At 39.6% G+C, this 72,089-nt stretch overlaps 1 long non-coding RNA gene across 1 annotated transcript; it reads right to left on the bottom strand.

Annotated features, from left to right (window-relative positions):
* Window positions 1-13,045: 13,045 nt before the first annotated feature.
* LOC138114296 (uncharacterized) lies at window positions 13,046-48,872 on the bottom strand. Its single transcript, XR_011152582.1, has 3 exons — window positions 48,786-48,872; window positions 14,939-15,063; window positions 13,046-14,589 (listed from the first exon to the last, which is right to left on the bottom strand). It is a non-coding gene; the product is annotated as an uncharacterized lncRNA (long non-coding RNA).
* Window positions 48,873-72,089: the final 23,217 nt, after the last annotated feature.

Below are 72,089 nucleotides of genomic sequence, written 5' to 3'. Positions count from 1 at the left end.
CATGAAATTATATAAACTGTACTGTGCATGCCCTTTGGAGTCTTACACAGCAAAATAATATTCCCACAGAAATCAATCTGAGATTTTAATTTATTAAACCTTCTCTCTCTTCCCCCCCACCTTAAAGGGATAGATGGTGATAGGGAGGGAGAAGCGAGATAACATCAAGTAAAGCAGGTTTCAAATAGTCACAGATGACCTTCGCTATATTCGTTCTGCAATTTTGAGTGGATTAGAGGAAACTAATGATGGCTTTAAAATGAGCTTTTGGATAAAGCTTGGGAAACTAATCATTACAAATCCACTACTTAAGAGAACAATTCCGTGTAGCACACTGCAGCTTTAAAACATACATGTCTTGTTTTCTTTCCTCCTCTCAACAAGCTTATTTTGCTTTCACTTATTCCAGTCTTCTTATAGGAGCCCAGTGACTGTTTTCATTTTCTGCCATGCCTTTAAATTTAAGGGAGCCTATTTTTTTTGCCTGGTGTTGTCCTCACAGTGCCTTTTGCATTTAGTTTAGGACTCATAGAGTTAACAGACTGGGAGAGAGAGAGAGAGAGGAAAAAAACCCAACCACTTGCATTAAGCCTGAAGCCTGTCACCTTTTCTTGGCAATTACACTGCTAATGGCTGGGTCCCAAGCAAAGTGGCAAAGAATATCTCTTCTCACGTTCCCAACTCACAGTGCATTCCCAAATACCAGATGGTGTTTTTGGAATCCGTTTCACTATGTTTGATATGACAATACTTTTGTATAATGTTAAATTATATATAACTATTTCAAATAGCTGATACCAGAACAAGGCTAGAAAAGGAATATTAGATGCAAGGAGAAGGAGAGAAACTGAAGACTGAGGGTTTTCGTCTCCTCCTGTTGTATCTCGTGTCTCTCAGATTTTTGTGTAATTTGAACAAAAGAGGAAATAAAAGTGGTCCAACAGACTAGCTCTCACAGTGGTGCTATACAGGAATGGTGTTGCTTCCTCCCCAGAATTTGGTGTACATCTTAGGCTGCCTGCCAGCTCTACAGGAGGCAAGTGCAAGATCATAAATAGTGCAGAGAAAGCAGGAAAAAAGAAAAAGGGGGGAAAAAACTCAGCCACGAGTAAAAAAGTCCCACCATTTTCCTTGCAGATTTTTCCTTGAAATCCTAAGAAAAACAAGTGCCAGAAAGTTCAGGAGAGGTAAACTGGTACATCTCCATTAACCTCAGGGGAGCTGTGCCAGCTGACAGGGGCATTTGGCTCAAGATATTTAAGTTGAAATAACTTGGATCTATGGAGCAAGTCATCGATACATCCTACTGAAGGCGAATCCAATCTCGCTTGCCCAAATTAGTGATTCCAGTTTTATATTAACACTGATGGACTTACAGGAGTTGGAAAATACCCATTGGAATCAGGCCTGCAGATTTAGTTGCAATGCAATTCATCATGCCTGGACTGAAGAAGAGAAGTAGCTCAGCCATTCCTCAGGAGACAGCCAGGACCTCAGCTTTAGGGGGGACAAAGGTTTTCCTTTTGTTGGCTCCACTACAAACAATTTCTTAAGAACAGGAAGAAAATGCGCTACCAAGGAAAAAAGTATTCAGGATATTCAGTGTCCCGCCGGTCTGACAGTGATGCCATTTCCATTATCAGAATCCCTTCCTTTAAACACTGATTAGTTTTATGATTTCTAAACTGAAATTGTTTATTCTAGTGTACCCGGGAACTTTTTTTTCCATCCCCGTTTCTGCTCAAGGCACATTTTAACAACCAGCAAGCTTTCAGGATAAATGCTTACCAACAAAAGCACCTCCCGAGCCTAACTACAACATGGATATTGAAGCTATAAGGACACAACTTCACTAGTAATTTGTCTAGTTGAATCAGTTTTGTTTCTGCATATGCCAGAAACCTGTCCAAGTGAAGGTTTCATTCATATGTCTACACACAAGCAACTTACCACATAAGTACTTACTTTTTACACAACAAAATACTGATTTTTCCCTCTTGATTACTCACACTGCCAGCATACAGTAAAGATTATCAACCCCTCAAAGGATCATACAGATCCAGTGACTACTACATAATTAACAATAACTTGTAGTAATGCAATTTAAGAGTCTTTTTAATGGGCATAGATGGCAGAATGTATAGCCCATCTTTCTTTGTCATCCTAGAAAAGGGGCCCCATGCGGAGCTGCTGGTTGCTGAGTGATGCTTTGTAGTCTGTACCAGACAGTTGCACAGTACCAGCTGCATTGGCAGGTAGCCGAAGTGCAAAGAGATAGCTGCCAAGCTATGCTATACAAAGGCAGCAGTGCCAGAGAGAAAGGGACCTTTGCATGAAGTCACCTTTGACCCTGAAGCCAGCATGGATCCCATATTCATCAATTCCAGACAATTGCATCTTTCATTCCACCACAAACTATGATTAGAAAGGGCCCGTTTGTGATAGTGATTGTTAGTTTACAGTTCCCAGAGATTGGATTATTTAATCTTTAGTTCTGTTGGCAGCAATATTTTCCCTAACCTTTGGTAGTGGTGTGCCAGTGATAATCTAACATATGTATATAGGGAGATACACACACACATACACACAGGCACCTTCCTTCCCCATCAAAACTGGGTGAAGAGAGAGGAATGCACAGAAAAAACACAGCTCACAAAATTCACTTTGTTTGGCAATCACTGTGCTAATGTACATTTTGAGAATTCAGCCTTGAAAGTGCGGAACACTCTGCGTGCAGCAGCATCTCAACTTCTGCCCACAGACCCGACTTTCCTGCAGTTCTTTCTGCTTGGTGGGAAAGCTTTTGCTTTAGAGTATTCAGATTATCAAAGGCATTGCTTTTGCTTTCAACTGCAGATTAATTTTTTTTTAAAAATCTATAAATATTGACTTCTTGTAGCCCACGAAAAAAGAAGTACTTAAACATTTTAAATGGACTCATGAGAAAACCACCAATGACAAACAAACCCACTATCTCAGGGGAGTGGGGGGAGACAGTGCATGGAATCAAAGCAGCAGGGAAGCGTCTAGACCTGGTTCCTGCCTCTGCTCTCCTATGTGTTCCAGCTTTGACATTGTGAGTCCTATTGAAATCCGTGACAGAGCTCACAAGGTGCATGTGCCTGTCAGCACTTGGATCTCAGTAAATGGGTCTTCAACAGTGAACTGCCCCCTGTATCCCTCCCAAACTTCACTTAGCACTTCCTCCAGCAATGAAACAAGTTGCACAATCAACACGTAGGTAAAGAACATAAGGTGCCTGAGAATATAACTCTTAAAAACAACTTTCCATAGTGTTTAGCAGAAAGAAAGGGTAAAAATGCCACCAAAATCAAGGGAAGAACTAATGTTTGCAATTGGAAATGGAGAGAAAAGGGAAGGGGGGAAAAAAAAAAGTGAGTCTATAAAACTTTCATGAAAATCTTTTTTGATCTGCTCCTTTGGTCTGATCTCAGAGGTGTTGGCCAAAGGAAAAAATCCCTCTACCTGAAGGCTGGCCGTATTGTGCTGCACCTGACTTCTGGCTCACATGCGAGACCGTCTGTTCTTTATTTTCACTCTGTATGAAGCTAATGGAATTTGCAGTTGATTAACCTCAAATCTGGAGTAATGATCCAGCCTGGGACTGCAGCTGGCAATGCTGGGGCTATTTGTACTTCTTAACTGAGTAAGACAGCAACAAGTGTAGTGGCACAGAGGTAAAGATCCCAGGTAGATGGGTGAGTGTCAGGGGCTCAATAAAAGGAGGTGAGAACATGACCTGAGAGGGCAGACACTGTCCCCACTCCCCATGAAGAGGCTGGAACACCAACTCTTAGAAAAATTAATCACAAGATAATACAATAAGAAGTATATGGCAACAATTACTCAATTTTATTCTACAGAGGACACTCAGACCACAAGATTTACCCTTCCTGCATAATGAATCCATGCATTAGAAAAAGGTCAACTGTTGAGGAACAGCTTCTTTAGAAAAATTAGGAGCAGAGGATCCTAAAACTTCTCTACAACTTCTGTTTGTGTGAGGGAAAGCAAAGTCTTTGTTAGATTGGCACCTCAAAATAAAATTCAGAGAATTACACTGTATTGTGTCTATTTATTTGTGCCAATTAATGATTCTGTCTGAAATATGAAAAATAGCAGCTGAATTGCTGCCGATAAACACCACCAGAAAAGAATTCAAGCATTTTTTTTTTCGTTAATAAGTGAATTTCTGTTTTCTCCTTCACAATTGTTCAAAGCTTCAATGAACAGAGCTACACAAACGTGCACCAAACCTCGGAACTAATTTAGTTTAGCAAGTGCTTCACACATCTTCGTTTACTGAACAATGTTACTTTCAAATCACGACAACATTCTTCCTTCCTCGCCTCATGACTAATACAGTGTTATTCAAGCTGCTCCTCTTCAGACACTTTAGATCTTTACAAATCTTTTCCCCAGCTTTACCACCTGATTTCTAATTAAAATTAAACTGAGAAAGTTCCTTCCACTGATGCAAATCCTGCAACCCCAGGCCAGTAACAAGCATTACACTATTTTCTTTCCGTGGTTTTGTTTGGAAGAAGAACTTCTACAAAGAGATGGGTAAAATGAGCTGAGATGAGCTGTGCTTGGTCCTGAGCTCTTACACTGCTCGTTGGATAAATGTCTTAATGTGATCTAGTGAAAACAATTTTTCACTCTGAGGAGGATCATTCTTCCCATCCTATACAAATCTTGTCAAATTAATGACTACCAGTGGACTTTCCTAACACTGTATTACTGTCTGTATTTTATTTATATATCGTGCATGTAAATATACATGTGCACACGCACACACACACGCACTGTGTGTACTATATGTCAACAACTAATCAAAAATTGTTTGCCCACAAGCATATGTGAAAAATTCATCTAAATAATTGTACATTTAATTTTTAATGAAATCCCAGTAATCCACACAATTTACCAAACTCCTACTTAATATGAAACAGTGGCATGCACAGAGATGCCTGAGTCTTACACAGTGTGAGCATTTGTACCACTTCAGGCATCCTCAGTCAAGATTTATTAAAATATTATCTTGATTTGGAGATCACTGCTTTTACTTGTGTGCAGAGTGAAGAAGCATATGCTATATGAGTAACCCATAGTGTTTGGCTTAAAGGCAAAATAAAAGTCAGCAATAAATAAACAGTAAAAAACAGACTGCTGGGAGATTGAAAGACTCAGTCTTTACTGTCTTTAGTTCCCTAATTCTGCAAACCCTTATTTTCACGAGTAACTTTAATTAAAAAAAAGAAAGTACTGCAATTACAGCAGCTACAGATAATTTTGAAAACCCATTAATTATCATCTAACACCCTTTCTGAGGTGAGTTTTCTTATTCTGCTCCATACAAAGGGGGGATGAGACACAAAGAAATTCAAGTGATAGTTTTGGAAGACATGTACAGAAACCAAGGGAAACACATTGCACGTCTGCTTGTAAGAACACACATTTAAGAAGGCACCTGCATTTTGCAGGTGCAAACACCTACAGCATACAAACAATTCCACACCAAGCTCATGCACACCTGTCCCAGAGTGTGCACCCAGAAAACTCGTTAGAACAAAGGAACCTGCAGCCATGAACACGTACATGGGAGTGCAGGTGTTTGATTATTTCAATCCAGAGTACATGAACAGATGTTTGCATCACATTGAAGTTGTCACCATCCTCAAAACTCTGCAGCTCTGTTCTTCCACCCTTATCAGTCTGTATTTCTCATGTTCCAGAAAGCCTTGTCTCACACTGCTTTTCAGGGTACGTGTATTTTGTCTCCAGCCCCTTATCCTGCTGCAAGGGAAAATAAAAGTCCCCAGCCCATCTATCTCTGTGTTCTTAGACAGACAAGAACTCACTTTTTGGCTAGATAAAACATTTTTTTCGCTAGGGTTTTGTGCTCTTCCCAGTCTCTCTGCATTTTACTATTGCAAAGGTCTTGGGGTTTATGAAGTACCAGTTCCATGATCAAGGAGAAGATTCAAAAACCAAGGCAAGTAAGAGAAAGGTGGACTGCACCATTCAGAAATGGGAACAGCTGGTTCCAGAAGGGAGAGGTTAAGGTGCTGTGGAACAACACTTTGTCAAGCTGCAAGTGGGAGACACCAGGATGCAGGGGTGTGGGACATGATCAGTGGAGCATGAGGCTTTTCTGAATCACTGTGCCACAGGGGCACAATGTCAGCCTGGTTTTCACATTTTCCCCCCCTTGTTTTCCTCTTCTCAGTTATCAGCAGGCAGAGTTTACAGCAAAGTTCCCTAAAACATTCTCTGAAATTCTGGAAGCCAGCAGATGCAATCAGAAGTGCTTGCACCGCTGGTCATGGGGGACATCTCGTGGAGCTGGCACAGAGCCTTGCTTTGTTCAGCCCTGCTGCTGTCCTGTGGCTCTTTGGCTTCCTGCTATGGAGTTGCCTCAGTGCAGAAGAGTTTGGGCCAAAGAGGAGCTGCTCTGCAATTCAAACCCTACCCCTGCATCTGAAGAGAGGAAAATAAACCACAAAGTTGTCTGTGCAGTGGTCCAGTTACTGGAGGACCAGAGCAGTTGGGAGTCCATATATTACTGAATGGCATTTTGAGTAATGGAAAAAAACTTCAAGGAGTGAGTGGAGAAAGAGAACAAACCCCATCCTGTGGTTCACTTCCTCTGCTCAGGTGTGATCTCTTGGCCACTGCTCTTCCTAATGCCAGGAAACATTCTCAGATCACAGTCTGCCCTCCCTCCAGTCTCCTTTACAGCACTGGTACTGAGCACCCACTCTTAGATCCATCCTTTCCCTTCTATTCTTTACACTTCCAGGTCTTGACACAAACTTATGTTAGAAATTACCAAAAGTCACTGCTTGCCAGAAGCCAAGCCTTCACCGAGGGTTTCCCACCATTATAAGCCTCTGTCCTCCTCCTGCATGCCCTCATACTTCTTGGGAAGGTATTTCTCCCATTTGTCTGTGGAAAACTTAGAAAACTTCACTTAGAACAAAAAGAAAGGGTGCCCATAGAAAAATAACAAATTTCAACAAATCTACACATCTCCATAATGAAGAAGTTGCATCCTATAAAATCAGGTGAGACAGTTATAATTTGTAAAAGAAGTTACTATTTTCTTTAAAATTTTTTGAGAATTATTCATTGATTTTTGAACAAGAGGGAAGCCCTTGTGTGTATTAAATAGTGCCTTATGATAATTTCCTTCCTTGCACATGGCAGAGAGCTGATTTCCTTCAGAAACCAAAGTAAAAGGAGAGGAAGCAACAAGTCCTAATTTGTCTAAACTGTAAGTCCTCATTAGCAGCAGATCATGAATAAAGTTGAGTTCTACTTGTGTTTCCTTATAATCCTTGAAAACTCATCCTGTTTGTGCTCTTATAAAACCCTAGTGATTCACCTTTCAGTCACTGCGCTAAATAACCCATTGAACACGTTCTTCTTAACCTACTCTTTCAAATAAAATCACAAAAGAAAATTTCTGGTAAAAAAACCCCCGGCAAACAGAAGTGCACATGCACGTTGTCTCTATTTGTTCCTGAAAGTAAGTATAAATATTGACTGAATGATCAAATGAGACAGATTTTTTCTTTTCTTATTGAACACAAAAGGTTAACTTGGGTCACTTTGGAATACTCTTTATATTCCCTTGACATAAACCAGTAAGACATGCTCTACTTTCCATTTTCTTTACCAGTGTATTTCCATGCCGAATCAGGTCCAGACTAATTGAATTCTGGATTTAAAAAACAAATATGGAAAAACTCCCTTCTAATTTACTCACAGACTCTCTCAGTTATGGAAATACCCTGTCAGTGACCATGTATGCCCTGTGTCTTTTGAGTTAGCCGTGTTTAAAGCAGAAAGGCCTATTTGAGAGCACTGTTTGTGCTCTTAATTTCCACACTGCTCCTATTGACAATCTCAATCCGTGTGCGACTCCAATTGGGTTGTGAAATTAATATGGCTGTTTGCGTACATCAAGGGCAACCTGCACTCCTTTGAAAGCAAGGGCATTGCAATTATGGGTAGTAAGAGCCTACAAGCTTATAGTGCCATCTGTACTATCCAACACTTCCACCCATCCCTACTTGTATTGCTAACTTTGCGTTTCACAGCCTCTGAAAAAAAAAACAAACCACCAAAGAACAACAGATACGCTTATACAGGCAAAATATTTTGAATCTCACTCCACTAGTCAACACATCTATTTAATCTGTTCTAATGATTTTTATCTTACTGAGAATTACTCTTCATTAATCTCCTCTACGGAAAATAGATCCAGAGATCTCCATTGCAGTGAATGTAAGGGCTAAAACCTTTGTGTAAAAGAGCTATTGCAGGTTTGTGCAGCACCTGATCCTCACTCAGCCTGGCTTCTCCTGCTCCAAGATCAGTTGAATTTCTTGGGAGTATGGCAGGGCCTCTGCTTTTCGTGGGTGGATGAAGTATGAGCGTATTCCATGCGCTAAGTGTTTGTTTGAACATGTACAAAGAGTTCGAGCACCTGAAACGAGCTCTATAATTATTACCTGCAGCACTTGTGAAAGAGGTTCCTAGTGACACTCATGGAAAAAACAAAGATAGTATCAGTCCATGCTGTTATGAACCAGAATATTTTTCTTCAAATATCAATGAAGAAACAACTCTATTCATCCTGAAATAATCTTTAAATATTAGTCAGTGTGAGTGATCACACCTGAGGGAGCGGCATGCTTCAAGCAGCACAGTGAGATTCTTTTCACTCTGGGATTAAAGCATAGGAACCTTTTAATAAACCAAGAACATTACCTTTTTCCTCTCATATGAAGTTAAGGAAAGCAAATATCCATATCCTTATTTGTAAAAAGTTTCAGATTGTTTGTACAGAAACTAGTGGGACTTTTGCAGCAAAAAGTTTCAGAATATTCTTTTATTTTCATCTTCGTTTCCAATTACTGCGAGTATTAGTGGGGAACTTGCCAAATGTTTAAAGGCCAGACTGCCAGAAACCATCGCAAGCATCCCAGTACATTTAAAGATCCACTCCTGGTGTTTAAACTGGTGTACATGATTAGTCTGGCAGCCCCTGGGTTCAGATCGGTAACAGAGATGTTACACCTTTCAAGTAGTGCCTATCCTTTCCGGTTTTCAACACAGTTTTGAGACCTTCAGATCTCAGTCCAGTGTGTAAAATTAAATGATGGTGAGTGGCAGCACAGAGGCACCTCAGGTACAGCACGGACTGAGCTTCAAGTTCTCCTGTTCATCCTTCACAACGCAGACCCTCCAGATCATGCTATTACTGGCTTTTCCAGCTATCACAATGATTTCATAACCAGGGGCATGATGAGCTCTGGAAATAAGACATGGGGATCACCAGCAAGAATGAACTGGCCCTTAAGGGAACAAAGCCGTGCCCTTCCTCGCTCTCCACCTGGGGACACAGCTACCTACACAACGTGCTCGTCCCTGCAAACACCGAGTGAGGACGTCACGTCTCCGGCTCCTGGCTCAGTGGGCACCACTGGGAGCCCAGACAAAGTTTTTTGGATAAACAGGCTTTTCTCTCCAGCCTTTCCTCAGTCTGTCCCACAGCTACAGTGTCGTGTCACAACATATGTGAAAGTTTCTGAGGGGAAGAGGGTTGAACAAGGGTTAACATGGAGCATTCTCCTCTTACTAAAATGATGTCATTTCCCTCCCCCTCCCCAAAAGTATCTGTTGCTTGGTTGTTTACATACTGAATTTAAAATCTATGGTATAGACCTGCATGACTTAAAATTGAATGAATTCTCATACCTGAAGACATTTGTGCAAATTTAATTTAAACTTCCAGTGCTTCAGTGTTATTAAAAAGTATTGGGTTTTACCTGCAAACAACCCATTTTCCCAATTTTCTGTACTTTCTCCAGGAAAATAAAGACTAAGAAAACAGAAGTACTGATACACTGTAGAAATTGTCCCAATGAGTTTATAACCCAGTGTGAGTTACACAGTACTGATAAGTAAAGGAAGTTCAACCAGACAGTTTAATCCTCCAATTTCCTGTCTTCTAATCAGCCACTGACTCCTCTGGCTTTAAATTAGAAACATTCATGGCAATATTCAGGACAGGTGAAGGAAAAAGAGTAGAAAACAACTAGGACAAATACTTGTAAGCAAGAGGAGGCCACATATAGAAAATGAAGACAATATAAAGTATGTATAATGATGAACTGAAGTGTTTAAGCTATACAGAGAATTTAGCAACTCTGACAGAGAAGGAATGATTTTATTAAAAATATTTATACAGCAGCTGAGCAACGTATGAACATACAAGAGTTACTGTATAAAACAAAGGAAATCCATGCTGCAGTGTTACACTGTTCACACTTTGTTATTTTTATAGGGGCAGGAGCAGGATAATTATTAATACATGTATGCCTTTTGATATACCATAAATCATAAGTAAGAAGCACAAATCAGCAAAGCCACGAACGGTTCAACAGCATGTGGGGATTACCATGATAAACTTGGACTGAGAGTGTGTACAGATACGCTCAGTGATTTAAACAAAAAATACTTTTGAGTATTTTGGCAGTGCCAATTAACTTTCCATATGATGAAATTAAATATTTATTAGATGCGCCATCATTTTTATTTTCATTTGGGATGAGATTTATAGTGAGGATTCTATTAATTCTTAATTGATGGAAATGCTAGCAACATTCTGACATTTTCATATTTTTTTTTTAATTGCATGAATTACCTGAGCAATTCCATCTATTCCTCTGAAAAAACAGAGCACAGGGGTGTGGAAGAAAAGTAGTCACTAAGAGCTTCAGTGAAAAAATGATGCTGAGTTAAAACCTTTAAAGTAACTAAATGACCATTTTAAGTCTAGTCTGACTATTTTTTAGTGAATTCTGGTTTTACTCATGGCATCTACAGAAAATAAAGGCATTTACACCGAACTGTGAATCGAGAGCGGGATAGTAAAATTAGAAAATAATTATTTTGGAAATGACTGGAAGATCTGCTCTAACTGTCGCATTCAATAAGAGCAGTTTGCTCATACAAGGAGTCATTTGAAATGGCTTCTTATTTATTAATGAGGCTTTTTTTTCCCCTTCAGATGTTCCACAAAGAGAACAGTTTGGGGGTTTGAAGCTGTTTGGACATAGCAGTTTGGAGATAACTCAAATTATGGGTCCAGATTGGCTCTCAGTCACTCAGGTGAGCAAACCTGGAGTCGCTCTGCTCCTCCCAACACAGCGACTCCAGGCTGGTGGCAGCGTAAACCTTGAGCAGACTTTGGCCCAATTTGGGGTCTTGAGTTTTGTTTTGCCATGGAGGATTTTCCTCCAGCATATACCTTTGCTGCACATCTATTTCAATAACCCCGTGCAAAGGAATTTTGCAGACAATCCCTTATTAAACATATTATAATCACATCATACTGGCTTGCTAGAGCAAATAATTTAAAAAAAATAATCAGCTTGAAATAAATGTTTATAAAAGTAGCACAGCTGCACATATTTGTTACAAATGCAAGACAGAGTACTGAAACTTTTCTATGACTAACCCTTTAGTGTCTCTATGACAGCAGCAAATTTGAATTGAAAGTGCCAATGATAACAAAATAATGATAATTTTTTCAACAAATGCATGTCATATCTTCAGGCTCCTATATCAGTTAAATTATTTGCTATTATATATATATTTTAAAAATAAATATAACTCCTTCTTACACAAATTTACAGCATTCAGGGGAAATATTATGCTAAACTGTCACATTACAATATAGACAAAATAACTGTTTCTGCATTTACTTGATTAAAGCATAAAAAAAAGTAGATTAGGTGTAAGAGTGCCTTAAAACAGCGGAGACAAATGAAATTACTGCTGAAATGTACAAATCCTGTGGATTCTGCTGAAGTAGTTTGAAACATTTACAACTGTCTACAAGAAAGAGAAATAACATTTTTTCTTTTACTTTGACCTCTTGCTATTTTGGCAAGTAAGATAAAATATATTAGCCATTCCATCAGATGGCTGGGGAGAAAAACTAGCTGTGATGAGGAAAAACGAATTAAAGGAGCATTAATAAAGATTATCTATGAAAGAAAATAAGGTCAAAATTAGAACTCTGTATTTTAAAGCCACCTTTCAAAATTGCAAGCTGCTTTGCCCAATACTAAAATCCATTCATTTTACTAATCATGCAATCAACCAATCTCCATTATCTCCAGAGCTGGCTATAAACATGCTATAGACTAGGGTGAAAGAGGGAGAGTGTGAGGTTGAGAGACAGAGAGAGGGAAAGAAAGAAAGAAAGAGAGAGAGATTACTACACCCAGCCTTTTATAAAGCCGTTTCTTTCATTATAACAGGTCTTTTCATCCCAGTGACACAGAACCTTTAAATTTGGGCATAATACTCCAGTACAGTACACAGCTATAGCTTCAAATGGATTTAGAACCTGCTCCAGAAAGAAAACAAACTCCCTCGTTTGACACACAAATTGTTTACGATTCATTAAAAAGCAAAATTGCATATCCCAGTGCTGGCAGCTGAGTCCATATGGGTGCAAGGGGTATTCACTCATCTCTTTGTATGCTGGCAGTACCAAACCGAAGTTTAGCGCTGTGCAGCTGAGATTTTGTGCAGCCAGACGATGCATGAGGTAATTTTCAAAGCTTTATTTGTCTTTAAAACATTAAAATCTGCTCTCTAGCTTACTTTTGATGAAAAGAATGTGGCAAACGGGATGAGGTTTGGGGGGATAAAAAAAAAAATCTATTTTTGTTGTGTGCTTTAGATTCATAATGTATGAAAAACTGCTTAATACTCCATCAATAATTGAAACTTTGTATGAAAATTATTTGCAATTAACACGTCTATTGTAAAGATCTTGAATTATTCATTTCAGCTAAAAATAACGTCTCTTATCTACCACAACTTGTACAAAAAAAAGGCTATTTTAGTAATTTTTTTTCTGTTAGAAAATAAATGGTGTGACGTTCAAGTTTAAGGAGAACTTTCTGCAATGTTTAATCTAAACAACAGCATGTGTGGTTATAAAACTGTTTATTTTTAGGCAAGTGCATTACTAAATGTTTCCAGGATTTTTACATATTATATTCACAACACTAAAACATCTGTGAAATAGATGTGACTGAAATGAAACTTCCTCGGACACTTTCTCTAGAGTGCTAATAACTGCCTAGTAACATTTGAGGATGCTTATTAAATAATAAACACAGACATACCTCATCATAAAAGCAGCCGATAGACAATAAAAGAGGAGTGGTAATAAAATATACAAATGGCTTAGAATAAGGCAAAATCACAGCATGATATAAATCTTGTGGCTAAAGCAGGTACTTGAAAAACTTTGCTTTGAAAACGATAAGTAAAAATCAATAGCCTTATTTACAGGGGTTTAACAATCTAAAAAAAAGTCACATGAATAATCAACAGTTTATGTGCATGCAAATACCCCTTCCCCCTCCAACTTCTCCTGGCAGAAACTCTAATTGGAAAATCAGTACTATAAGTAAAGTGGTTAGCCTTCCCTATTCCCATTAACCAAACGCTGCATGTTACATTTCACTGGCAACCGCTGGCAAACCTCTAATAGATGCTTAAAAAATTAAGAGTTTAGACAAAACAAAACTGAAAACCCCGAGCCCAAACACCTTTAAATACAAGCCACATGATATACACAATGGCCACCACCAAGCTGCAGAATAAAAACCTTCCGGATCTCACTTTTAAAAGTCTTTCAAGTCCTCTGAGGTCTTAAACTTTCCAAATGATACCAAAATTGGTCCGGGGCGGCGAGGGGGAGGGAAAGCCCCCGACTTGTTTCAGCGTATCATACAATGAAAGTGATCATGCCTTGTTTTGTAATTCCACTCGCCAGTCCTTTTTTAACTGATATCTATGTGAAATGAGCTGAGGTTCACGGTCCAGTTAGGAGCGGATAATACATTCATTGTCCTGGCAGCAAACTTTTCCTCTCACTGGAAGAATTCACGCTTGCCACAAGAATAATAATTACAGAAAACTAAAAATGCACTTCTAACGAATTAATCCCTAACGGACAACACGCTAACGAGGGCAGTAATGATTTGAGGACTCTCTTCCTCACAACAGGACTTGCATCTTCTGCTACAATGGGCTATTGTGCATCCTCCTAACTCACTATACCTCTTATAGATTCAAGATGTCAAAGGTTGTCTGGCCCGGCTGACCATGACATGCTAGTTAACTCGTTCTACGGAGCACGATGGGACTTTATTGAAACTTTAATTGTGCCCAAAAGCAGCTAGAGCCAGACTATGTGGGATCTGTAACACATGGCTCCAGGTCAGCACAGCCCGGGAACCTGTTCTAACGCAAACAAGCGGAGGGAAAAGTTAGATCGGGGTCTCGGATGAAAGGCAGCACCTCGCAAACCGCGCTCCTCTCACACGTGATGATTTTACACCACGCCACGACCGCACCGTTCCAGGCTTTTTCAGGGATCGACTCGCTTTGTAACGGACTGAACTTTCCACCTTCCCTCTTTACAAAACACTACATGGTAAAAAATGCACGCGCACACGGACGCTGGAAAGCAGCAGATAAAATAAAACAAACTGAGCGCTAGGCAGCCGACTGAGACAAGTTACTCTGCACAACAAGGCTTTTTCAAACTACTTCTTTGCATACTTTTTTTTTTTTTTTTTCCCTTAAGGAGAATTGAAAAAGCTTCCCTCTGGAAACTGTAGTGCACATTAACGGTCTCCTGTTACACAGGGGAAAGCACACAAGTGGGACAAGTGTGAGGCTGCTCTACTGAGGAGTGTGAAAAAAATCAAATGTTAATTTGATAAATGTGAGGTCTGGGACATTTTGTCAAAGAGGGAGGGAAAGTAGAAAAGGGAGAAAAAAAAAAGCAGCCCTGCTGCCAACTCACCATCCACCAAGTTCTGGCCGAGATGTCGTAGCAGAGCTGCCATTTGATGGAGCCGTCGGAGGTTTTCCCTGCCATTATGCTGTCAGCAAGCTTCATCTGATGCTAACTCACGGGAGATAAGACACCTAATTGAGAAAACATTTGCACTGGCATGTTGGGCAACATGTAGCCCGGTCCATACCATATGGAATCATGGGTAAAAAAAAAAAAGTCTCCTTGACAATGAACCAATCTCTCACAGACCCAGTGGCAAGGTGAAGTGGAGATGAAAAGTCATCTGCTCCTAGCACTGTCTTCTCCTCTCTCTCTCTCTCTCTCTCTCTCTCTCCCTCTCTCTCCCCCTCTCTCACTCACTCTTTTTTTTTTAAATAAGAACCCACTGCTCAACATCAAAGAGAGGCGGTCAAAATTAGGGCTTCATCACTCAGATGATTTTGGTCTGCAAGGTTTTTCTTTCCTTTCCTCTTTTTCTTTTTTAAGAAGAATAAAGAGATTTAATAGGACAAAGGCAGGTAGTGGACTGTGGAGGGAGATCGCCACAGGCTATTAGCCTAAAATTTCTGCTTGACAGATGGAACTGCTTAGAGACTATCATGCAATGTTTTGGGTGTTTTTTTTTTTTTTTTTAAAAGACTTTCAGTCTGATTCAGTATCTGTTTATCGCAGCTACTTTTCCCATGTACGTGACTGGGGGGGAAAAACTGAGCAAAAAAAGAAAGATCGCATCTTTCTTTCTTTCGTAATTTTGCATATAGTAATTTAAGCAGTGAAAGGCAAAACAAAAGTATAAACTGTCCAAGTTAATTGCTCAATCCAGTGACAGACGCTTTCTGAAGGAAACAAATGATCTTTCATCTTTTTTTTGAGATGCTCAAGTTTTGGCTTTTTATTCCTTCTTGATTTTAGATATCAGATCATATTGTTTAACTGAATGACTGTTCATATGAAGGTTCAAAGTGCCCCCTAAGAACTGAAGAATTCCCTTTTTATATATTTGTAAAATATCCTTTTGCTACCATATTTTTTTAAACATGTCTTTTAATGTTACATTTCTTAATCCCATCAGGTGACAACCACCAAACTCACAGAGGTCTGTTTCTCCCTCCTGCAAAACTTCTCTGCCACGCTAAAAATTTACGTGAGGAATTGACAGATAACTTGGGAAAAGACAGCTCCAAAACAAACTGCTTTGAAAAGTTATGAAATCTTGTTACTGTCTAATATTAAAATCTTTTCCTGCCTAGCAAAGTCAGAGATAAGCATAGATTTTCTCATCTCATTTTCCCACTTCTTCTGGTGCACTGTAAACCCAACTGAAGTATTACTTTTATGACAGCTGACTATTAAGCAGGCAGTGAATGCTTTCCATTTAAATCACCCCGCTGTGTCACACGGAGCGACGGTTGCTCGGCTGTGACCACCACGCTCCCTGACAGGGCACTCCAGCCTATACAGGAGTGCCTTTCCTCAAGTGCTCGGGAAAATGAACTTCTGAACTGGCAAACTGACTCTCGCCAGGAATATTTCTTAGGGCTATGGAGCTATGGCTGATATAACTTGCTCACTCAGAAACAGCTACACTCTGCAAATCTTTTTGTGATTTGGACACAAGAGGAAAATGCGTTAAAAACATCCACTCAATCTTAAACAATATCCGTTTCTGTTTGTATCATAAAGGGGAGCTCGTGGGTGCACAATTCTTGTTTGGATTATTTTGTCTATTAACTGTTTAACTATTTGGCTACAGCAAAATCATAATTCCGGGCTGCACAGATTACAGAACTGCCATTCAGTACAGGACAGAACTAACTTTCACTGAGCTTCAATAATACCCTTGCATTTCTGTGATGTGCGAGATGATAAGCAAATGATTTAGTGTAAGCACGAACTGCTAGTGTAACATGCAGGGTTCGGGGGGTTTTTTTTGCCCCAGTCTTACAATCTGTGTGGACTACACATTAGTGAATGATCTATGCTACTAGAGCATCCCAGTTTGCACTATTAGCTCCAGATAGCAGGTACAATCCCACTGCTGTTTGACTAGCATGGGAAGTGTTAAGTTTTATTTCAAGTCCAGAAAAAAAAAAAGATGGACACTGTGCCAGGAACTGTCCTTGCTCTGGCTCGCCAAAGTATTTATTGCCTTCTGTTACTGCAGGTTTGCTAACACTACCTGTCCTTTCAGTGTCTCATTGTTTGTTGAAAAAAACCTCCCTCCAAATAATCACACAAAATGTAAAGCAAAACGCTTAGTAATAATCAGCCCTTGAATTGGTGTCAGATTCAATTTTATGCTGCTCTCTCTGCTCATACCTCTCAACCCCATCATCTTACTCACCCTGCTTATTATTTATTTAGTATTTCATACCCAGTTGTGCTGCATGTCATTCCAGGCAAGTTCTGATAAATCTGTATTCTATATGGGTTTTAGCACCTGATGCAGTTAGAGATCTACTGACAAACTTTCTCTGGATTGCTGTATTAACCACTTCTTCCTATACCAGCATATGCTTTTACCTCCCAATATTAATTATAAACACACCAACTAAATTTTTTTTTAGAACATACACTTTTCAGATTATGAATGACAGAAGCATGAAACCATTTCCTTCCTGACAGTGGGGTGGTTATGTGCAAAGAAATGAGGAGTGTTGTTGGTTAACAGCATTTTAAATTCAGAACAATTAGGTGCAGTTAACTTTGCCATTGTTCTTTCTGATGCTGGGGATGGTGGGTTCTTACCCATAGAGCAATTATTCCTTTCATAAGCGGCTGTTGTTAATAGCATTAAAACAAGATTAAATACAACATGTTAAATATTGCAATTATTGTGGAAAATAAAATTATTTGGTGAGCATAATAGGGAGCAAATCAAGCATTTAACATGATCCAGGAAATGCTACTCCAAACAATTGCATTTGTTTTATGCAATTTTTCCCCTTTGATTGCTGACAGATGCCGTTTTGGAAACAAACATCTAAGTAGTTTTCCTTCAATCAGGAAAAAAACCACACACCAGAAAATGGCTACATGTTTTGAATTTAACTCTTGTCAATCAGCATTCTGCACAACACTCCCTGTGAATAGTACTGGGACAAAATGATGCCTTCCAAAGACTAATAACCAACAAAGATATTTGCTTCTAAATCAGATCTGTTCCAAAGAAAGAAAAAGCCTTCGTGTGGCATTGACATTTGTGCAGACACAGCTGCAAAATAAAAATGCTTGCAGTATAGAGTGGTATTTCAAGTTGGAAATAAGTTAGGTGTATATGCTTGTGGGCTACAGGAGATTTGTTTTCTGACAGCCTGAGGCCTCAAGCAATGGGTTGAAGCACTTGCCAATTTCTTTCTGACTTCCTACTGGAGAAGTAGCCAACTACCCACAAATAGTTTTCCTAATTGTTGAGCAGAGTTACCTGCTGCAGCTCACACAGCGTGAGCAGGCCCCTCTATGTTCCCTCAGCCACAAGTTTGGATGGGGATATTGTTCCTATCAAGTGTAAGGAACCAGGAGAGAATGCTAAAAAAGGAGAATAAAGTGTATTAATTCAGACAACTGTATCAAGCTGGCATTTTACAGTCTACCAGAAACTGAATGCATGAGAGCATTAGAAATGTTGGCATAGTGGGTGGTTTCTCCAAACGTTGGCTTCTACTGTTCACGTTGGTAAAAGAAACGCGGTAGAGCTGCGGGCAGCTCCCAGTGCCAGACACATCTTTAAGATCTTAGACCTCATTTTTAGATTATCTATTACTTGCACAGTACCCATAGCTCATTAACCCTCTCTTTATTCCCTTTGCCTCCCCCTGTTACTCCAGTTGCAATTTCTGAGAACCTTTTCAGCTCGTTGCAACAGTGTGATTTAGATCTGTTCCTAATTTCGGAGGCGTTTTCCTTGGGAAGCCTCAACTTTGATGAGTTACGAGGAGGATTTCCTTATCTCGAACAGCGACAATTAGTTCAAGTGCCACGTGAGAGCAGGCAGTTGATTTTTGGGCAGCCTCTGAATTCATGCAAAGTTGCTGACAACGAGTATGTTCTAGCTTTTGGAAATCCTATAATCCTGGCTTCAATCAAGAGGATCTGCTGTTGCTGAAGGCGTAAACAAGGAGGGAAGCAGCATGTGACCGCTGCTACTGCACCTTCAAGGACTCCCAGAGCCAAAATGAGTGCAATAGTAAAGCTTCTACTGGTTGCTTAAGGTTGCACACACATTTTGGATGATCTTCCTGAACCCAGGGAAAGTAGTCCTTTGCCCTCTGGAGGAAAAGTTGGGTTTGGACTCTGCATTTCCCCCTGTAGCTCTGTTGTGTGTGTTTCTCCCTGCTCCCCTCTCACTCCTCTGATTTTCTTCCTACCATCTGTATTCCCCTTTTCCCTCATCTGAAACAAGCATCAAGATCTTGTTTCTGACAGAACGGTCTGTCAATATGGAAACACACTGACATCACAGACAGTGCTGTGACTTCATGTCTGAAAGAAACAGGAGGAACAGATGAAAGGAGTGAAGGCGAAGGAATGACACATACAAACATTTTTAAAAAATAAGTAAAAATTCCTCTCTATCAACCCAAAATGCAAAGGAACATAAACCAGATTTATTTTTAAGTCTAAATATAACCATTTCCTAATCTGTGACCATAACTCGGTACAACATTTCAACATGCTCTTCACCCATGAGAGGTCCCTGTCCCCCAGGAGCATGCGCTTGGCTGGCTCAAGGCCTGTGTGACAGCCAACATGACCTCGAGAAGGACTGAGCAGGGTCTAAAAAAAAACCAGAATCAAGCAGATATACTGGGAGAAGCTTTTAGAGGGAAAGGAGGAATCCTGCCCTGGACCAATCTGTACCATCTAAGTAAATGCAAATTCATAGAATTATAAATAAAAGTATTCTTCGAAATCACAAAGTCAGTTTGGATGCAGCAGGATCAAATGTAGCATTGCCCCAGTGGGGTGGGGATACAAAACATACACAGAAAACACTGAGTACACAGAGGTGGAATATCACCTTACTATGATTTTCTTTTTTTCTTCCTAGAATGGAATATTAACAAAAGGGCCTAACCACTCTTTCTATTACTAGCACAGAGGGTTTTTGTAGAAGAATTTGGGAGGAGTTTAAAGCCCCACACTTCCTTTACTACTTGAATTATGTATTTGAGTTCCAGCCTTAAAGGGCATGCAGAAGATACTGCTTGCCTGCCATCTCCAGAGCCACTGCAGACCCTTAATAAGGAGATTCATAACTAGTAGGAGAGGAGCTCAAGAAAACTAAAAGGTTAATATATTCTAACTAGATGTTGGGTATAGAATGTCAGATCTGTCAAATTTCATTACAGTTTGGTGCTCAATGAAAAAGATTTGATTTCTTTTGCCACTGTCCTACTATGTTCAAGTCACACAGTGCCAGCAGCAACCAGCCAACGACCACAGGCTGGCACTGAGCGGGCCCGAGTGGGAAGCCAGCCGCAAGGACCATCTGTTTCCGATTTCTAGCGAAGCCAAGATGTGCAGTGAAGTGCATTCCATTCACCCAGCCAGCCTTCTCCCTGCTCAAGTTATTAGTGTTACAAGTGAAATTATCTTTTCCAAACAGCGGGGGAGCTATAATCCTTATGGAACAAGGCTTTAAAAAAAGGGGAAAAAAAAGGAAGGGGAAAAAAAAAGAAAAAAAAGGACAGAAAAAAGGTCCCCCAACACTCCCCCCTCTTCAAACATCTTTTGTCAAAGTTGTCGATGACACTGTTTGTAAATTTAATTGCCATGTTCACAGGTTTTATAATTTTAAAGGATGTTTTATTAAGAACTATATTCTCTAAGGGAAGAATGTGTATGTCAGTTCATGGGCTCTAATGTAATAAACCATTCAAATATATTTAGAGGGTTATTTATGAATAAAGTTAAAAATGACAAGATGAATGCTCATTTAAGTCTCTCTAACATGAAGTGCCTTGAAAAACATCATAGGTTTAGAAGTATAATTTAAAGTGCGAATGCATAAACAGCGCTAATTACATGCTACTTACATTGTTTCAATATGTAATGCATATGTTTAACCTCGCAGCGGAAGGATTGGTCTTGGCACAGCATTCATGGGGATTTAAGGGTATGCTAAACTGATAACTGTAGAATGAGCTCTGACACAGGATATTGGTCTCCTACTGTTACCTAAATGCCAGGTGAAACCAAAGGATTTACAGGAGGACCGGTGGAAAGGGGGAGGGGGAAAGGAAAAAAAAAAAGGCAACACAATGAGGTGAAACTGAGAAGTTTATTTTCAAAGGGGGAAACATTTATCCTTTGACACCATTCCATTCCGGTGACTTTATTTCTAATATACCATGAGATTAATGATGTGCCTACTGTCACTGTGTCTGATGAACACTGGCAGAGCTGTGGAACAGTTGCTCCCTCTACTATTATTGGACATATTTGTAAATTGGCATCTATATGATGAACTCGTTCCGTGTGCCAGCCAATTGGAAAAAATCTTACTCAGGAAGACAGAATTTTTGTTTTCCTATTGAATTCTATATAATCCAGTTGGTTTAAGTTTGACTGATACAAAATTTTTTTAAATTAACGATGTTTGATAGTTTTCATGTCATATAATATTCTCAATATGAGTCTTACACAAATCAATTGTAGATAATTAAGGAAGTAAATTATCATCAGGCAAAAGATCCCTGACATACCAGAGGTGAGTCAATATTTAAGTCTTTGCTTAGGGAGGGTACAATTGCTGAATATTGCCATAATGATTCACTATCCCATCCCTAAAGGATTTATTCTTTCAAAAGTAACACCATCCTAAACGAAAATCCAGAATAGCTTGTTCCATTCATTTTCTTAGTCCCTTTCAATCCGTTTTTACAGGTCTAAAACTATTGCCGTGGGTGGATGATGTCACACATAAAATGCAACTGTTGAGTCACCTGAAACCTAATTATGAGATGAGCTCCTTCTTTGGGTTTTATTTTTTCTCTGTATCTTCAGAGGTGCAACTGGACACTGATTATCTCTGTTCCAGGACGTTATTTGACCTATGGCTAAGCTGATATTAACACAAATATAACCTCATTCCAAATTTTCTGTGTATACAGAAACATCTGCTATAGCTGCACATGTTGCCCATCTTTAGGATGCCCTGTTTTGCCGTAAGTAAAATATATTTCAGGCTCTCTGGTGCTGTGAGAAACGACCCTTCTGGATTTCTCCATGCAAGCTTGCTTCCATGTAGGTCAGGAAGAGAGGGTTTCAGAAGGACCCAAAGAACACAAATGGAAACTGAGGGAATGGCTCCAGCCAACTTTAATATTTGAGATCCACAGGGAGTGGGAAGAGAGAGAGGCCAGCAGGTGAGAATTTAGAAGCTCTGCACATTTCTGTTGTTAAGTTTGTCAGACACAGGATGCTGAGTGCGGGTGCTTACTGAGCCCACGACTATTTGTGCAGGCACAGGTAAGTCTCACTTTCCATTTTGTAGGTAATGCCACAGGACTACTTTTGGATTCAAAGATTGCAGTCTAACATGCTGTAGGAAACTAATCTCTGAACTTATCCTTTTGATTTTTACTTATTCTTCAATTTTTGGGTAAGGATTTACTACAAGTGGCTCACAGTGGGGAAAAAAGATTTTATTGTTAACCAGGAGGGACAGACCAGTCCTCAAAGTCTCTCTGGAAATGGTTTCTTGCACAAGACCCACTGAGTTCAGCAGTGCTGGTGGACTTTCAGGCAGCAGTGCTAAATCAGTGCCTTTTATCATCTACAGCTACATAAAAGACTGAGACTACTCCTTCCTAATGAGAGACTTCTGTAACACTCTCTGCTTAGGGCTATTCTTAAGGAATAGTGAATCCAAGACAGATGTGGCAGTGACCATCATATTACTCTCAAAGACCAAATCCCTCAAAGCAAAGGAAATATGAACAATTAAAACAATAAATACACTGAATCATAGGAATTTCCAGTGCCCTCAGTTCTAACTCCAGTTCCACACATTAATTTGTAATTCTTGAGCCATGAATAAGTAAATCCTCTTTTGTTTAGAGAACAAGATTAAAATGCTACTAATATTAAAACCACTCCTGTTTTCTGGCTCATACATCTATTTAAATACCTGCCTATTTCTTTCCTTCATCTCTTGAGTGTCACACTTGTTCTCCTGCTAATACCAGCTGACTGGCAGCCAGCAGGCTGAGCACCGCAGGTAAATACCTAGAGAAGTGCTTTGGCAGGGCTGAGCTCTGTGTAAGCAAATTTTACAAGCAAGTCAGGCATAATCTGTTGAAGTGACTCTGGATTACTGAATATTTAAGAGCAAGATAACACTTTTGTGACCATGAAGACATGTTTACACTCCTGTGTAATCTATGGGACTGGACATCACGGAAGAGAAAACTCTGGATGTAGTTTATTCAAAACACATCACTCTAAACACCACCCTCCCCCCTTTTTTTTCCCCTCCAGTTCACTGGTCATAGAGACAAAGGAACTTTGGAAATGAAGTCGCAGCACTTGTCTTTTCTAGTGTGGCTCCTTATATTTTTCAAAGCAGGTTTTAAAAATCCGCAGGAATCTTAGCTGATAATAAAAATTAACACACCAAGAAGGGCAGAAAAAATTTCAACTAATCAAGTTGAAAATATGCCATGAGTTTAGAATTTATGAAAATTGATTACTTCAAATATTTGAAAATCAAGTCTAATTCAACACATAGTGTACTGCCAGCAAAGAGGATGTTATGTAGGGATTCTTTGATATTTTTTCTTGTATCCACTGGACATTCCCATTAAAACAAGGCAATATAACAAATGTAATTCTTTGTTGCCTTAATTCTGAAGACCTGACCTTTTTCTCATACTAAAGGGCTTTCTTTTGCAAAGCGTGACTCTGGCTGACAAATATGAAAGAACTGGTTGACATTCTAGGACACAGAAATAGAAGGATGCAGGGATTGCAGAGCGTCCCCTGGTACACCTCCATCTTTTCCTAATGCAGGGATCCACCAATAAGAAGATGACACTTCTGTCTATCAAGGCTTCTTTAGAGGGGATTCAGGGCAAGGAGCAATCCTGGGAGTGGGTAAAACAGGAGTTGGCTTTTCTCCTTGCACCTCACCTGTCCCTTACAGGATTTCTTGCTTCTCTGTGCTGGCAGGAGTTTGCACGAACCCAGAAATGAGTCTGGGGGCCGAGCTTTTATCTTCAGAGATGTTGCTTGAGGAATAGCTGTGAACTTGTCTCCATGATTGGGATCAAATGTGCTCAGTGCTAAAAAGCTCAGGAATTAGTTCAAAACGTACTTTGAAGCCTTCCTGGTGGGAACAGCTGGAATGTGTGTCTGTGTCACCAGCTCTAATACTAGGAGCACAAACACAAGCTGAGTCACAGTGGACGACAATGCTGCTGACAAAATGTTTTAAACTCCAAACTAAAACAACAATGGGATTATTTATGGACTGCAACTCTTATTTTAATGTCAATAAATGTACTGGATAAATTCCCCTTCATTAGCTGGAAACCTCAGAAGGAAACAGAAATATTCTGGTAAACCACAAGCTTGTTCTTAGCAAATAGATGGCTACATTTCCACTGCCGAGGCATAGCCAGACTGTTTCTGCACTGGGATAATAAATCTCTGGGAGTGAAAAACAAAGTCTATAAAAGCGAGACCTACAAAGTAAGGGTGTGAGACACATGGCCCTCAAGCCTCCAGAGGATGGCATTAGAAAGTATCAAGAGTAGTTTTTTTTTCCTTTTTATGAATGGAAAAGATGTTTTCCAAGCTCTACCGTTCAACTCAAAACAAATGGTTGGAACGAGTCCCTGTCACTATGGGAGGTGTTTGCTCTCTTATCTTCTGGGCTGCAGACAGCCCAGACAGGGTGAGTTGCTTTGACTGCTGTGTGCTGCAAAATAGGAAAGAAAAAAAAAGAAGAAATAATGTGTTACACCTCCCTGATTCCTGAGATGTCTGGGGTGCAGAAGGAGCTGTTCTTTGTAATACCTGGCTCCATAGATATGCATCAGGCCGTGGGATGCACCAAATACAGGATGCTCTAGTGCTTCCCACCCAGTCTCCTGACACCTGCTGGTCCTGGAGAGAAACAGAGGACCCAGAATTGCCACTGGGGCTCCCCATCAAGGGAGAAACTCCATCAGATCAGCCAAGGTCAGCTTCCTGCTCCTTAAGAGTGCTTTTCAAAGGTAGACAGAACAAGGCACAGCATCTTACCAAGTAATACTGATATCTCCTCATATTTCTAGAGGGAATAGTTTCATGTCAGGATGGAAAATCCAAACATCACAGTCACAGATTGCTTTTTCGTTCTGCTCCTCGGCACTTATCTGACTTTATTTTTCCTTTCTAAATCTGTGGGTTTATATCTTATCCTGCACCTAATGGCTTGTAAGCTATTTCCAAGATGGAAAATGTGGTATTCTCTTATCTGTGCAGCATTTTGTTTATTTATAGCATGACACTAATGACACTTTGAATTTGCTTCTGAGTTTCTTTCTTATTGTAAAGACAATGCACACAAAAAATTGTGTCTGGGTCTAAGTACATTCTTAACCCCATTCAATTTATTTCAGGTTCTGAGTCCTCAGGGAAGGGGACCAATGACTAATAAATCAGGTGTTTCTTCCTTCACCTACTGGGATCAATAGGAAGCAGAAGAAAAAAGTTTTTGTTTGCGTGAGATAATGCAGACAAACAGCTCCATGTAGTGGGTAAGAGCATATTTCACAGACCCTAAACTTTGCACACAGGCTCAGCTTATCAAGAGTAGCAAGACTAAAAACCTGTTTGCTAAGAAGGGGATACAGGGGTACAAATATGGTTTGCATGTTCTTGGAAGGTACATACTCCCCTTTTTATTCAGCATTTTATGTAAACCTCATACTGAGTTGGGCTTCCAAACCCACAGTACTTGAATATGTTCCAGATGAAGCAGAAAGACAGAGGGGCAAGAGAACTCAGCACCTTTATGCACACCCCCAACCCCCTCCAGTACCATCCAGGAATGGATGGTACTTTGCCTAAAATATCTCATTTTTTCTTTAAAATAAACACAGAATCAGGTTCCTCCTTGTAATTGCTTCACCACAGAATATGGTGATCACCTTCCTAAAGGGAAACAACATTCAATATGGCTTATTTGTGTTGGGAAACCAGGGCTCTGGTGCATCATCCAAACCATTATTCCACAGTGGATTAACCCAGACAATACTTATCAAAAATGTCACACCACAAATATGAGCCAGGAATACATTACTGGGAAAGCTGCCTGGACCAATGTAAAATCAGAGAAAATGGGCAAGTATTATGTATGAACATGGCAAAACCCTTGCACAGTCTGTGAACATACATCACTATAACCACTTTTATATTCATTTAAACCAAGTAAAAAAATTAAGGAAACTAAACCCTGTCCCCTTCAGTGTCTCATCAGATTGCATTATTCTGACAGCTCCACAGGAGCCCAGTGGCTCTGCACTCATATTCTCCACTCATACCTCTGCCAGTATCTCCCTGACAGCAGTCGCATGTTTCCATCCTCCCTGGGGATGGGACACATTGCAAGTCCCATCCTCTCACCTCTGTCCCCTTGTCCTACTCTTTCTGCACTTCATTATTTCTCAGACCTGCAGTCATCAGTTTCCCCAGTCTAGATCACCTTGCTCAGCAGTCTTAGCTGCACTCAGCAGCAACACAAGCTTATCCCATAGGTATTCCCTTCTCTCCACATAGCCAAGCTTCTGCTCAGACCTCTCTTGCTCCACAACTCTGGCCTCTTTTCATTCTCAGCCTATTTCTGGTTTCTTTTTCCTCCCCCTTTCATTCTGTAACTCCTTTGCTCTGCCCCAGTGGAGTTCTCTGGTCATTCCCACACCCACCTCTGTGGCAATCTACAAGTCAGAAAATGCTTGATTCATCCCACTTAGCTGGGACAATATAATACAAAGACATATAGAGACAAATAGAGAAAGCCAGATGAGTTCACTAACCCCTGTGCTTTTTGCCTTCTAACACACCAGATTATTTGGAGCAGGGATCTTATTAACTCTATTTATACTGCACCTAACACACACAGGGGCCATGAATGGGGATTTGGTTTCTGGACAATTTCATTCTAGAAAATAAATTTTATGCTAAATAAATCCCTACAGAAAAGATACTGATAAAATATGTCTTGTTCTAGGATTTAATAACAAATGTACTATTTGGTGCATAATAGGCAATTCATTTTGCTATGCATTTACTCTATTTAGAACATAAAGCACTTAAGGATATTTGGAGTATGCAAGACTATTAGAAAATCAATTTCTATTCTGGTTTATAGCCCAACCACTTAAAGTCTTAATTTGCTACAATTCACTTTCTTATATTCTGACTCGGTAAAGTGGATCAGCTACCTCCTGAACTCTGGTCATATGCTTGTTAGAGCTAAACTATTTAATTATTGTCTACCACATCCACTCTCTCCACTTGCTTATTGCCTACATTTATGCATTTGCAGCATCAGTTCAGGTTGTTTGCACTTGCTGGAGAACCTGCTGCCTCTTTTTGCGAGGTTTGGAGGAAGGAGGCTTGGGTTTCACTGAGGGCTATCCCATTCCACTTGACAAATAAACAAACAGCAGAGTAACTGGCAGGAAGTCATGTCCCTTTGGTGAGCAGGGCTCCAGCTCAGCAGAGGGCAAACCAGGCAGCATCATTTTCACTCCAGCACAAAGTGTCCATTCTTGACTCCTTGACCAAAGGAAGCAAAAGCAGAGGGACGGCAAGCACAGCACATCTGCAGGGCTGGATTTCACAGGAAGTTATGCAGCTCCTCCACAGATAAGTTTCACTGAAGGACAAAGACTGATTTTGTTCAACGCTCCGAGAATGCTGCATTGAACCTGGAGCTTTTCTTTCCTTGAAAATGAGGTTCAGAGAGCAAAATCTAATTTCTCCCTCAGCCTTGTTTAAATTAGCTGCACAATTTTCATATCAGCCCTATACTTACCACATGAAAAAAGCTTAAAAGACACCCACTCTTCTCCAACTAAGTTTACATGTTTTATGTATTGATTTTAGCAGACTACACACAAGTTGGTGCATCCAAGATAAATGTCACAGCAACAATGACTAAACCAGTTAAGTGAAACTTAGTCTCTGATCTAGAGCTACCTTAAAGCTTAAGAAACAAAATATTTATGACCAAGAACAAGACAAATGGTGCAATAACACATTAGCAGGCAGTATTGTCACTGATTGCAAACATATTTTGGGCTTACATATTTCATATACACCCTGACCTCCAAGGCATTCTACCCACTACAATTGGTTTTGCAGCAGCTCAACATTTACCAGGAGATAATGAGGTGTGTTTTTGCACGATACAAGCAGCATTAGATGTAGTGGGAGCCAAAAACATGATCATATTAAAAGCAAATAGCAGAGCAGATTACCTCTTGCCCTCTCTTTTAGCTTGAGCAGCATATTCCAATAAGTGCAGAAGAGACACTGTCAAGCACTTCTTTATAGTTTCATTTTGTTGGTTTTTTTTTTTTATTTCCATTGCTTGCAATGCCCTTGCCCTCTTTAAAAGCTGCAGAATAAAATTCCTTTCTCAGTCAATTTTTACTTTCTCCCTCAGCAAAGAATGACAAGGGATTAAAAAAAAAAAAAAAAAGCTCAAACCTCCAAAAGAAGAATTAGGGATAAAGGTTAAAGATAAGTTTTCATCAAAATTTAAAGGAACCACTAAGTTCAAAAGAAGGTCATCTGCCCTGCTCCTAATTATTGCTCATTTCCACTGCACCCAGCTCTGGGAAAATAGTGGAGCATTTTATAGCAAACCATAGCTAACAGTGAGCACAGCCTTGGACACTCTGCTCTTTAAGGAGGGCAGTGGGATCTTTTCTCAAAATATTTCTTAGGCATTTTTGGATCAGAAGTTTTGAAACGTGATGAAAAGAAGGTTAACAGCGGTCTGGGGGAGGCCCCTGGATCTGAGCAGTATCACTATGGCAGCTCAGTGATGCATACCCTAAGAATTCCCCTTGGTGGCTGCCTGATCCAGAGTTGGGCCGGGACTGGAAGTAAAGGTTGTTTGTACTGGCTCAGGGACTGGGAGCCCCGTGGGGCAGATGGGATCACCTGGGAAGGTGGGATGAAGGCTGTGTGTTTACTCTGGCTGGGCACTCCAGCACTGGAAGCCATCCCCACGAAGGAGAAAATATCCAGAGCCCCTGAATTTATAGGTTGGCAGCCTCCAATTTATTTTTTCCTAACTGCAGTTGAAAAACTGTCTCTTGGTGGTTATTGATAGAAATTTTCCTTCAGTTTCAGGACTGATAAGATTATTATTTTCTCTGTTAACTTAAAATCATATTTTTGCAGACTGTTATTTAAACACTTGACCCTTGGTGCTGTCTATCACATAGAGGAGCACTCCTTATGATTTAGCATAGAGTTTGAACATGGCATTCACAATGGTGCACATTTCTGTATAAAACATATAATTTACATGTGCTGTGGGACTAAATTTCATTTAATCGCTTTCTCTCGTCATGTATTCCAAGAGTGTAAAACAGCAGCACGAGGAAGAAAGATCTCACCTCCCCACCTCCCTGGCAGCACCAGTGATTCAAGAGTTAATTGGATGACATCACATCAGTGGTTACTCTCCAAAAATAGTTTGCTCCCTTGTGTGACAGTGGGCATTTGGGTCAGCAGATGCCATAGTGGCAGTGACAAAAAGCTTTGCCTGCATCTTATCTGTCCTTCCTGTAAACTTCACCAAGATTCCTTCTTTTATCCTTTTCTCTATGGATCCACAGGGATGCAGCTCAGCTCCCCAATACACTGAGAAGGCTGATTTCTCTATCCCAAACTCTGATATATTCAAAATGAATCCAGAAAGAGTCAGAGACTGATTCACAGCATAGATACATTTACAACAGACAAACCCCAGCCTGCAGCTGGAGTTACTCTTTTGCCAGAGGAACAGACAACTGCTATTCAAGGAAAAGTAGCACATCACCTTGAGAAAACTGTTACATAAAACCCCATCTTTCTACCTCTGGATAGAAAACAGCAACTGGCTGTCAGCTGCCTCCAGAAGGAAATTAGATGGAGGATCTGCTCCAAGATGGTGCTTTCTGATCCCACCTCTGATCACTGTGGTGGCCTAAGCAAAGCCACTGTCTCCTGCTTCCTCCTGTCCACTCCAAATTCCCCAGGCAGTCAAACTGCTGTGGATGTGCAAATAGTTCAGGAGCAGCAGCCTGGCCAGCAGGTGAAAGAAATTACTCCCACTACCTATAGAAAACACAGTCATGAGAAGACATATGGTTTGGGACATATGGTTTGGGACATATGGTTTGGGACAGGGAGCTGCTATGAAACGCACAGGGGGCAACTGGATATTTTCCTGTTCCCAAGTATCCCCCAAACAGTCCAAAACTTTGCTGTTTGAGAAGATATGCAAAGCAGAATGTAATTCATTGTGTCCAGCAATAAACAAAATATTAAGTGCATTTTTAATGCTGTAAAACCTTTTAAAAGACTTTTAAACCTTTTACTGTGGGACATAATTAAAATTGTTTTGCTATCTGCAACAGGCCTGGCCTCCAATCTCATAATTAAGCAGTCACAAATTGCAAAATTGGTTTGTTTGGTTCCCACACCACACAAATATTGATAAAAGCTTTTTTTTTTGTCAGTTAGTGCACTATAACTTACAGGCTCTGGGCAACACAATTTGCCCAGTTTGGAGCTTGAAGACCACATCCGCATCTTGCCATGTTTTCCCCACACTGGATATTTTACTCGGTGTGTTCTCTATGGTTTCAGTGGCTGCATGCACTCAGATAATGTAGCAGCTACAACTTGAAATAAAAGATTTAAAGCTTGTTAAGCATAACGGATCTTTTCCTTTCTTTACAAGACAGAGGGTTATACTTCCTGTAGCCAATTATGCCATCTCTAACCACTGCAAGGACTCATAAGCACCAGCATATGCAGAATGACTGGCTACATTTTGTAGCTCAGTTCTTACAGATACATGTCCTGCAGACCAGAAGCACCATATGCTCCAGGAAGCAAGTGCTGGGGCTTCTGTACTGTCTCTCCTGTTCCTCAGGCTACTCAAGTGCCCTGTATAGCCAGAGCTGTTCACATAAGAAGTATGTACCTTGTACCCATGGGAATTTTTTATTCAGTGATAAATGTATTATCTATAACAAAAAAAAAAAAAAAAAAAAGGCAAAAAAAAAAAAAAAAGGCAGAAGATTGTGTGTAAGCCATTTAGGCAGGTTCTCTGCAAGATTTCCAGTAGTAGCTTTTGGCACTACCAATCAGCCAGAATTGCTATTGCTGGAAATCTAGTTCCTTATGAAAAAACCCCCCTAGATTACAAGGGTGAAAACAGAGCTACATCAGAAATACCTAAGGAAAGGGAAGCTGACATTCTCTCACAGGTTTTCCAGACCATCTAGCAGCAAGTTAATGCTTAAGGCCCCACAGGACAGTTCACAAAGATTTTTGCTTGCTGTCAGACACACCATTTAACTGAGGCTTTTAGATCCCAACTCTGAGCAAGGGTCTATGTAAAACATCAAAATCCTTGGAGGATCACCAGGAAGAACATAAGGAGGATACAATTCTTCTATGTACTTTTGTGGGTGATAGTGGGAACAACAGTCTGCTCTTTGAAGAGTAGAGAGACTTCACAGTCTGTATTTGTACTTATTTTCCAGCAGGATTTCCAATGTGCCCAAGACCAAATGTCCAGACTGAGTATTTTCTGGAAACAGGAAACATCTCAGTGTTGAATACCATGTCAGGGTGTCTCATCAGCACTCAGCTTATGAAGTGGAAGTGAAGAGGAGAACAGAACTTGTCAGCAAATGGAACTGCTTGGGGAAATAAGCAGTGAGACTGTGCTGCAGGGTGCTCCAGAGGCTGATTAGTTCAGAAGGTTACCAAGTACAGTATTTACGAGTATTTGCTTAAACTCACTCTTCAGAATCAGGCTCCTCTAAAGTTAATTCTCATTCTCTCTGCATTGCCTCTCTACATTAAGGTATATGGGCAGCTTGCATACTTAGTTACGAATGAAATAGCTTTGCTATTAAAAGGCCAAATTCACAATTCTGCTGCCATCTCTATGGCTACAAGGTTGCACTTTCAAAAGTGACAAAATTAGACTTTGGCTATATCTATATAAAATTATTGCCTTATGAGAGGTGATTTGGATTTATGCTGGTGCAAGCTAAATTTAGCCCTGAAGTTGATGTTTCAGGGATTTTAATGAAGTGTTAATTTTATATTGCTTAAAATAGAATTGGAAAACACCTCCTACCCAATTTTTCTAATATTTAGGTTAGTATGTCTGTTACTTTGTGCTTTAAATTACTGGCATTTGACTTGTGGTTTTGGCAGCTCTAGTCTGCTTCCTCCAATTAACAAAGAATGAGGAAACATTTCTGTTTTTAAATGCAATTCAATATGGACAATGTTACATCAGTTTCATCCACTGAGAAATGCAGACAACTTGTGTACACCCAGAGTGATTCTGCTGCAGAAGCATTGCTCTGTAATTGTCTCACATTTGCTAAAGCCCTGGTATTAATTCACACTGGAGCAAAAACCTGATCACAACAGGCAGGTGAGATTGTCCATGTGTTCCTGGCAGAGGCACAACTGAACCTGTGCTGCAGCAGTGCAGGTGTTGTGCAGCCACACCTCCCACTGCACCTGCAGTGCTGTACCAGCTCTTGTTTCCAGGCCACCACATTGTCTTGGATGAAAAAATTCCGTCTCCAGGGAGTGCTGGCATTTGGAGTTTTGCAGTTTGTGCACAACAGAATTGCCTTCACACCTGAGCATATAACTGTACATGTGAGCACTTAACTACTGCACTACTACATGCAATCTGCAAAAGCTACACACTACGTGCCACTTGCTGATCACCAGTAAGTGGCAATTCTAGCCTTTTGTTGACACTACTATTTTAAATTAACTAAACTGACTGGATTTACAGGTTCTGGATCCAGTCAAGGAATGAGCAGGCTCTAAAGAGGAGTCCCATATAACTGACAAGTGCTCTGCCACTGCTTAGCACAAACAATTCCTGTTACAATCAAACAGTGTCTTGGTGGTCTATATCAGCATTTAGAGGACCTTGAAACCAGCATGTCTCTGCCTCCAAATGTTCCTCATAGAGCAAGAGTGCTGAAATTCCACAAATATCCTCTTTGAGACACTTATTTTGTCCAGTTTCACCTTTATTTCAGAGGGGGGCACTTCTAGACTTTTCTATGCTCTGAGCAAAGATTAAGTGCTTCAGAAAAATACTTCTGTGCTGCTCTGCCTGCCTCCTTCCTGCCACTACAGCACACAGGAACTGGACTGAGGGCACAGCACTCCGCAGGTAACATCAATCCTGGCTCTCCCTGTCAGCCCCAGTTTATGTTTTGAATGCTCTGTGGTTGTGAGCAAGGCAGGAGGTGCAGGGTGCAGAGGCACTCCCACTCTGCCACAAAGGATAATTCCCTGCTCCCGGGCACTCTGCCCCCTTCAATCACTGCCAGCCTTGGGGGGTTGGCTATGCTTCAGCTCGCCTCCAAATGAAGCTATGGAGGAGGATCCAGGAGATTCAGATGGTGTGGGATGGATGTCAGCGAGCTGGGCCCTCAGTAATTGATGGTTCATAAAGATTCTTGGTATCCAAAATGAGCCTGGTTATGTGACAACATCAATCTGTTCCAGGGGGTGATCAGAGGCAGGTGAGAGGAACAGGTCTGTGCCATCACTCTCCAGGAGGTGCCTGGGGAAAGGTCATGGCCAGGCTTCTTCCAGGTCTTGTTACTAACCATAACATCCCCTTTGTGCTCTGACAGTAAGTGTAAATGGCCCCAAAAATCAAAGGCTTGTAAAGGACAACAGAGGTCAGGTATCCTAGAGCCAAACTTCTCAGGTTTGTGTCAACTACTCCAGTCCTGTGCTAAAAGTGCAATGTCAGACTAAAATAATGAAAAATGGAGTAGAGTTTTACTGAAGTAAGGTCATTTTCATGGTGGTGTTTGTCTGAAGTAGGAATGACCAAATCATAAAAAACCTCCCAAATCTTGAGGATTTTTTCAAGGCACTTTACCAGTTTAACCACAGAATGAGATGTAAACATGCATCCAAACTTATTTGTGTGGAAACCAAATGACACATGGTTTTTTTTTCAACCAGTAAACAACATTCAGTGAGTAACAAGCAAGAGTTAGGTGTGTAAGAAATATTACTTTTTCAAGAGTTACTGCACTTTGTGGAAAGAAACTTCATTCAGAATTGAATTTGGTTCACTTCATTCAGAGTTCTCCCCCCTCCCCCTTTTTCCAACCAATATTTAAATGTATTACTTAAGAATTAAAACATCTCCTCACCCCAGAAGAAGCTTTTTTACCAATAAAGATCCTTTTCAAAACTGCTTTGTTTAAATGAAGAAAAAGAAAAGATGAATAGACAGATAAATATCCTCCAGTAAGAAAAGTTAATAAGGAAAATGGTTCTAATATTTCTTTTTCTGATAATGGTGCCATTGTTTTGATTGGAGAGGCAGAAGTGAAGCATAGACTCAGTGCTGCATTCCCATGACTAAATCACCTGTAAGATTGCATTGTGCATTTGAAAGCTCTTTGACAGGGTCTGTCCCAGGGTAGCTGCCTTCGCTTCTTTGATGCGGTTAAGCAAGCTTGCACAATCATGTAATGGATTAAATTAGACTTAGTCTTCCTTGCATGTTTTATGTGAGGTCTGGGTCCACATAATGGAGCTCAGCAGCATCCATTCGCAGTGAAGACACCTGAAGACATTTTACAGGATGGGCTTAAGTTGAAGAATCAAAATGGGAACACAAACCTCTTCTTGTACAGAAAAAATATGCTCTGTTTTCAGTGACTTTACTCTTTTTTTTTTTTTTTCCTTGCTACCTTCTGAGCTGGAATATTTTTTCATTTTCTACTATTCCATAAACACCTTCGGAAGTTGGGAAAACAAACAAACCCCACTTCACTTAATACCTCAATGTATTATCCCAATAAGGGGTTTTGAGAGAAAAATGAAAAGATTGCAAGTTCTTTTGTGTCACCAACAATAAAATATTAATTCCTCATCCCTGGAAGAATTCAAGGCCAGACTGGATGGAGTTCCAAGCAACGGTCTAGGGGAAGGTGTCCTTGTCCACAGCAGGGGATTTAGAGCTAGATGATCTTTAAGGTCTCTTCCAACCTAGGCCATTTTAGAATTCTGTGATTCACATCACTGTTGAAACATGGAGCTGGTAGGAGGGGAAAAAAAGCCCTCACAAAAAAGTTGCTTTCATCTTTTAAATTTAAATTGTATTTAATGAAGACTTTAATGAGCAAATGAAACATTTTGTAGATATTTGCTATGACATAAAATAGACTCAGGGAATCCATTTCAGGGAAAAGATACCCTTAATCAGGCAGTCAGCATTTAATAACATAGCAGAGGACATAAGCATTTAATAAAAAATAAATGTAATAATTAGGCCTCATTTTTTACTACCTGGCTTGTATTTAAAGGTCTGGTCCAAGGTGCAAATGGAAAGTTCCCCTTTGATTTCAGGAGACTTTGGCTGTGTGTTGCTTAATAACAGCTTTGCTAATGAAGTGTCTGTTGGTTACTGAATGTGACACATTTCCTGGCATTTTAAAAAACTCTTCTAAGTATACAGAAATTGTCGACACTTGGAGTTTCTTAAGAACGAGGGGGAAAAAGCAGCAGCTGACACTATGTTAGCCAACAGAATTTCAAATACCTCTCTACTCATAACATATCATGTAATAAATACTTTTAACATTGAAAAGGGGGATTTTTGCACTTAGCCCTGGTAATGACCAGTGCAAGGGCCTCCCTCTACTCTTACACAACCAACCTGCTTGGGCTGCACCACCATTCACATCCCCTTTTCTTCAACTTACTGTCTGCTTTGTTTTGTTCTGAACAAAACCCAAAAAATTCTTGAAGTTATTTGGGTTGAAACTGTAAACCACATGAAACCCCTGCTATAACTTAGGTTTGTTTTTTTTTCCTAAGCTTAGTCAGAATTCTAGCCAAATTGGCAAACACGATCAGAGCTTCAGGTTGGTGCTTGTGAAACAAAAATCCCCCCCAAAATCTGAAAAAAAAAGTCACTTTTGCCTTATTTTGGAGATTTCTGTGGAGAACATTAAACAGCCCTGTGTAACAGGATTAAAATAAATTTAACTTCCAGGGTCTGAAATTTCTTCCTGCAGGTTTAATGACAGTTTTATTAACATAAGCTGATGCAGGATTAGACTGTTAAATATTTAAATCCCAACACTTCCTGAAATTAAGATAGAAAGGGGAAAATTTCAGCCTGTTCCTTACCTAAAATAATCTATTCCACCGATGTGCTTCTATGGTCCACTCTTCTAATAGGTGATTTAGGAAATGGGATATGGAATCACTAGTTAATTTACTTTTGGCTAAATTTGCCCAGAATACTTCTGAACAATTAGCACTCTGGTCTGAAGGACAAAATTACTCTGACAAAGTTGTGCCTAGGGGCTGCTCCATGACGTGTTCAGAGTCCAACATTTTTAGTACATGTCTGGAATTGATAGTGACTCAATACACAAGGATATCCTTTCATATTCATTTATGTGATAACCTCACTTCTGTTGGCACAGGAATATGTTGTCTTTTAACCTGACTTAAGGAGCTGGCCCTAGAAATAGTCTTCATCTTTTTGGATAGCAAGTTGGAATCAAGATTATTTTGACAGATGGCATCTAGCCTGTCTAATATGCATTTTACCTGCTCCATAAATATTGATGACTTTAATACATTTGTGTTCTGCCATATGCTTCTTAAAGGTACACTTCCAAAACTTGACTTGGTGTGTGATTTAGACAGAATTAATCTCCATTTTGTAGTACTATAAATGAGATCACAATCAAATGTGTTGTGTCTGACGTTGGAAGATTAAAAATGGTGTGTGTGAGGGTACGGGGGTAACACCAGCAGATTTACATCCTATTTCCTCTCAGTCCTGACCTCATGGACATTACAAGGTACAAGTGGAATATGCCTTTATAATATAAACCTTTTAAGGGATTTCTGGACAAAGGGAACCTCCTGCCTCATGAGGTCCTGCCACTTGAACCACATTTAAAGCATTTTTTCTCTCTCCATTTAAAAACCCTTCAGCTCTGTCACCTCATGTGAGTGCCACATAAAACGCCTCAAAGAAAAAAAAATTGAAAAGATTAGATGCCTACTAAATCAGGTTTTTTAGAATCACAAGCCTATGAGCATCTCATATGCACACTGATATACAATACAGGTATTCCTCTGCATAAGCCATTGAAAAGACACTGCTCCATGTTTTCTGGAGAAGGACTGTCTGCTTTATGCAAGGCCAGTTTCTTTGAACTCAGTTGTTTCCAAGGCAGATGGGGTGTACAATTAGCCCTTTTATTATTAACACTGCTTTCCCTCTTCTCCACCAAGGTTACAGACTCGTTCACAGGGCCGTCACCAAAATGGGAGCAGGGCCAGGGCTGCTGGCAGGAAAAGGGGCGATGTGGGCAAGCGAAAGCCCAAGATCCATTCCCCCAGGCTCCTGTGGCCTTGAAAAAAGCAGCACTGCTTCCAACGGGAAGAGCCTCATGCCCCACAGCTGGGAGAAGTTGGCTTTGACTCCCAGCAGTTTTTCCTCTGTTGGATTTGCCACCTTGTCTCATCAAGCAAAAAAGGCAGCCTTAGCTCTGCCCCTCTTCACATTTCACTGCTGCTGCTTCCTTTGCCCACTCTAATCAGAGATTGTTCAAATAATGCTGGGGACAACCTCTGTGCATGTATTTGTCAAGGTATTCTACAATACAGCTGAACACAGCAACACACAAAAAATATGGCATGGCCTTCATAGTAAACTGTAGGAAATCAGAGCAATACTGCAAAATTTCATAAAATACTAAATAATGCAAACTTACATTTTTGCATCAGTTTGAGAAGATATGAGGATAACGTGTTTACAAAGAGAAAGTACTTTTAAACGGAATTGTGGGATCCCAGTGAAAAAGATTTTTCTCAAAAACAATGAAAAACTTAAAAAAATTACAACAATATAATTGCAGTTTTCAAAGAAAATTGTGAAAGATAACTCTCTACTCTGTCAGGTGCACAATTTTTCTAGCTATTTTCAGAGAAATGAGAGATTAAAAAGTCAGTTAGAATCATAAAATATCCTGAGTTGGAAAGGACCATCAAGGATCATTGAATCCCAAGAATTATGATATTAGCATTTACTAATATTTCCCCATATTTAAAAATATTTCCTTTTTTCTTTTGTTTGGTGAAGTAATCTGCTGTTAATTACTTTGCTTTACAAGGGGGAAGATAGTGGACCATAGCTCATCAGTAAAGGAAGGAAAAGAGAACTAGAAAACCTGCTGAGCATATTTGCAGGAAGCTTTGCTTGATAAATAATAACCACTTCAGGGCTCAGCATGTAAAAGGAGAGGTCAGTGGTCTCTCTGATGCTCTGGAACATTAGTGATGGCAGAGGCTGTTTGTTGGCACTGAACTCACACAGGAGCCACATCCAGCGTGGTACTCACAGTAGAAATACAGGCAGATCAGTGGTGCAACTTTGCTACCCCAAGTTTATTACAAAAGGACTCCAAACACTGTACAAAACCATCAGGAAGGTTTCTCTGCAAAGTATTTATCTAAACTCTCTTCAAATTAAACAAATCTTTTCCAAGTCTTTTTTTTTTTTTTTTTTTTTTTTTCCCACAGCCAAATTTCAAGAGGCTTGGTCTGTGTCTGCTCTCATTAGTTTAAATTCACTTGCTCACAGTCAGGATGTTTCCCTGGGCACTAACTTCCCACATGGCAGTGCCCAGCAGCCACACAGGGTGGTATTTATCAAAACTTGAAGCTATGGAGACAGCACAGTCCTGAAATTCGTGCTGCTTGTAGAGGGGCTGGGCCATGAAGGATGTTTTGCGTAAGATTTGGTTTGCCTGGATGGAGTTTAACTGGCCACTTGATGAGGTAGCAAAGGCAAACTGGCAAAGGTAATCTCAATTTCATGCCCACTCACAGAAGTGATACTCCATAAATTTAAGTTTGGATGAGGCTCATTTGACCATACTATTAAAAAAATATTTGGAAGAAAACCAGCATCAGCCTGTGCAGGGTTCAAAGATAGGTCAGATCCCTGCTAGATATAAACCAGCAAAGAGTCCCTGGCTTTTGTGTGCTCAAATCAATTTTCACCAGCTAGGAATACATCCTGGCTCTGGCTGGATGAGGCACAAAGGAAAGCCAGAGACCACAAGAAGAGCTGGTATTTCTGAAGCCAATAGTAATCTCTGGTTTAGCCCATAAGAGATGGCTGAGAGTCAGTCCTCGGCTGGAGCAGAACGTGCTAATTTGGGCAGGTGCTAAAACACAGGAGCTTGGCAGCTGTGAATGGGAAAGAGAAAAATGAGTGCTTCTCCAGCTTTCAGTTGTGATTTGACACCTCTAAATGTGGGCAAAGGCTGAATCAATTCAGAAGCTTAAGTGTTTGGTCAAACCAACAATGCATAAAATAAGGCAGCTACACAGCAAGTAATGACTTTTCTTGAGTGGCTTCTAGGTAGATCAAAACCACGATAGAAAAATCTCTCAGAGCTATTTATTTATTTTTGTTACCGCCAGTTTAGTACTAGTTCTGGAAAATACCATGGCAAATTACAACTCCTGTGGCACTAGAGGCTAACCAATGATCTGTAGCCCTCACAAGAAATGAAGTAATTTTTTTTTCCACTTTCTTGTTTGATTCAAGCTATTTTTTAAGTACTTTGGTTTTTTGTAGTTTTGCAGTTTAGTTGTTCCCAACAGCTCTGCCTGCTGTCCACTGACATCACATTAAACAATCACTTACGAATTGCATCTAGTCATACAACAGCCCTGTCCTCTTCAGCACCCAAGTGTTTGGATCAGACAACAGCTCACTGCACTCAGAGTGGGGCCTGCACTGAGCACAGCAGGGTGAACATGCTCTTTGGTTTGCCCTCAGTTCTCAGCAATGCTCATTTGATTCTGTGGTTCTCCACCTGATGTCCCAGCAATCCTATTCTGTGATGCATCTTTCTCTGACTCATTTTGTTGAAATGCCAGAGAATACAACTGACAGTCCCCAAACATAATTTATCTGAAAGATTTCTTAACAGAAAAAGTAATCTCTCAACGTGTTTTTAAGAGAAAGAGGACTCTGCCCACAACTGAAGAATCCAAGAGTCTCTCAACCATTTTTCTTCAATCTGAGTGTAATTAACCATTGTAGCAATTCAAAACAGTTATAAATTCAGTTTTGGGCTCAAGTTCAGGGAATTTTTCTCTTGGTGAATAAGAAGCTCCACTGAGATTTCTCTGTGTTTCCTATCAAAGCACATCTCCAAGGAAAGCAGGTACTGGAGGCCTGATTTAGGGAGCATGAGTAGAGGATTTTTGGCACCTGTCTAATCTCAGTGTTGGTAACTACAACAGAGAAGCTAAAGCCACAACTCTGTTTCCAATATATCTAAATCATTAGGAAGCTGAGATAGTGAAAGCACAAACTGCGCTCGTAATTCATGGGCCGCTGAAGTCTGGTAACAAGCTTTATTCCCATGTTTTCTTTTTCCTAATATGTACACAATTTACTTCTGAAGTCACAGATATTCTGTAACAGAGCTCAGGAGTGTCTTTTATTTTCCGAGGCTTGGATTTGTAGTGTTAATGTGTCACAGAACACCCCCAGAGGAATAACCTTTTACCCCATCAGTTTGTTTACTAATGGCATTTCTTGGTTTAATAAATGAGGTCCCTAACATTAAAACTTTTCCTCGCTCCTAAGGCTTTGTTATTGCTATTGCAAATTATTTCATTACTTCAGAGGGCTTATTTCAAATCAGTACCACATCTTTCTTTTGTTCATATCCCCATAACATATAAGAAATAACAGTAAAATCTTTCTCTTCATTACCTTCCCCTCCAATCTCATTACTTCATGTTTCTTTATGTTGAATTGGATGAGTCACTCAAGTTTCTAATTCAAGTTTTGAAACTATTCAAATTTAAATTACATGCTTCAGACCATCAGCAAATAACATCCTCTCATAAAGGTTGGGGGGCTTTTTGGTGTGAAGAAATGTAATTTAAGTCCTAGCAATGCTGATAGTGCTCTGTAGATTTAGTCTCTTTTGCAGTTATCATTTTCAGTATGCAGAATGTTCTATTAAATAATACACAGCTCTCCAGAGATTTACATGTATATTATTTATGGAGGAACCCCTACCATTATATAATCCTAACAACCTTGTTGGCTAAGTAGTTCCACCCAGGGAAGCATTTCATCTTGTCTCAAGAATATTTCCTAACAACTGTACTGCAGTGAATTTCTTGCTGTCTACTTCAACAAGTAACAGTTCTTTGTCAAAGGGTTAATTTCTCGCAATAGAGAGAGTTTTTAAGGCCTCTGCAAACTCTCTCATCAGCCTTTTATTTACCCAGTGTTGTGTAGTGGTTAATGTCCAGTCAGATTCAGACAGCAGAAGGACAATTCTGTGCTCCTCATTCTCCTGTGGATACACTACATGACCTAGCTATAAGAAGTATTCCTGAGCCTAAGGCTCTCTATTTAGAGAGTGGAAATATTAACCCATATGTAAGTGTAAAGAAATATATGGGATTTTAGATTTTAAAAAGTGGTCTTACAAACCTTGTTCCATTTATTATTCCCTATATGGTGAAATATTTTCTAGTACAAAAGACTTTTAACCTTCAGTAAAGCCATTGTTTAATTTCTTGTGTTAAGCCTTTCCTGGTTGAGTACCAGAAAACCAGTGACCTTCGCTGAATTATGAGAGCTATTGGGAACAGCTTCTACTTCTTACTCACACATTTCCTGACTGATAGAGACAGGAGGGGAAGACTTAAGCACACTGCTGGTGTGGGAAGGATACACTGCAGCTTCTGCAGAAGAAAGTTTTGCCTTGTATTAATCAAAACCAGAGCAAAACACAACCCCAAAACCAAAGCAAATGCTCTTGATCTGTTCCTTGACTATGCAATATGTTGTCTTCTATTTTTGCTTGAGATTGCATGCAGAGTAGCGAACATCAAGAAAATCTCTACAAAGCACGGGTACATCTGATACTTTGATTGCATTGTCAACTCAGGTAAGGAAAGAGATAAATACTGATATCAATAGGACAAGCATTTTAACCAAAATACAGGGATGATTAAATGGATAGTATTAGCAAACTGCTTTTATGTTGGGAATTGAACGCAATCAATTTTCAGAGCACTGCAGCAGCAGGAAGACCACTCATTAAATTAATTTAAATCAAAATCACCTTGTGAATGGATTCAGTGTTGGGAATAAACAACTGTTATAATTTATTTTGATATATAAGTGAAAACTCATAAAAGTTTTCCCCTACTCCCTGTTCTTCTGTTAAATTTGTTTGATTCCATTGCTCCCTCTGGGCTTCACAGGTGTACGTGCTACAGAAATTTGGCTTGATGCACATTTACCTATTCCCTCCAAACACACAACTTCTTGGGAAGCTCTTAGCTTCCACTTACAGAAAAAGAAAAATCACATTATGTAAATGGCAAATCAAAATTCAACATTTACTAATTGCTGAAAAGTCTCTAAAAACCTGCACATTTAGTGGTAGTGGCATCCCAGAACTTCACAGCTCTCGTTCTCTGCTCTCATATGGCACAGTTCTGCCACAGGAACCCGCACCAGTAACTCGAGCTGGTGTCAGCCAGAACCAGAGGGCACAGCATAAGATCTCCAGTTGTAAATATCACTGGACCACTCTGAAGTGGGCTCATTTCTGGCTTTGCCTTAAGCGTCCTTTGAAGGGCTAATTCTGTTTCATTTCCCTCTATTTTCAGCTATTTAGCATAATTAATTTGATCAGCCCAGCGAATAGAGTGCTTCTTTCTTTCATGCTGCAATGATGCAATTTCTTTGACCCCTATTTCCACCTTTTAGATATAAGAGGTTCACATATTTAGAAATAGTGACTACTGCATTATTAGTAGTTATATTTACAGAATAATTACTTCAGTAGGTGAAAATACATATTTATCTATTTCTAAAATGGCAAATTTTCAGGTTGCCTCAATGCCATGTGCATTTACACCTCCTGTCATGTTGCTCCAGTTAAATATCTTTTCAGGAAACTGAATTGTGTAGCTTTTGGAAAACATGGGAATCATGACAAACTGTATGCTTCACAATAAAAAACAAATGATCACCTTTTAGGAAAAAGTAATGAACATGTACAATATTAGCAGTTCATTAGTAACTATTAAGGAGAAATGCAGCTCCGACTAAATCCCAATCCTTGTCCAAACTTGAAGCTAGCTTAATCTTAAAGGTTTTGAGATCATGAGAAGTTCAATAGACCTGCAAGAAGAGTAATATTGTACCCTGAAACTCAATCACACTTTTTAGAAATTTTTTTGATTCTTTTGTTAACAGGACTATCTGTTACTACAACTCCAACTCAAAGCTCTTAAGCACATGCCTAACTTAAGGAGAGTAAGATGGCCACTAAATCAACATATGCTCAAAATCTGTTTCCCCTGAGAACACTGTTGCAGATTTAAGGTGTGCGCCCTGTCTCTTCTGGGTTACCTGTGCTCACAGCATGAGGTGATGTTTTTTGGATAGCAGGTAGTATTTTGGCTCATTTTCCTCCATTTCTTTCTCAGCCTTACTCCTTTAAAGCCTATGCTGATTCTTCAGGGTTTTGGGGAGCAGAGACAAAAGCAGATGTGGAATTTACCCGAGTTGCTTCTATCACTAGGCCCTTTTATTATTTCTTCATACAGAGCATTCAAAGCAGTTTTGCAGGCTATAAATTTATAAGCAACAAGGCAGAGGGTGGGCTCATAGATCACAGTGTCATGCTCTCAATCAATATACATACAACATCCCAGATGCTGCTGTTGTGGCTTGGGCACACAAGAACCCACCTCAGTTTCACACCAGCTCAATCAATCCTCTTTGCTCTTTTTTCTAATAGACATGCTATGATAATAATTAGGTTTTTGTTCAAAGCAGCCATTCTGTAAGACATGATACTCAAGGTAATACTTTTATTTTTATTTTATGGGCTCTTGTTTTGTTTTGTTTACAATTATCAGTGCCTGCTCCAGGTTCTCCAGAGAGCTTTTTTTCTGAAGCAGGTGCATTTTCAGCTCATGTAATGGATTTAGAGATATTTGGCCATAAATAGATAGTGTTAAATGCTGCTGTAAAAATGAGATAAATGTTTATTACCCAAAAGGTTAATAAAAAATCCACTTGGGATCCTCTAGAAAAGAATTAATCCCTATAAGCCTGTATTGAACCAGTGACAGTTGCCCAAGATTCACAAGCAAATTGCATCCCTAAAACATCTTAAAAGCAGAAAAAAAAAAATCCCAGACTGAACACCACAGTAAATGGAGGGAAGGAATTCATGAGATAGGTATCATTTATTATCTAATTTAAGCACTTAGTAGCAGCATCTGTTTACAAATAACCACTTTCAGCATTAGATAAGTCCCATGTTAGGCTACTGTTCCTTCCCAACTTTATTATCAAACAGTATGATTTTATCAGGGTAACACAGAAAATCTCAGCTGAAAAACAATGAGCTGTAAAACAGTCAACAATCCAAAATGTCAGCAGGAAGAGGAACCAGCACTTGCCAGGCACAAGAGACTTCATGCATATACAATCTTTTCCCTGAATTTCATAGGTTCTTACACCTGGCTCTAATGGACTAAATGCACTTGACTTTTTACTCCCCTTACACCTTGCTGTTGAATACATAAATGACATGTCATAGCCTGGATGGAAAAATAATTTAATTTTATAGGAGTACAGGTGGTGTTATAGCCATCAGACCTGACGGGTGCCCATGACAAAGTGAACCTAACATGATCTGTTTACACAGCACATGGCCATTCAATGCAAACTCTTCCACACAGGCACCTTTCCTGCTCCCCTTGGGGGGCAGGCAGAATTTACACTCTCCCAAAATCAATATCCCTGTGGCCTCCCGACGTTTTCAAGCATTCTCTTTCCTTATTTCCATTCATACCTCACTTCTTCTAGTTGCAAGTCTGCTTTTCTGAATCAATAGAATGGATAGCAAAACCTCTCTATTCGTGCTAGAGGTGATTAGTGGAGTTAAGAATTATTTGGCCCTCTAAGTCTTAAACAGCCTGGCTGTCATCCCCCCCTTCTGGCTGTCTGCTAGAATGAGACAATAAATCCAAGTTTGCTTCCCCAAAGGAATCCAGTGACTACCGGGGATGGTGGATTTGGGGTAGCTAAGAGCAGTAGATGATTTCTGCACCATTTGACAGCCAATAACCCCATACATTCTGCTTTTATTCTCCTTATTTGTCCAAATCGTTGATGGATTCTGTCCATGTGAGGACCGTCTTTAAGGAAGGATGAAAAGCATTTTATATTCTGTGCCAATCTACATAACTACTTGAAGCAAACACTGGAGATGAACCTGAGTTAAAAGGTGCTGACTGAGATCTGAGCCTCCCACGGGCTGCAAATGTACTTCTGGGAGCAGTGAATTACGTATCTCAACAACTGAAAACATCAGGATTAACTCAACAAGACATATTTAAGCCACAAATTTCAGCTCCTGAGGTTTTCAAACTCTGGATAGAAGGACCAGCCTGGTATACATCTTCAGTGCATTTTGGTGAAAAAGCTGCATAATATCAAAACATGAGTTTCAGCACTGAAGTAGTGTGAGTGGTATGAACTAATGAGTTGTAAAAGACCTTTAGCCAGAAAATACAACCTACTTCTTCCTCTTCTGACTCCTAGATCTGAAATTACTGGCTGCACAAAACAGTTGCATTTAGTTTTTAGAAGGCTGGCACAGGATATAGGGATTGCAGGTTCGAAATTCATTGTAGGTACTACAGTCTTTGGCACATCTTTCTTGTGCTTTCATTTCCAATTGCTTCCTTGTAAGGAAGTAATGTAAAATCTCCTTGTAAAGGCATGAAAAAAATAACCCTCTGTGAGGTTGTCAGGGTCTCACAATGAAAAGGTCTGAACTAAACTGATGCAAAATTTGGCCAGTTGCTATTTTTTCTTTTTCAGGTCACTGTATTCCAATGCTGGTTTTATTTTCTCAAAAGAGTCATGCAACTATTTTATGCTGTCTTTCCTCTTCTATTTATTGTCCCTGATACTTTTTCCAGCATTACAGAGCTCTTAAGAAATCTGCACCTTTATCCTCCCAGCCACTAAAACCGTGGAAGATTTTTTTTCTTTTACTAAATACAAAATGCTTTGAGATATAACCATTCCTGTGGGCGCACCTTGGTAGCGTGTGAGGAAACTCTGAAACTCCAGTTTATTTTATGTTATGATGCTGTTTGCTAGAAATATATCCTAAAGTTAATGAAGTATCACTGCAATCAGAAGTTTAATCCAGATCCTTCAATCCCTCCAAACTTTGTGATATTTTAAGCTGGTACAAAGCTTCAATTAACCCCGCCTTTGTGTATCCCCAGTCCTGGGCTGATGAAATAGCCTGACTCCATTCTGAGATTGACAAGTTATTAATTAGGACAGCAGGCCTGTCACAACCTCTAAGCCTCACTAACACTTCCTTGGAGAGATGCATTGTCGCCTACTATTGGGATTAAGCTTCTCACTTCCAGAATATAAACCTCAGTCACAGCACTGGATTGAAAATGACTCTATTTGTATTTTTGCAGCCCCTTGGCCTGTATCTCTTCCAGTCTGGTTTTAAGGATTATTGAAATCAATGGGAGTTTTGCCACTGACTTGACTGGGGCCAGAATTTTACATATTTTACAGGGAATCCTGAGAAAAAGAATTTAATTAACAAAGTAGATTATCAAGTGCAGTGGAAGAAACACAGCCTTGAAATAGCCTCAGTTTTCTTAATAACAGAGATTGTGAGTCAGATAATGTAAGGCAAGACCTGATCTAGAGAATCTTGCCATGGTGGCTGAGAAAGCAGCAGCCAACACCACAGACTCCGATCAACTAATAGTGAATTATTGTTGTAAGACAATGCTCAAAGTACTTGGAAAAAACCCTTGAGTTAACAACGCTGTTGGACTCCAACAAAATAAAGGGAAGCTTTTACAAGGGATGATTGAAGGATTCTTGGGACTCCCTGTGAATTGAACTCCTGCCTTGACACAAAGACATGGTGAGAACATACAGATTTGGAATCAGCAAGAACTGTATGTTTTCATATTATTGTTTGCATTGTATTACTTTATTGTTCTCTAAGGAGGCCATAAACATACAATAATGGCAATCAGATGCAGTGTGAACTCTGTTTAAGAAAGTTTTCAGTTGCATTGTCTTTACCTTGCACCAGTTTAGGCAGGGAGCAGAGTGTGTGTATATATAGTGTGAATACAAAAAAAACCAAACCCACAAACAAACAATTTTAACAGGAAAATGTCTATGCTAGGGTTTTACTGAGAGTGTTGTATCCCATTTGAAATATTCACATTTACTACCAGGTACCCTGAAGAATAGCCACAGTGCTAAAACATGAGTGCTTTTGCAGCTCTATTGGTTTAGAGACAGCTGCTTTTGTTGGATTAGATTCACAAGAAAAGCTCTAGCCAACGCCATGTAGGTCACCATGTGGGGTTCTAGCACTTGCCACACTGCAAAAACATTATTTAAGACCAAATTTTGTGAAGGAGCCAAGGGCCCTCTGTAGCATCTGGGTGTGCTGGTTTCTAGTTCATTGCTCAGAGAAAAATACATGGTTTCAAGACAGAAAATGGAAAGGGATTAATAGAGGGATTTCTGTACAATGCAGAGCAATGCCCAGTCTTAGATTTGAGTCCCCTATGCATTTATCAAAGCCATCAATATACAGCTTTATAGTCACTGTTTTCAAAACATCCACTGGCCTGTAGACATCGTGTAGAATGATACAAGTACAGTATGTAGAAAAGCAACACCACTAAGAATGCACATCTAAGGGCACCCCACTCCGGATAATAACAACTTCCACAGTAAAGCTATAGTCAGTCATAACAATTAAAAAAATCCTACCTTTTCCTTCCTACCCTTTCTAGTCAGCCTTTCTCAAAGCACTTCTGAATGAATACTATTTAACTGCTGGGTTTGAGAAAGGACTTAGATATCTCAGATTAAGTTTCCAGTGAGTAAGAGTCAACACTGCAGATTTATGCATTACAAATGTAGCACACACTGACTCTCACATCTATTAGATGAGAGCTCCAGAACTGCTGGAGTATGGAGATTACACAAAAGCACATTCCCACTCTTGGCAGAGTTCAAGTCTAGGTCATTTTGGCAATGGACATGAAGGAAAAGCATTGCTGTTTCTGGCTGTGCTGGAAATGTAAAAGTCCAGCTTCAGTCTGTTTGGGACCATGAGAAGGGGAAGACTCTCATCCAGACTTTAACACTTTGCTCCTTACACAGCTAGACATGTTAGATGTTAACTCACACAATCCAAATAAGGAATCATACCAAAACCTGAGATATGCACAATTCTGACTAAATCTAGAAAAACACATAAAAAACTAACTGACGACCAACAGCCAACACTGTCACATTCACAGAGAACTGAGGAGGCACTCAGAGGAGGATATTGCCCAAGAGCCATGCAAGAAATTCCCATCATCATTTTTCTAAAAATTACCCATAAAACTTTAAAACCATAAACAACAGCTCTTTTTTCCCACCTACCCAATCTACAGTTCCTCTGCTGCCAAGAAGATGCCACAGAGCTCCCCCTTGTCACGCACCACCAGAAGCAAAAGCTACTCTGCCACCAAGGTAAGGCCCCCAGAAACACCTGGTGCCATCCCTGGGGTTTAAAAAGATTCAGCTGGGTATCATCAGGCTCACCTGGCCCTGCCTTCAGGATCTTTACTCCTAATAATGCTGTCTACAAAAGATTGAGCTGGAAATGGCCTTCAGGTGAAGAAACTCATCAAATGCAAAGACCCAGGTTGTCCCCATAAGCATGAAATGGCAAAGTGTCTTTTTTTTTTTTTTTTAACAGAGTCATTTTTCAGGATGGATTTATGTCCTGCAGTGTTCACAAGGCCTGTGTTTTCACAGCATTTGAGGCAAACAAAATGCTCTTGATGAAATACCAGCTCTTACTGTGTGCAGAATATGGCATTAAATTTATAGAGCAAAGGAAGAAGTGGTTTACTTGCCTTGAGGGGAATTGAGAAGTGACAGTAGGCACTTAACAGCAAGTTCCAATTACAGCATTTAAATATAATTGCATAGTCTGTTAATCTATGTCAGGGTGGCATCATTTTAATATGATTGTCACAGATTCTTTCTAATATTATGAGTGATGTGAGTGAAGCTGAGCCTACGGAAAAGGTTCAGTTCCAGGTCTTAATATACACTCTAATTCTGTCTGTCAATTATGCTACGGAAGAGTTCAAATAAAGGTCTGGGGATCTAGAGGATGTAGCTACCTTTATTAAAGTACTTCTATTGTAAATAGATGTATGGGTCAGGAGACAGTTATCATTTGGTCTTGTTATTTTTTATGAGCCTACCACTATTAGAATAGACTCTTGTGTATAATCATTTAGATGTGTCATGGAATCTTATTTCAAATGGAAACCATGAAGTGAAATAACAAAAATTACAGCTTGACCTCTGCAAATATGTTCATTTAGCCACTCCCATTTGTGCATTATATATAGTATTACAGGAGACAATTATAACTCAAGGAGCCAAAAGCACTTTGAATATCATTTATAAACTCCAAACTTTTAATTATATAATGGAAATTTAACTATACAAAGAACGGAGATTGATGTCTAGTAGGTAAACTTCAAAATTTAAAATAGGCATTACTCTTCTGGTAATGGTGAAAATATGCAGGCTGTTTCTTCTGGTGTAAAATCCACATGAAGGTGTTCCTGCCTCCTTGCTCCCTGACATCTAGGTCTGCACTGGGATTTACTGCCTCCACAGTTGGGCTTTAGGAACTGATTATATGGCTTCACTTCAAACTTGATTAGAATTTATGCAAATTGAAGAATGTCTGCTTTTAGAGGGGTTTTTCATCCTAACCAGCTCACTGATCTGGTTTAGAAAGCACAGTTGCATCAACAAAAGTATTGCAGCTCAGGGGCTGGAATAAACAACAGCAGTAAAGGGAGAGAAATTGTTTATAACAAGCTTCCCAAATTATTTTCTACTGCTGGAGAGTATTTAAAATATCTCTGTACAGGCACAGATTTCTGGTCATATACCTCTCCAAATGCTGTAGATGTTTTGTAGGCAGTATACATAAACAGAATTTGCAAAAATGCCACCTCCATGGAAGAATCCACTTTTGTTGTAGTGATGAACATGATCAACCAACAGAATAAAACAGGAAGAAAGTTCCATACAACAGAAAGCAGAGGGTGGAATTACAAGGCAGTAATTATCAAAGCTTCCTTATTTTTGTGCAAATCATCACTAGATCCTTCAACAAGTTTACATCTCATATTAAAATATCACTGCCACCAACAAAAGTATCCCTGAGCACCATGCTGGCACTTGGGCTGCTGTAATCGTGCAGGAAGGATGCCACTTACTGAATCACTGGATTTTCCTTGGCCGTTTCCCATCCAACACTACAGGGCTTGGCTGTGTTTAACTCTCAAGATCAGGCAGGATCTCAGCCAACATTGCATGGCCACATATTTTCTTAACCCTCCGACCAGCTGCCATGCTAAAAACACAAGTTGCAAATGCCCAACTACATAATTCCTTAAATTTAGGATGGTCTTTTCTAGCATTTTATTGTCCCAGTCTCTCCTCAGTTGCTTTTATTTATCGGTCACTCTATTTTCTCTGTGGTTTTTATGGTAGCAGGATAATTTTTAAATAGATTTTCTTTCATGGAAAGAACCCAATAATATCAAAATATGGAGCTTCGCCTAAAATGACCTTTCCTGAAACAATGGCTATCCTGGGGGCTTATGAGAAGAGACCCAAAAAAGAGATGTAAATTTTGGAAATCAGTGAAGCAAGTGAGTGATTGTCCTATGAGCCCTTGGACAACACTGCACAGAGCTACCATATGCTTCCTAGTGCTCCCCTAACTGCCAGCTGTCTCCACCTTGCTCCTTCCAAATGGCAGAGGGGGCAGCCGAATTGCCAAAACTGATGTTTTGACCTGCAGTTATAGGCAGAGAACAGGCTTGGGGTCGGTTTGCTAAGAACGTAAGCTACATGTAAGTAGAGCAAGGACAAAATAAGGTCGTATCATTCCACTGCTGTCACGCGAGGGTAACTGAGGAAAAATAACAGAGGCGTTTCTGCTAAACTAGGGGGAGATGAAAACAAAGCCCAGCTTCTGAGCAGCATTTTACATCCATTTTTCCCTTCATTTGGAGAAGAAGCAAATGTTATATAAAGTGCCAGGCAACAGAAAATTGGATCCACTGCCCTTTGAATTAATGTGATCTGAATGCAGATAAGCCTAAAACAAATGAGCGGTTGAAAAATGCGCAGGCTGAGGAACCTATTTCAATCACCGTATCACAATCTCCTTTCTCAGGATGACCCAATTTGCTCTCTTCTGTCTCTTCTTATCCTCCCTTCCACCATTTCTGGCCATGTCAATGGAGAACCATCACAATAAGTCTTAGTTTGGGGTCTGTGCCACACTGGGCCTTGTTTCTAAAGACTGGTGCTTAGAATCACGGAATGATTTGGGATCGAAGGACCTTAAATATCATCCAGTTTCAAGCCCCCTACCATGGGCAGGGACGCTATGCACTAGACCTGGTTGCTCCAAGCGCCATCCAACCTGGCCTTGGACACTTCCAGGGATGGGGCAGCCATAACCTGTCTGGACAACAGGAGAGGTGCACCCCAGTGAGTGGCGCTCAGCACACAGAACTGGCATGTCCCCAGTGCCTGCTGGACTCAGAGCTTGTGCTTACACAGACCTCCTGCCACAGGAGGAAGGAGTGTGCTTGTGCTGCTAAACATTATGAGGATGTTTGATGGAAGCTCTTAGACCAAGAGGAGAAAAGCCACTGTTCTGCTGAATTACAGTGGTTGCTCCCGGATCCTACCACATCACTAAAGACAGTATAGAAATCTCTGAGAAACCTTGTGTGAGATACCAGCCTCTTGACATCATTTTAATGATTATTTTTCCAATGCTTTGTTATGGTGGTGTATCTGGTGGTTTTTTACTATGCCAGATGGAATTCTAAAGCTTCCTTCTTAGGAAACATTAAATTGGACAGGTTATGACTGTCTGATTTGAGTTACTCTCTAAGGTATGCATCTCATGGGAGATTTTATGAATAAAAGCTTTTAATAATGAAACACATAATAGGCAGGTGTGAGGCAGAATGTAGGAACACATCCTTATCTCAGTCATAAACTGAAAGCTTGGAAGAAATGCTAATAAACTGTTAAAAGCCTTTAATTAAGTGTGGCCCTAATAAATTGTGTGCTGCTTGGATGTGTGGACTTAAGAGATCATAAAACCTCAAAAACTCTTAGGAATTTTGCTCCAGGGCACCTGGAGACACTGAACATGCCACAGGTTCTAGGAAAGGCAAAAGACAGTGCAATCACTTTGTCAGTCTTCATTGCCCCAATACCTTCCTGGGGGTTTCATGACCTGCAGAACAAAGAGTGCCAGGATTCACATGCTACAGCCAGGCCATTGGCCAACCATGCAAAACCAGACAGGAGAATGTGAAAAAATGCTTAATTTATTTAAACTGCCTTTCATGCAGAAGCAAGACCTGCAGAATGAGGCTCCTGAGGGCATGGGTTTTAGGGGGCACATGCTATCTCGCTGCATTGTGGCCTTTAATATTTTGCAAACATATCCTAAGGACAGCTAAGCTTCTCCAGGTTGGGTAAAAATCAGTACTTAGAAGCAAAAGACACAATGAATGAACCTATACATACACTAAGGAAGCACTTATCACAAAGTTGACAGTGTTAGATCTCAGAGAATCCTCAGAGAATTGCTCCTACCTAGCATTCCAAAAACCTCAGTTTGACCCTGCATCCAAAGACTTACACTAAGACAAAAATTCACAGAGAAGCCCAGGCTTCATTGGCTCTAATTCTCATAGAATAGGTTGTTTCAAGTCTCTGCTCTTGAGGCTTTCCAAGGCAGTTCTCACTGGATGCTACAAACTTCAATGGGCTGTTTGGCAATCATAGATCGTGGTGGCACCAGGCGAATGTCTTCAGCCCTGGAAGACCATCAGGAGTGAAGGATATTCTGCTGGATTGCTGAACTGACTTTTCACCACACAGGAATTTTCTCCACTTTAGACTTTGCTTGCATTGCCAGGTTGAACTGACTCTGTGCTTGGTGATTTGCTCTTGTAACTTCCAGAATGCTCCAAGAAACTTCCAAGAGCTCCTTGGTACAGAACGGTACAAACAGCAAATCGAGCTCAAGTAAATAAGATGGTGCTCCCTGTGCATGTACTGAACACAGACACACAGAGACTCATTATTGGACCTCCCCTCTCACATCCATATGTTTTTGCCTTTCCCTAATGATGCTTCCACCATGCCAGTGTCTCCTCCTGAACAGGAGATGCACAACAGCTGGTGAAACAGGACAAAGTCAGGGGAGAGCAGCAATTAGAGGAGTTAACTGGTGAAGCCTGGACATCACTAGGAGACATTTTCCATGTCACTGTGCATTCAGCATGGAATCTGTGTCATCACATGGTGCAGCAGTCTTGGCAAATCTGTTCCAAAGCTGAGTCTGCTGGCACTTTGCAACTACCATCATCCCTGCTGTCATTGCTCTTTGGCTGCCTTACTGCAAATGGTGTTCTCCTGTCACCTCTGCTGCCACACAGACAGACAGGGCTCAGTTTAGTTCCAGCCTACCCACGTAGTCTGTCACCAGGCTGAATGGGAATACTCTGGACTCCTTTTAGATGGTATTTGTCCATAAGAGAGCCTGAAAAGCAGGGATATAATTATTTTCTGATTTTATCCAGGAATAGGGGAGGAATTCCTGATTTTCTACAGGCATAAATGTATTCAAGTCTGCTCATTCAGATGTTATTTTTTCAGTGAAGATCATGCAACAGATAAAGAGTCCATGAACTTCAGGCATTACACCTGAATTCTTTAAAGGGACAGCAGACATTCCTGGGAACTGGAGTTTGGCTTATGTGTAAATCAGCACAGGAGTGGAAAAATTATTCTGGTGTTGAAGTAATTTTGCATCTGTCAGAGGCAGTTCCTTCTGCATAAAACTGTATTCACTTTGGATTTGCAGTTATAAAAATGGAAAGGCATGAGAACAGAGCAGCTCCTGGCTCATTTGTCAAATGTTGGGAGCGTATCATGCTGTACTGGACAAACTCATTTTTCCTGCTGTGCAGATCCTTTTCTGCATTTCACCCCTTTCATATATCGAAATAAACTGTTCATTATTTTACAGTTTTTGAGGAATTCTTCAAAGCAGTCACTCTGTTTCTGTACTTAGTACAGAAAGTAGGATATTTTTTATCATTCCATTCTGCTGCTCTCATTTACCGTGGAGAGAACACATTTGTTGTTCACTGACCCCTCTGGACTGCAGGAGCAAATGTTAAAGGGATTTGCTCTACATCCATCTTATGGGAGTCCTGCTCAGTGTGACTAATTCCCTGTGCTAACACGTAATTAAACACACCTGGAGGATTTTTTGTTGCTGTTGGTATTTTTTGGGGGGAGTTTTTTTGTTTGTTTGGTTGGTTTTTTGGTTTTGGTTTGGTTTGGGTTTTTTTTGTTGTTGTTGTTGTTGTTTTTGGTTTTTGGTTTTTCTCCCTGAACCTGCATGTAGCTGAATCTTTGGGCAAACTTTATGGAGGTTGAATTCCCATCTTAGAAAGAAACTGGCTTGAACGTTCTGGAAGCTGACAGCGATGGGCCACTTCATACAGCCAGTACATTGACACAGGTCTATGAGCTTTTAGCAAAAAGAAAATTTAAAAGTTGGGTTCATTATCCACATGCCACATTATTGTGCTAGGACCATCAGAGTAACAACTGCACACCCAGATATCTTCAGAGAACTGCTGGTTTGCAATACCTTTTTTTTCCTCTGCCAACTCCTGAATGAAAGGAAACAATACCTGGACAACCTCTACTTCTTTCAAGGAAATTCCGTCTCTGAAAGGTCCCGTTAATTCTTTCATTAAGGTGCTATTAAATTGCATTACTTGATTTACAAAACAACAACAAAGTTCAATCTTCTGATGTAGAAAATGAAATGCTAGTCTTTAAATGTTCTTATTATTTGGAAACCCATTTTTTCAGTGCCCAGCTTTCTTTACTCTCTCCTGTACAACTGAAAAAACTTTCAGTTTAATTTTTTCTGGCTTTGATATATTTTTATACCACTTACCAATGTATTTTACCCCCTCCTTGCTCCTAGCTACTGTATTGCAACAGTGAACCTGTGACATTTAGGGATAATGCTTCTTTTTTTTTTTTTTTTTTCTGATACCTAGCCCACAACAGGAGGACCAAGGGGACAAAGTTATTTTGTTCTACTCATCCCACATAAACCAGATACACAAAATATATAGACATGCACAAGCCTCTCTAAACATTCCTATAGACAAAATCTCTGCTGGTGTTGGGTTACAAATTCCCCTCCAGCATTTTCTTCTCATGCAACCAGAAGACTTCTCTGATACAAAAACCAAGTAATTTTCATCTAGCGTGTTTGGACGAACCTAATCAACATGATGTGACCATCTATTTTAAAATCTACAGGAGGACAACTGGACCAGTGCAGTACGACTTGGAGCAATTTTTTACTCTAAACTTTACCAGACATTGTCTGCTTTAGTTTATCTTTATGGCTGGTTCTTTAGCTTCTGGCAAGGCAAGTATTTAAAAAATGAACATATGTTGCATAAAATGACAATGCATGTAAATTAATTATTTGACTCTGACATACATTTCTAGCGTAGCCTCTTCCTGCAGAGCAATCTCTACTGTTCGTGATTCTGATCATGTTCTGTGAAGTCTGTGGGGCCAGTCTGTTAAAATGCAGCTGCATCTCGCGAGTCGTTCATTACCTGTAAATGCAGGTGAGCATCCTATATGAAGTAAAGATGAACTTTCAAATAATTGATCTAATGAGGATGGGGAATATTGTAGTAATTAGTGCTTTGGGAGTAGCTGTTAGGGTGGATAAACTCCTTCTGTGGATTATGGAATGTCTGATTTCTGGATTTGAGTTACTTACATGCAGTGCAGGTGCTATTTACTCATCTGCCTTGTAGATGAGTTGTAGATAATTTTTTTACGTAATGTCAAGTAAATACAAAGCATTGTGGTTAATAGCTTGAAGAGTGCTAATAATAATCATGCTTTTTGCTTACTGCTCCCCAAATAACCTTCCTGACTGGATTCCTGTTCTTAAAAAATGAAACTGAATGAGAGAAAACAGAATCAGAACTGCCTGAAATGTCAAATCTTAGGAGCACAGCTTGGAGCGCAGACAGATGGACCTAGCAAAAAGCAACTGCATATGAAAGTGCTATAATCCGTTGGAGCAGCATGTTCGTCGAGAACAATCAGATTCAAAATTGTTCCTCTGAAATTTTCTCGCTGGCAACCAAACATTGTGACTTTTGTCATCGTGCTATGAGGATGAATCAGATGGGTGACAAGAGCCAGGGACTGGAGAGAAAGCAGCAGATGTGAAGACAGAAAAGTGAAGCCAGCACAAAATGCCGCTATCGCTTTTGAGGGGAGGTAGTGATTATGGCATTAATCAACATTCCATAATCAATGGCAAAAACCCTGAAGAGTGCCAATATCTATTCATCTTTATTTATGCATATGCCAATCCTTCTTTATAATGTTGTCCCTGGGAGTAGTTTCTAGGTTATAAAGATTGTTGCCATGAAAAGAGATAATTGTAGTTCATGACCTGGAGGCCAAGGTAGTGCATAATGATGCCATTGTGCTCTGGGATGTACAGGGAGCTCTAGAATGAGGGTGGAATGTAACCAAATACGGCATTCCAGCAGAAAGTCAACAATTTAAACAGAGCATTTTAAACAGAAAATCCTAGCTGTGCTATTAGAAATATGCTTTTGCCAGGATGTAATTACACAGAAAACCAAATTATATCACAAAAGTGATAGCATTCCTGACATCAACAGCCAAAAAAGTACTTTACCCCAGGAACTCACCAGACCTGTGAACAATGGGAAGTTATGTTGGAGGGCTGTTAGCCTGGGATGGAATCCTGCCTTTGAGTGCATGATGCTTAACTCCTTCCTTGCCTCTTGAGCAATGCTTTCTGTCTTGCTCACCCCGGAATTACATCCAATATCTACCATATTTGAGACTTAGAACTATTTCCCTGTATAGTACTAACACATCCTAGTTATAAGCCTCAAAATTATCTAAGAAAGTGTCTGGCTTGGCAACCTTTAAGCCTGCTATTTCCAGAAGGCTTCAGCTCAGCACATTGGATAAGGAGGCCTCAGGGATGCTTTGCTGGTTTTGGCAAGGACTGTACTAAAATCCTGAAGCAATTCTGACTTCTCCTCTTTACTGGTTGCAATCTCATTTTCTATTTCCAGCATAATTTTAGTAGAACACCAGAGTGCTTTTTGTTTATGCTCAGACATACAGATAATAAGTTGCATCACACCAAGTTGGAGGATGACATGATTTTTGAAAAGACTTGAGTGTTAAAAGTTTGTGAGAAGTTTGATTTAAAACTATAGTCTACACCATGTTCCCTAGGGAAAAAGACAAGTCTCCTTTAAAGCTTGGAAATGATGCTCCATTTGCATTGCATGGATCTGAATATACTGGATTAAGTTGCTTTATGTGATGTTATGTGACTGAACGTAACCAAGTATAACCATATGGTCCATAAAGTAACTTGTGAAATAGACTTGCCTTACCCTGGGAATAGATGTTGCTCATTTACGATCCCCAAAATATTCTGTGTCTGAATTGCTTGCAAGTAGTACGAGGGAGCTGGGCTGTGTTTTGAGGCTGGTGCAGCAGCCAGACAGAATCCTGACACCAGCTCAGCTATAAAATGTACTTGTAGGTCAAAGCTACAGAACAATCTGTATCATGCTGGTTACTGTCATTAGCGTTTCCCAGTGCAGATCTGCTCAATATATAAAAATGCTAAATTACTGATCCTGGTTATGTTAAACTGAAGGCTGTAAAGACTATCACATTATTCTGGTTAGTTCTCCAAGGAAAAGAATAATCTTGGAATCCAGTTCTGCTACACAGCGACCTCAAGGATAAAATAATCTGTTTGAAGTGATCCCAGTTCATTCCTCTGCAGCTTTAGTCCCTGTCTGCTATCTTTGACAGATAATTCTTTCCCATTCTTTTGGTGTGTAGTTTAATCACATAAAACTACACAAACACTTCCCAAATATTTCAAATACACACTTTTTCTGGTTTGTCTTATGTAATAATGATTTGTAAATCCTAGAAGCTTTCCTGACAGACCTTGAAAGACTCTATTTGCATTTTCAAGTTGATCACTTATAGTAGCCCTTGGTTGTTATGGAGTCACTGGATGTTACTACGATGGACCATAATTACAAAGTTAAGACTCAGATCACAGTTACATCAATATCCTGGGTTAATCTGAATTCAGAGCCTGGGACAAGGCTAGGATAAAAATTACAGAATTTAAACAAGAGTCTTCCCCAGGACAAAGAAAGCTTCGATCCAGAATTTTTTGTCTAAACCTTTTGCTAATATCTACCTTTTTTTCACTTCAAAGAATGGCTGGGCATAGCTGAATACTAAAAACATGTTCATGTGAGAACAGAATTGAGTGCACTGAGCAATGGAGACTCAGCTGACTTTCTTTTCTTTGTTCTTCATCGTCAATAACACCCATGAAATTTATATTTTAAAGTAAACAAAAGGACGGAAAAGAAAGAATAAATAATGTGATCACAGATTAATTTAATAATCTTATGGTAGTACTGGCAATAACCATTGTTGTTTTAAAGCATGATGAACAGTGCTTTATGATTAAACCTGATGGAAAAATGCACACTCTGCTTCTTAAATATCTTAATGAAAATAGTATTACTAACAGATACATCCTTTCCCAGTTGCCTATGAACTGAGTAATACTAGATAGAAACCAGTGGCTAAGTAAGTAAATCAAAAGGAGACACTTCTGATGAATGTCCGGAGGCAGTTCTGTATATTACATGCTGCAACCTTATAATTAAAAAGTGAAGTCTATATTCAAATATTGCATAAACCACCTGTTGACTTTATTAGATCAGCACTTCTTTATTACCTCTTAGATTTTTGGGAGGCATCCATAAATATCTAAACCCCTGCTAAGAATATAAATCCGGAGGTGATGAACTCTATTTCATTATGGAGATTTATGCCTTTAACAAGAAGAGAGAATATTTGATATTAATAATAAAGTTCTTCACAAATTTCCTGGGGAGTTTCTTGACTATATCATCTTGTACAGTTACTCTATTCATACCCAATTTCGTGTGCTTTTTTGAAGACTGATCATTCATCTTTTCTATTTTGTTAAATAAGAGGTTTCAGAAGGCATATAACTTCTCTCTCTGTGCATGTGTGTCTGCATGTGAATGTGCATGTACATGTAGGGAAATTTCTCCCTACTTCGCACTCAGTGCCACACCAATCCACACACAGCTGTGTTTTCTCAATTTTTTTTCCCAGAGTGTTTCTGCAGATGTCTGTGATAGAAGTATCAAGCCCTACTCATGAATGTTGAATGCAAAAAGATACAGATATTGGCTTCCCCGCTGCTCAAGGAACTCATTTTTGAGACATATTTCACCTCCAGAAGTAGCTGAGTGCCTGAACTATTTAGACTTAAATTATAGTGATGGGAACTAAATGTAATTGTCTCACCAGATATTGAATTCTTTCCACATCTGGCATTAACATGAAGTGATGAAATAGGCAGTAAAAGAGGAATTAGAGGTAAAGAAAGGTAGGAATGGATATTCCTTCCTAAAAGTATTCATCAAACTCTGGGTTTTATGTGCTTTTCACAGTATTTCCACTGTCCCTCAGTTTCTGCCTAAAATGTCATTTGAGCAGGTGGCCAGAAAAGAAAGCAAGTAAACTCACAAGCAACTAAAATAAAACTTGCTCTTGTTGTTTCATATCTAAAAGTCCAATACTAAGACACTAAATGTAGAAAAAAAGTGGAAATAAAGTGTCCCTTGGACACCAGCTAGATGTTTTTTCCCCACTGTGACTGATAAGCATAGCAAACAGGGAATGAAGCCACGCCAAGCATGTCCAAGTTCTTCATTTCCTTCTGTTTCCTTCTGAGAGAGGGACTAACCTCTGCATATTACATTATTAAGCTGCAACTAACAAAAATAGTGTCTCCTTCCTGTCACACTTTACAGCAGACCAAGGACATGCAAATCATGAGACTATAGATTTATTTTACCTTATTTCTTTAAATATGTATCTATGAGGGAAATAGGCACAGCCACGATTATTCCCTTAGAACAATTTCATAAATTGCACATGTTCTGCCCAGACTTTCAGGCACAGACTAAACATCCATCACTCCTTCCTTAGATATTTTCCTCAAGTCCTTCATTTTATTTTCCTCTTCCCTCTGGGTTATAGAAAGTTGAGCCATTTTCTCCATAAAATAATCATCTTCCTAAAATAAGAAAATAGATGCTTCTGACAACTGGATATCATTACAGTATTCAAGCTACATAAAATAATCCCAACATCTGTTTCTCTGTCAATTTTCCAAACCCCAGCCTACTAATAATATGCTAGACGGATGGTAAAACCAACTATCACGCTATCTGGATCCTTCTGATTAAATAAATGCAATTTGGATGTGTGGCAGCTTTTGTGACAACACAAAAATGTATGGAAAAAAATAGATGCAAAAAGAATCACAACAAAAAAAAGGGAGCATATGCCACAGATAAGCAAACATCAAAAGTGAACTCCAGAAACATAATTTTAAGACCTGTAATTTATCAGAACAAATTTAACCTGTTCTGTTTTTACAGTTTTATCTCTTACAAGATGGTTTCTTGTGGGTTTTGAAATAATGGCTAACCAATGATAAAATTCTCTTTTTCTGAGTGTGTCTAATGCTCAAAAACATTTTCTCTTGATTGACCTTAACATTTCACCCTGGGTACTGCCATCCTGGGACTGCTTGTTATCAGTGGGCAATCATTTTAGGAATTCTGCAGTGATTCTGTTGCCATCTCGTCACACAAGAATGTTAAGGATATTCTATTGCATATAACTGTGACCTTTGTTGGAGGTCAAATCCAAATAGCTGGATTTGATAAAATATTTTTCCCTATGTTGGAGCCATAGATGAGACAAGAGGCAAAAAGAAGCTGTTATGACATCCATTTCTATGCCAGACTTGAAAAGACCTTTCTTCTGCTCAATACACGTGATTAATGACTGTAGGTACCTAAGAATGGCAAACTGAATCAAACTGGAGATCCTGCTACTTAAATATCCCTTCTCCAGAAACGTATAAGAACAGAACAAGTAGACAAGTAGGCAGTGATAACCTTCTCCCAAGTTGTGATAAGCTGGATTGTATGAATTTCCAAAGCTAGAGATGGTGTTCACATCTTTGTGTGGAACAGCCCATTCTGCACTTTGGTTCTCTCAGTTCAAATAGTCAGGGTTTGGAGTGGCCTTCTTGTGGTTTCTACAGCTGTCTGGACGCTGCAGCTTGGAAGAAGTCATGTTATTATCTCTCCATCTTCTTTTGTGCTATTTAATTTGAGAAGAGAAACTGCAGCTGCCTCATTCCTCTTCACTGACTCTGCACCTAACTTCCAACTGATTTTGATTGCACATTCCTGTATAACCCTAATACCTCCCTTTGTCTGCAACTGGCTTCATGAATGAAGGCACGGTGATTAGATTACAGTGATGACATGCCTGCATTGACTTCTCTGCTATGCATTGTGGTAGATGACAGGGTTTGTTGTGTAAAGCCTCTCAGGCTATTAGTTGTCTGAAATAATCTTGCAAGAAAAGGTTTAGTTTTTAATGATAGTATTCTAAGTATCAAAATGGAGAATGGAAAAAAAAAATGGAATGAAGTAGAAAACTTATGATAGAACACCTTCTAATTACAATAACACACTCCAGGGCTCAAATTATCAAATGATAATTTACACCTAGGTGATTTGACAGCACTCGGCCTTTGGCCTTCTGCCTAACAACACAATAGGCGTAAATCATTACCAAGCGATTCACACCCTGTCATGTCTTATTGCTTAATTAATTTGTCTAAAAGGCTTTCCATGAGAACTTAGAGTAAATGCCTTTGTTGTACATCTTTTAGTGTGGGGGTCAGTACCTGCTCTCTCTGTCATTCTCAGCTCTCATTTCAACCCACTGTAGTTTAACAGCACATTTTTGCTTTTTCCATGCAGTCATTTAAATTCATATTTGCATTTTGTGCTGTCTTGTTTTAGGTGAGTTCATCAGTTGTTCAATGGCTGCTGTGGACCCATGGATGAAGGTTAAACTCACACTGAGCTTAGGACTGCAGAGAGCCTAGAACTGATCTTATGGGTCACCGGAACATTGCACTCAAGCAGTTAAAACATTATTTTTATTAACTTGTCAGTGTATGTTTATTCAAGCAGCAATATCGACCTCATATATAATCTTAGAGCAAGTAAAGCTGTATTGTGGAGGCAGACATTGAATATTTTTGAATATAAATAATGTATAGTATACTCTTGCAATGATCCAGTCCGAAGCCCTGGCACTGTTCTGGAGAATAATAAATCTGATGATACAAAAAAAGGAGTTAAACAAATTTATGGGGTATATAACTAATGATAGCCATTAGATAGGATGATCCAGCTGCAGTCTTGAGTCCTTAAACCACTGAATGTTGAAAGCCAGAATGATTTTACAATGGAAGTGACCCTGGGATTCACTTCTAACTCCTTTAGTAGGGAGGATGTTAGGTTAGATGAATCAAACATGCCGGAAGGCTTAGTTATGTTCTTATGAACAGTGATAACCAGAATTTCCTAAGTGCTCTTTTCTGCCAGAGAAGACAAAAAATTGATACGAAATATTCCACAAGCCTTTGCAATGAAAATAATTTCTGTAAGTGCTTACTTAAGTCCTACCCAATCCTCTTAAAATGCTTCCTTTACAAAAAAAAAAACCCAAACCAAAACAAAACATCCCTGCCCCACCCCTCCCCCCACAAAAAAAAGGAAACCCAAAAAATCAAACCACTTTTAGTGAGTGAAATGGCCTCGGCTCAAAATCTGAAATCCTTTAGCCGTTCTTGCAGCAGGCACAGTGGGAGGGCGAGGAGGCCATCAATGTGCCTCCAGCACTTCTCAGAAGACCAATGATGAACTGATTTCATGCCTGTTTAAATACTTGGTCTTTCTTGCTTTGACTGTTACCTAGAACTAAACAAACTACTTCATGATACCTTGGCTTGCTTTGATTTCACTTTACTGACTGTAATCTTTCCATGATGAGATCATGATTTCTCCCAGACATCTCCTGGCTGAAGACTGACTGGGCTTGGAATTGTCCTTAAACTATCTTCAGCTCTGGAGACTCATTATTGACCACATGAAGGCTTTTAATGCCTGTGCAGGTGAATGCAGAATCAAATTTCTGTCCAATTAGCATTTGCATTTTTGGATACATGTGCGATTCTTATCAGAAATTATATTTTGGGAAACCATCAATCTACCTCACACCTCTTCCTTGATTTTTAATGCTATTAATGTAAGTAAGAAAGCGGTGATAGGAATGCAAAAAATAGACACAAGGCTACATTTATCTTCCAAGAATCTTATTTCTCCTTATTGAATTTTATCTTTGAAAAAGAAATTATGTACCTGCAACTTAACACCTGCAACCTACACAAATTTACTTCACTTTTTGACAACCTGAGAAGGAACATCTGGGAAAACCAAGCCAGAATGTAAGCAGTTGGAAATTTGATTGCAAGATAATATAATTGTTCCTTTGAATAGAGTTTACGAATTAAGACTGTTTTCTGAGAATGTGCCTTATCAAAGGTACTTTCTTTCTAATTCTTAAAAATGGAACTGTCACTTAACTCAAATTTCAGATTAAGGTGTTCCAACAGATATTTCCTTTCTTTTTCCTTGCTTATTTTATTTTGCCTTGTGTTCATTGCACCTTTCCACTTACCTGAGATTGAGCATCCAGATAAGACCATGATTTTATGACTATTTGTATAATGGTTAAATCAAAAGGGTGATGTCAGAATTTGGCTTTCCCTGTTTCCAAGTGTGTTGACTCTAATTATGTAAGGGTGATTGGGACATAACCTCAGTTGTCTTCCAGCAGATCAAGGCTCACTGTTCTTTGCAGCCTTTTGACAGAGAGCCACATGGAGCAAGAACAGCAGGTTTAAGTCCCCTCTTGATTCTAAAGATTTCTTGTTTACCATTTTGACAAATATTTAATGACTTATTCAGGAACCTCATGTAAGATAGCTAATTACATCAATGGTTTTAGCAACTGTCATCTTATAATTTTTATATCTTTTGTGTGGGGTTCCTACAGTGGAGGAGAACATGATTTGGAGGTGGCATATGACTGCACTTTCTAGGAAGCCAGGTGAGCAGGGCATGTATTTTACCACTAAATAACCTTAATAACCATCCTGAACACTCACCAGCCCAAGTGACCTACAGTGCTCAAGTGAAGTTACCAAGATCAGTTGTTTAGCCTGAAGGAGGACCAGACCATGCAAATACATAACATTGCATAGAACATGAAGACAAGCCCAGTAGTGATGATTTCAAAGGCAGTTGTACAGAGATCTAGCTGTTCCTTTCATTCCTTTATTTTTAAAAATGAATTAATTCAGTGTCATTTCATCCTCTACAACTGTTGGAAAAGCACCCATAAGTCTGGCTATCAAGTTAAAAAGAAACTTTATGGGGACCACCCAGAACGTGTCCTTGGTTATCCAGGGAAATAGAGCCTTAATGAAAGATTTTCTTTTTTCCCTGTTTTTGTCTTAAACTTTAAAAGGCAAGGAGAGCCTTTTAAGCATTTAGGCAGCTGCCCAGACACTAACTTGCTCTCTCAGTCAGCTTGGCCCCAACTTCCCTTATCTTAATTCCAAACTCTTTAATAGTAACTTTGAGTACTCAAAACCCTAAGCCATTTTGATCTTTTTATTAAAAAAATAGCAGGTCTGGGTGGTTGGATTTTGAAGATGCATATATCTCCTGTTTGTGATTTACTTGTTCTTGACCTTAAAAAGCGTGTTGGAAGCTACCATTAACTGCAGGAACTTGTTTATTTGACTTCTGAAACCCTGGTTCTTTCATGGATCAGTCTCATTTCTGCTTGTTTCTTAGAATGTTCTGAACATAAAGCAATAAATGCTTTTACCAGCTTTCTCTGGTAAAAGAAGCATCTCTGCTATTTGCCAACATGGTCTTTAAAGCAACAGCAGTGGCAATGTTCTTTATCTTGTTTCTGAATTCAGCTTATCTTTATTTTGCAAGTGTTCTGATTAAACCAGGAAAAAAGGGAATTAAAACAAAGAAGCCTACATTGAAGAGTGGAATATGACAATCTGTTTAGGGAGTGTCCTTTGATTTTTATTTGAGAACAAGGCTAAGGCCAAATTTTACTGTCATTACACCTGGCAAGATAATCAAAGGCAGTGTGACTGTAGAACTCCAATTGAATTCCACAAGAGTGACATGGCACAGTTAGAAAGATTAGTTTGTAAATCCTCTGTAAAGACTATCTGCAGGACAGGGAACAAAACAGTTTTAACAGTGGCAAAAGAGAGTGCAACAGTTGAGCAATAACAGGGTCTTCATAATTTTTTCAGTTTGAACAGAAATTCTGGATTACAAAAGCACTTTAAGATTCATCAGACCTTTGGATCTTATTTCCTGCATTATGACCCAGGACACTTGACAGCTTACAAGGAAGACTTGAAGACAATTCATGCAGCATGACCCAAATGTGACATGAGAGCTCAGCCTGACCTCGGAATCAAGCCTGGTCTCTGTCACCAGGACTGCCCTAGCTCTGCTCAGTTTTGATTTGGAGATTCATCCAAAAGTTCATGGTAAATATTTTTCGTGCTCTTCCATTCTATTATTTCTCCCTGTAGTTAATAGCGTTGTAGAAATAGAAGCAGCAAAGAGTTCATCCGACGCAAATGCTTTACAAGCACCTTTAAATTGTGATCATACCAAATTTGCATGCCTGCCATCTGCACACAAACTCTGTCTTTGCTCTAGGAAAGCTGACTTGCTGAACTTACAGTCTCTAGATCCGTACAGCTCTGCCCCATTGCATGGCTGTCTGTGTAAACAGAGACAGTGGGGACAGAAGCAGCTGCGCGTGTCCGTCTGAGGGCAGAATGCACTCTTAAGCTTTAGTAATAATACTAGTGGCAATACGTAACATTTAAATAAGCCTTTTCATCTTCAAAGTCCTCTGCAGGCACACAAATTCACCCAGCATCTCTCTGGTGTGGCTATTATTAGCATAATTTTACAGAAGCAGTCAGGGGACAAAGAAGAACAATGAGATTTGCCCAGGGCAAGTCGTGGGATCACAAGCAGAGAGATTATTGTAAATTGGCATTACCTGGGAACTTCATTTAGAGATCATCAGAAAGAATAACATAGGAATATGTGTTCAAAGAACTACACAGAGTGCTGACACCATTTGTATGATGCTGCTCTTTCCTAAGAATTATGGATATATCCCAACCATTAACCTAACGAAAGGAAAAGGGGAATTTTTAACAAGTGAAAGCCATCCAGAATTCTCCTGTTGGCAGTTCAGTGTTGCTCAGTGTATTGTGATGTAGATTCAATTGATTTGTTGCACAGAAGTGCAGCACACTGCAGGGAATGTGAAATATCACATCCACTGCACATTGATTTAAACCACACAGAGTTAAACTGCAACAATCTAGAGGCTTCTGATCCAGCCACCCTTCTATAAATATATGGTCAATCTTTTTATTTTTTAAGGGATCTCATTTTCATGGGAGTAAATTCCTGTGCAAAAGCAGAAGTGCAAAGGAGTATCAAAACTATATTACAGTAGCTGAAATACTAATGCACTGTGTCCTGGACTGTACCTCCCTCAGACACATGACATGGTTTTGATCTAAGCTTTGGGGAATAACGTGGACAAAAAGCCTTTTCAAAAACAGAGAATAAAAATGGTCTTATTTGAAATTTGAGTATAACAGCTGAAAAAAGCACCACCCTCATCTTTATTAGCCTGCTATTCAATCCACATGAAGCAAAGACATTATAACGCTGCTATTATCACCGCACTGTATGTAGAGTGGAAATAAATGGAAAGAAACACATTACACACTATCCAAGAGACCTGATCCTGAACTGCACTGAAATTCTTATTCCAAGCCAGGAGCCCTTTTAGCTCTCCTTGACCTCAGTGAGAAATCTGGGCTCTCCAGAGCTAGTACACAGTATTCTTTATTCTTACAACTCTAGGATAGGTGCACTGAAAAATACATTTAAAAGACACAAAAGGTATTTACTCTTTGTTTTGTTTTGTTCTTGCATCTAAATGTAGTACCTCTGGCAACATAAAAGTATGACAGCTGAACATTATGTGAAATACAAAAATCATATCTCTTTTGTCCAAGATTTGTAAATTGTGTTAGGTTAAGAATATTCTGCAGGAAAAGAGCACATTTTTCCAGAAGTGGATTTGCACTTGTATTTTCCTATTAAAACATTATCTTTAACAGACTCTTCTAAGTTCTTTATGTGAATAAATACAGAGCAGGCACAATATACTCCATCAGTATAATACTGACTGGAAAAATATTGTTTTGTTTTTTTTTTTTTTTCATGAGATACAACAGCAAATGCTAGAAACCTTATACAGGATGCTGTTGATTTTTCTCTTCTCCTTTATTTATAGGGGACAGCTATAGGCATACCACTCACTCTCTAATAGAAACAGCAACCATCTGGGTGCTGGAGTGGGTGCACCGAGCCCTAGGGTGCCTTTAGCCAGTTCACTTGGAATCTCGAGTCTGTCCTGTCCTATCACCCAGCAGCAATGGAACATTTGTTCCCCGAAGGGCCGGCACGCTGCCAGCAGCAGGTGTTAGGCTGTCCTCTGGGATGAAGGCAGCAGGCATGAGCACTGATGTGTGCCTATGACAAGATGTTGCAAATCTGCTCTCATAGCGACAGTGACAGCATCTGGGACAGGGTTGTGAGTCACCATTCTGTAACCATTAAAAACCAGTTGCCATTCCTTTCATAATAATAAATTAAAATATCATTCCAAAGCATGGTGGTCCCAGGAAGAAAATTAAAGAAGGCATGTAGGGATAAACACATGTGTGTGCACTGGCACACACGGCGTTACAGCATGTATTACCAGACCGTATTCGAGTGATTGTGTCTTAAATTAACAGGTACAGTTGATTGATAGGATAGGGTTGTGGCTACTATTCAGACTGCATTTTTAGATTTTCCCAAAGGAAATACGATCAAGCAGAAAATGTTTAAAAGTCGGTAAAAAAAGTTACTATCCTTTAAAACTAATTATTTTATAATTAATAGATAATTCTTACACAGTTGCATCTATAAAGCCCAGCTTCCTAAGCCACCTCAGTTTTAAATTTTATTTACATAAGCTGAAGTTGTGCTTCTTCTGCCTAAATGAAAAGCTAAGCAGGGTATGTGGCATTTGACAAGAAGAGGATTTATATAAATATCCGCATGGAAACAATAATAGATTAGCAGTAGCTGCCTCTTTCCAAAATGACTGTTTTGAAAATGCTTTCATAGATCTGTAGGCAGGTGCACAGATATTGTTCCCATGACCTCTTCCACAGAGATCATGTTCTTCTACTTTGGTTTATAGTGGATTTGAATATGGATAAAGCACATTTTTAAAATTCACCAACAAGCCATACAGCAAATATCCAAATAATGCTGTCCCTTGATTTCTGTGGGGTCGTTTCAGCCTGGCATGCTTATCTTCTGAGTGATCTAAATCCAAGACCTTCCATCTTACTGACCTTAGTTGAACATAACGCCTGAGACTGACGAATTCAGTGACTGGGCCTCCCTTTGACCAGTGGTCATTTGTCAGCAAGGCCACTGCTTTCATTTGGGCTGAACCCAACCCGGTGCAGATCAAAGGCAGAACTGTTAATGATGTCAACAGAGCCAGGGTTTCACCCTGCGCCTCGACACTTACAATGATCAGCATTATCGTGATGGAGGTTTATGAGCAGGGCTTATCAACACGAGGAGCTTCAGAAAGAGAGAGCCCACACTGAATCCCACACAGCTTAGCCCAAGCAGTTTTTACCATTTTAGTGTTTCCCCTCCATTCATGCTCACTCTTCACTTGGCTTAACTATCTGGGTGGTAATTCACTGCTTTTAGTCCACCAAATAAGTCATTTTCCCACTTGTTTCCCCTTTAGTCTTTCCTGCAAGCCCCATATTTGTAGGTTTGCCCAATAATATCCCAGGTACTGCTAAAGACCAGATACCTTGGCTATCCATCACCACATTTTAGTGAAAAATAAGTTATTTCCACAAAGACAGATGAGAAATTGGTTTCAAATGCTCCATCTTGAGAAAATACATTTTACTTTTGCCTTTTCTCTTTTAATTTTCTGTTATTAAATCAAAAAATCAAAGTTTGTTTTATATTGTTTTTCCTCATAAATGGAATGTGTAAAATAGAGTCAGGTGGGCTTTTTGGGACAGTTTTGAAGAAAACAATTTTTTTTCTTTTTTTAGAACAGATTTGGTCAATAATTTGGTAAAAAAATGCAGAAAATATTGTAAAATGGCAAGCCATTTTTTGTGGTCCTTCTCGAAATAAAATGTCTGATTTCCTGGAACCAGATTTCCAGAAAATCTGATTCTTTTTTGGTTATGAATACCTTAGAATTTTCCCTCAGAACCAAGTACCTGTCATTAAAAATTATACCTAAACCTGTAAGAAGACAAGACTCCTGAGAAATTTTAAGTTATATAAATAGGGGGAAAAAAGAATTAATTCACATTTGAATGTTAAATTCAGAGATGATGCAGAGCACATTTTTTTTTTTTAGTATTTATTTTGTGATGGAATTGGAAAATTAATCACTGAGCTATTTTTCTCTGCATATTGCAGTTACAGGAAACCAGAAAATTGATTATAGTGATATGATCAAACAACTCCCCTCACCACACATTAAACACCTCTGTTACCTGCAATACTACTGCAGACTTAAAACCTAAGTCAGACATTGCTCTACAGTTATTACAGTGTCTTCAGTATAAACACCCAGTAAGACAGAAAATAAACTTCCTTATGAAAGGGGGGAGAGAAACAAAAATAGACAAAATGAAGTGCAGCTTTGAACCTCTAATAATTTTTAAGGTCTGTGTTTAGAGACATAACACCACCAGATTCAAAAGGTGCCAATTACATCACCCCCTTGACCTCTGATAAAGCCTGGTGGTGATGGGCACCTCTCAGGTCATGGTTCTTTTGATATTTTTAGGTGAACAATGAAGTTTTCTTCAGTCTCCCACATCATTCACTCACCTGTTGTGTGTTTAAGATCAGATTTTCAAAGTTAGCCATGTGAATTTGTGCATGTACATCTGCATGCATCAACAATTGAAAAGCCAGTCCCTGATTAAAATGAAAAACACCCACCCAGAATCCTATTCCAATGTGAATTCTACAAGGGCCCCTGAGAAAGTTGAATCCTTTATTGAAATGTTTGACAAAGAAACCACATACTTTTCTGTTTTGATGCATTAGATAAGGATCTATTTTTTTTTTTTTTTTTAAGAAAAAAGCCTTTGCTGCAAATCAGCAGCATGAAGAATTAAAACATGAAAATAAAAGTGTATTATTTAAAGAACAGCCTGTTCCCTAAAGTGTTTCTGTGCTGGGTGCCAAACCACATTTTGTGACATATCATGTACAACCTCCTCTTGCATGTTTTACTGTTATGCTTTATATGACTTGGAGTGACAAAATCCTGATAGTTCTGCCTTGGACTCACCACAGCCATCAAAGACAGGTCCACTCACAGAGCTGAATCACAACATGACAATTTCCTCCCAGGATGATGACTCTAAAAAAGGTGGAAAAGTGTTTGTTTATTTGGTGATATGTATGAAAATCTGAGTTAACTAGAAATGTGAATTTATAGTGGATCTGTTGCTCTTCACAAAACACTTGGTGGTTGCAGAATGACAGTGACCTTGCTGCAATGTGGAACTCACGCAGAGTAGGGCCATTTCATTCTCACACAGGTCTAGAAATAAACGACAGTGACCTAAGCTTGAATGTGTATTTGGAGTATATAAGCCATAATTACTGCCAGTATGCAAGCAAGCCTGTAGAGGTAAATGTGAAATAGTTTATTCTACACAGGGCTCTGTTCTATTTAATTTACAGTGGAGTAACAGGAAGCACACATGCAGTCACTGCAGAGCAGCTCATGGCCACTAACTTCATCCTCAAATCTATGCTGGAATGTTTCAGTTATATGCCTCTATCCTTCATCACTACATTTTCACTAATCCATTATCAAAATTCATCCTGATTAATTTTCCAAGATACACCTGAGAGGACAAGCTTAACTTTCTGTACTGTGGTAGAGAGAAGTGTTCATCAGCCTTTTATAAGTCTTGTTAGTAGCCTCTCACTGAACAAATGTCCCAGAGACATTCACAGGTTATAAAAAAGCAGGTCTGACAAGTTAGCAAGGGAAAAAAAGGACTGGAGCTGGCTATGGAAAGGGTGTAAGTGGAGAAACCTGTAACTGGAAGCCAATGGGGACAGCACGTGTAGAAGCTGCTGTTAACTGCTCCATTAGCTCAGGTAGAGAAGTACAAGCCATGGTACAAAAGGTCCCAGACTCAGGAATGACCCACAGGGATGTCAGTGTGATGGAAGATCTATTTTCCATTATATTTAT

This window comes from Aphelocoma coerulescens, chromosome 8 (assembly GCF_041296385.1).
Source record: "Aphelocoma coerulescens isolate FSJ_1873_10779 chromosome 8, UR_Acoe_1.0, whole genome shotgun sequence".
NCBI lineage: Eukaryota > Metazoa > Chordata > Aves > Passeriformes > Corvidae > Aphelocoma > Aphelocoma coerulescens.
This window is presented reverse-complemented; position numbering and strand designations above follow the sequence as displayed.